This window comes from Rhipicephalus microplus, chromosome 7 (genome assembly GCF_043290135.1).
Source record: "Rhipicephalus microplus isolate Deutch F79 chromosome 7, USDA_Rmic, whole genome shotgun sequence".
NCBI lineage: Eukaryota > Metazoa > Arthropoda > Arachnida > Ixodida > Ixodidae > Rhipicephalus > Rhipicephalus microplus.
Genome location: NC_134706.1, coordinates 50257489 through 50329577, shown reverse-complemented (window position 1 = coordinate 50329577; position 72089 = coordinate 50257489). Strand labels below are relative to the sequence as shown.

At 44.0% G+C, this 72089-nt stretch overlaps 1 protein-coding gene across 4 annotated transcripts; it reads right to left on the bottom strand.

The window, feature by feature from the left end:
* Positions 1–24540: 24540 nt before the first annotated feature.
* Positions 24541–60332, bottom strand: LOC142767450 (uncharacterized). Of its 4 annotated transcripts, XM_075869143.1 has the most exons (11): positions 60181–60326; positions 57630–57656; positions 55525–55551; positions 53109–53147; positions 47885–47911; positions 42217–42249; positions 40951–41055; positions 36599–36628; positions 34804–34862; positions 34652–34723; positions 24541–24716 (listed from the first exon to the last, which is right to left on the bottom strand). In XM_075869143.1, the coding sequence occupies exons 1-11, from the start codon at positions 60218–60220 to the stop codon at positions 24555–24557; spliced, it is 621 nt and encodes a 206-aa protein (XP_075725258.1). In that variant the 5' UTR covers positions 60221–60326; the 3' UTR covers positions 24541–24554. The 4 variants fall into 4 exon arrangements, with proteins under 4 accessions (XP_075725258.1, XP_075725260.1, XP_075725259.1 ...); XM_075869145.1 differs by lacking the exon at positions 47885–47911 and having other exon boundaries at positions 60181–60331; XM_075869144.1 differs by lacking the exon at positions 55525–55551 and having other exon boundaries at positions 60181–60328.
* Positions 60333–72089: the final 11757 nt, after the last annotated feature.

Sequence of the window (72089 nt, the reverse complement as noted above, 5' to 3'; positions counted from 1 at the left end):
TTTCGCGCCTGTTGCTGTCGGGCCGTGACGACTGACGCTGGTCCAACACCACCTAGACTATTGACGAATAGACTAGGTGGTGTTGACCGATCGCGCTTGGCGGCAGACTATAGAGTGCTCGCGTTTCCCTAACATAGCGTCGCTGTGTCCAGCGTTCGCGCGCATCAACGTTACGTTGGAGTATATTGGACCCTTCATAACGCACTCAAGGCCGTTACGCTAGCTCCACATATATCAAATTTGGTAATACGTAACGCCAATGGATGACGAAGGTATAAGACTGATGCAAACATGATAATCATGAAACGCGGGTCACGTAAAAATATGAGAACATACCACGCTCATAGCGTCCTCGCGGCCGTTTTGCTAGCTCAACATATACTAAATTTGGCATCATGTGACGTGAATAGATAACGAAGGTAAATCACAAATATAAACATGATAATCATGACAAGGAAATCATGTATACATAATGTACCTTCACCTCCTAACGTTGTGGAGATTTGAAAGTGGCATATCAAACTTCCTCATTCGTGCTTCGCATATCGTCGATTCCCACTGTACGTGGGATCTGCCCTTTTTTTTTGTTGTAGAATAGTTGGTCTCAGCCTTAGATAGAGACAGGGTAGCATAACTGATAACTTTTTCCAGGCCGTTAGTCCATTGCACAAGCATGGCGCCGAATTCTACGCTGCTTGCGTCTGTGTGTACTTCTGTTTCAGCATATTCATTGCAGTGCGGAAGTATCGGTGTTGTCAGCACGCATCGTTTACGCCCCTGATATGTTTCCTCCTGAGCCGCTTCCTACTTAATTTTGACGTTGGTTTTCGTGAGGTGAGTTAGCAGCTCGGCAATCTGTGGCAATTTTTGACGAAACGCCTGTAGTAGAGTACAATCGGATAAATCAGAGCATGTCTTTTTTGCAGTCAGTGGCTGGAAATGGGCAATGAGGGCTATTTTCTGTGAGTACGGATGGACTCCATACTTGCTAATCACGTGTTCCAGGAATAAGAGCACCTCGTATGCGAAGTGGCACTTTTCTAGTTTCAGGGGAAGTTCAGATGTCCTAATAGCTTGAAGTACTGCTTCAATGTGCTGTAGGGGCTCATTGAAGGTCGAGGAAAACATGGCGACGTCATGCATGTAGGTGAGGCAAGTCGGCCTTCTTCAGTCCAGCCAGCACGGTGTTCATAATAAGCTGGAATGTCGCTGACGCCGAGCAAGGACAAAACGGCAAGGTCTTGAACACGAAGAGGCCGTCTGTCAAGATGAAGGCAGTCTTCCCGGTCTGTCTCGACAACCTCAATTTGAGATTAGCTGGTCCTGAGGTCCATCGATGAAAAGTGCTTCGGGCTGTGCAGTCGTTCCGGGGCATCGTTAATACAAAGGAGAGGGCACACGTCCTTCATGATTTTTGTTAGGTGGCTGTAATCGACGCAAAAGAATTGTGTTCCGTCCTTCCCTTTCACTAATACCACCGGTGATGCCCATGGACTCGTGGACGGCTGAATGATTTCGTCGCGTAGCATATTCCCGACTTCTTTTCACGTCCTCGCGTTCGTGCGTTGAAGCTCCGTACAGGATTTCTCGAACTGGTCGGACAATTTCTTCTGTAATTATGCGATCTTCACGACTAGGGTTTGTCAAATTCTCCATCATGCCGAGAGCTGTCCTTGAATTAGAGGAGCAGCGTTTTGAGGTGGTTCACATTTCGTAAGGCTAGACGTGGAAATATGGTTGGCCACCTTGACTCTTCGAAAGAGCTTCAGTAGCATCAAAGAAGGCGAAAACATTGCTGGCGTCTGTGAATTCGATGATGTGGACGACTGCCACTACAACTTTGAGGAGCCTATATTCGTGGCTGGAATTGTCAGTACCTCATTTGCTTTGCCGTCACGCATCTCGGCTATTCCTCTTGCCATGCCTATCTTATGGTTTAGAAGTAGGTGCTCATAGCCCTCTATGACGCGTTCGAGGTTTTCAGCTTTTCCAGTTCCAACGGAAATGATGACGCTGAAGAAAGGCGGCACGATGACCGGCTCTGCTGTTATATTCAATGCATAATTTTCTGGTGCCGCGTAGGGTGGCAGGGCTTTTTCTGATGTCAGTGGTAATAATACCTCAGATCAATGGTGGCACCATGATGACTTAGCTACCATGTTATCCCTAACTTTTCCCACTCTAGGCCTCTGAAAACTCCCTGTAAGCACGGGCATTAAAGAGATGGTATTTCCTTGTTTTACACCTTTGTCTACTGCTATTCAGTCGCTGTTTCACGAAGCACTGTGGTAGCAGATGATAGGCTAAATATTTCTTGCAGGGGGCTTATATATAACTTCGTCGTTTATGTAGGCTACTAGTGAGGATCAGGTAACATCAGATCAGCTGAAAGAGGAAAGACAGGTAGCATCAGAAAACTGGCCACCCTGTTTTCTAAGGTATTGTGTAAGTCCGCGTTCATTTACAAATGCATGCATAGAGTAGAGCGCGGTTGTGTTAAACTGGTTTGCAGCGTGATATTGTTCCTTTGTTAGGTGGTTGTTGTGAAGGAGAAGTTTTTTCATGCAGTATTGTTACAATTGCTTTTTTCGCTTGCTTTCATATTTTATGCAGTTCCTCGCAAACAGAAATCCAGTCAATGACTCCTTGAGTTATATCGTACAGGTAATAAATGAGGATATTTTTTGTAATGCTAGACGACGTCAAGTGATTGTAACACCATGAGAATGGTCTTTGTAACAGAATGCACAGTGATACGATTATTAACTACACATTGTCACAATGAAGAAACCGCAGCAATTGAATACAGGACAACTCACTTTAATTCTACCTGAACACTGACAAACTGATCGGATGAGAATCTCGTCTTTTCCTCTCGCTGCGCGTGCTCTTCGTTGTTTTCTTGGTGCTGCATATTCAATGCGGAATTCGCCCCCCTCCAGAAAGCTGCGTCCCGATGCTCTTCTACAAAAGCAGTAGATGAGTCGGAACAATAGGGCTATATTCGCACAACGTGCACGATTTCTGGTTTTTGCTGGTGAGTTGTCGAGGGGATTTCATGAACGACCCGTAATGAACGTCACTCGGGCGTTGTAAAACTGTGTAGGGGCCAAAATACCTCTTCAACAATTTTTCAGACAGCCCCCGATGGTGGATAGGACTCCACACCAAGACTTTCTCACTGGTGGAGGCGCTGGATACATGTTCGAGATGCCTGACAACAGCCCCATATCTAGCCCAGAAAGACTTCCGCACATTGACACCCCCGTTCACCACAGGAACTGCCGCCTGCTAGGCCTGAGCTCAAAGTTCAGTCCAATGGCGTAAAGCGTGACCATGCCAGAAAGCATGACGGTTCCTGGAAGCACTGGCGCCAACATGTCCAGCCCAAGCATGACACAGGTGACTGTTTTGAACTCTAGACTTCCGGTTGACTTCCACGGAAACAGATATGAGGACGCACATGACTGGCTCGAGGATTTAGATCATACAGCGAATGAACGGAACACCACACAGAAATTGGGCTACGTGCATTTTCCGCTTCAAGACGGAGCCCGAACATGGTTTACGAATCACGTGCGGTCGCCTTAGGACGAATTCTGGCAGAAGTTTCTCAATACGTACGCGAGCACCGAAAGACGAGAAATCGCACAGCGTCTCCTCGAGTCACGGACTCAGGAACCAAATGAATCCGTTACGATGTTTGTTGAGGAGATGGCGCGGCTGTTTCGTCGAGCAGATCTCAATATGCCGGAAGCCAAAAAGGTTAGCTGCCTTATGCGGGGCGTTATGGAGCAGCCGTTCGCTGGTCTCGTAGGAAATCCGCCTACAAGTGTTGATGAATTCTCCAAGGAGACGACATCCATCGAACGCGCACTGCATATACGCTACCAGCATTAAGACCGCCCAACTCACAGTGCACCAATCAGCGCGGCTGCCACGACCACAGCAACGACACCCGACGAAGGTTCTTTGTGCCAACTGATACGAGAAATTGTACAATGAGAGGTCAAGAAGCTCGTCGCCAAACCAAATCACTGCGAAATTGTCTCAGTAACAGAAGTTGTGTGCCAGGAGATCAGACAAGCGCTCTCGTTTCCTGAGCCCAACACGAGCACCTCCAGGGCAAGCTATGCAGACATAGTCCACCGACAGCCAGCGAACATGCCGACACAGCATCAGTACGACCAGCAACATCCGCCGACAGCGCCTTGGTACTACAGAGGAACTTCGACGCCGAGGCGGCCACCACTTCGCAAAACTGACATCTGGCGTACCCCTGACTATAGGCCCTTGTGCTTTCATTGTGGGGAAGCAGGCGGCATTGTTCGGTACTGCCCGTATCGCGTGGCAGGGTACAAAGGGTTTCCTTCCACTATTCCTCGGCGCCATTTCAACGAAACGACTGACGTCGACACGAGTGTCATGACCCCACGTGATGTTCCTCCTAGGTCTCGGTCGCGCTCACCCTCTCCTGGGCGTTATTCCCCATTCTCTAGACGGAGCACTACTGACATGACAAAAGGGAGATCTCCTAGTCCACGCCGAGGAAACTAAAAACAGCGACATCAGGGGGGAAGGTTGCGAATTGACGAAGTGCTGAAAATCTCCCAATACTGCCGAGCGAAAAGACAAAAATTTTCAATGATTCGACGAAAGATGGGGTAACAACTGCCGAAGTTGCAATTATGACTGAAGAACATGACGTCATGGCATTGGTCGACACTGGCGCGGACTTCGCAATAATGAGTGAGAGTCTGGCAGACAAGCTCAGGTAGGTTAGAATGAAACGGACAGGACCGCAAATTAGAGAAGCTGGAGTGCAGCTACTCGCACCTACCGGAAAGTGCACCACAAGAATGAAGATAGGTGATACATCCTTCTTCGTAACTTTTGTTATTCTTTCCGAGTGTTGCAAACAGGCAATCTCAGGGATGGATTTCTTGCGTGAATATGGTGCCATCATCAATATGCCGGACAGTGTACTGGCCTTTCAGCGCATCAAAGCGCAGCGCTACACCAAAAGTCCCGGTGAGTCACTGATGATGTGACCGTACCTCCGTTATCGTGCCGCCTTGTTTCGGTCACGTGCAGCGCGCAGCATGCTGGAGAAGGAATCGCTGAACAAGTATGGACGCTTCTCCTCTCTCACGGTGTTGCAATTGCCACAAGCATTTTCAATGTAGTGTGCAGTGAAGCGGAGGTTCTGTTGACGAATTTTACCAACGAGCAACGACACATTACACGACACACTACTGTACGAGATCCTACTTGTACGAGATCACCGAAATCCTCGAGTTCTGTGTAGTACATCAGGACAAGCCACAAGCCACATCAGCCCCACCACCTATCGACGTATACGTGGATTTATCACCAGCGCAGAGACAGCGTGTAGTAGATCTTCACCAGTTCAAAGACTGCTTTTCATCGACCTCAAGGGTCACTCAAACGCCACTGACAAAGCCCCGGATAATAATGGTGAAGACGGCAAGGGCAATACGACAGAACCCATACCGGGTAGCACCGAAAGAGCGTGTAGAAATCTAGGAATAAGTAAAGAAAATACACAATGGTGATGACATACAGCCGGCAAGAAGCCCGCGGGCATCACCAGGAGTGCTGGTTAAAAATAAAGACGGAAGCTTGCAATTTTGTGTCGACTACCACAAGCTGAACCATATGACAAAGAAAGACGTATACACATAACCCGCGCATCGATGATTCACTCGACAGGCCGAGGTATACACGCTACTTCTCGTCAATTGACCACGAAAGTGGGTATTGGCCAATTGTGGTCAACGAGGAAGATAGAGAAAAAACGGCTTTTGTAATACCTGACGGGCTTTATGTATTTAAAGTCGTGCCCGTCGGATTGTGCTCAGCCCCCGCGACATTTCAGAGACTAATGAATACCGTTCTGTCCAGCCTTAAGTGGCAGACATGTCTCGTCTATCTGCATGACGTCGTTGTTGTTTTTTTCAAAATTATTTGAGGAATGCCGGAACAGGCTGCTATCGGTATTCAGGGCAATAAGGTCTGCCGGCCTGACACTCAAACCCGAGAAGTGTCATTTTGGTTTCAAGGAGCTCCAATATTTAGGCCATGTGATGAGCCATGAAGGTGTTCGACCTGATCCCGACAAGATTGCGGCCGTCAGAAAATATCCGGTGCCAACAGATAAGAAAGGAGCCAGGCATTTCTTTGGCCTATGCGCATACTGCAGAAGGTTTATTGCCAATTTCTCACACATAGCCTCGCCGTTAACACGACTCACAAGAGAAGACGTTTCGTTCACATGGGGCGACGATCAACAAGCGGTATTTCAAGATCTCCGACAACGCCTGCTGACTCCACCTGTGCTTGATCAATTTGATGAGGATGCTCCCACCACGGTCCACACAGATGCCAGCCACGCGGGTTTAGGCACTGTACTCGTCCAGTGGCAAGACTCAGCCGAGTGTGTGATCGCATATGCTAGTAGGACGCTTTCCCGCGCTGTGTCTAACTACTCCACAACTGAAAAGAGTGTCTTGCTGTCGTATGGGTGGTTATGAAGTTTTGTCCGTACCTCTATGGTCGTTCCTTCCACGTAGTCAGCGACCATCAGTCCCTCTGCTGGCTGACCAACTTGAAAGACCCGTCTGATCGGCTCGCATGGTGGAGCTTACACCTTCGAAAGCTTGATATGACGGACGGTCTTGTATAAGTCCGGACGGCAACACGCCGACTGCGATTGCTCATCAAGGTCACCCGAGCTAACGGGGGAGTTTCTACTCCCTCCCACGCCTAGCCGTGCGTGGCTTTGCCGTGTCCGGGGAAAAGGGGATCCTGGGGGTTGAGCCGACGCTGGGTGATTGGACCTTGAAGGCCCCCCGGCAGAGGCAACACACCCCTTTGGCCCCGGCTTCACGTAGACGGCACCCCTGGGCTGACCCACCCAGGGGAAATCGGCAGTCGCCTTTTCCTATCTCTCTCTTCCTACATCTTAGTCTTTTCTCGTCTTTAAATCTATCCTGTCTTCTTCTCTCTTCCATTTACTTCCGATTTTTCCTGGCGGCAAGGGTTAACCTTGTGTAATTACTCAACCTCGAGTAGTTATATTTGGTTATAGTGGCAATGTACGGCTGGCGTCTGCAGCCTTATGCTATTAAGTGCTTCAGCGTCCCCTGGTTGGACTCCATGGTGGGTGGTCGCCATTGCTGCCGAAAAAAAAGTACACTACTATGGGAACACCTGCATTTCCCCATCTCCTAGATTGTCTTCCGCTTAAGAGGGGACGCACCGATGAAATATTACTTTTCAACCAACCCAGACAATGCTTTCCGAAATTCCATGTAGTGCACAGCGAAAAGCCAACAAAACAAGCCAGAGCCATATCTCCATTTCTTGTTGCTAAATCTCTGACTGAGCTCTTTGGCCAAGAATACAAGGTTACAAAGATGGCTAGCGGAGACCTTCTCCTTGAGCTGCCAGAAAAACACCACTATGAAAAACTTGGCAGTCTCAAAGCATTTGGCAATATCCCAGTATCTGTTTCACCTCATAGATCAATGAACACCTCACGCGGAGTAGTTTCAGAAGCAGACCTTCTTGAAATGTCTGAACAGGAACTGCTTGAAGGGTGGAAAGAGCAAAATGTCACGGATGTGAAACGAATCGTCATCAGACGTGACAACAAAGAAATACCTACCAAACATATAATACTCACTTTTGCATCTAGCACACTGCCTTCATCTATAGACACAGGCTACATCAAACTCTCTGTCCGTCCCTACATTCCCAATCCGAGACGGTGTTATAAATGTCAACGATTTGGTCATGGTTCGCAGAACTGCCGTGGTCAGGAAACTTGTGCAAGATGTGGTGGCCGCGGCCACCCATCTGATAACTGTGTTACCACGCCTCACTGCGTGAATTGTGACGGGGAACACGCCGCGTATTCGCGTTCGTGTCCTAACTGGAAGAAAGAAAAAGAAATCATCACTCTTAAAGTCAGAGAAAACATCACATTCAAAGAAGCAAGACGAAGAGTGTCGCCATTTTACGGCGCAACATATGCTGATGCGGCGCGTCAGGGGGCAACGCCGCACCAGCCCTCGCCACCCCTTCGGCCTGCGCAGAGCGAGCCGTCGGCTGTGGCACCTGCCCCCAAGGCGGCTGTAGCCCAGGCTACACCGCCTACTCCCAAACAGAGACCGGAGACTCCAGAGTCTTCGGGTCTCAAGGCCTCCCCTCACCAGGCGAGGCCCAAAATTCGAACTAACAGCCCGCATGTGCGGGCATCCAGTGCCTCCGAGGAGGCAATGGATACATCGGCACCCTTGGTGCCGAAAGAGCGGCGTGGCTCCTTGGAGCGCGCCAAGAAAACAAAAAAAGCAAATAACAGGGCCTGGTGATGGCCCTGTTAAGTGAACTCAAACTCCCCGTCTAAGCAGCCACTCGCTTTTCGTACACACAGCACTATTTAACATTCACCATGAACACTCAAATTATACATTGGAACGTCAGGGGCCTTCTCAGAAACCTTGACGACATCCAAGAACTCTTACATGAACACTCGCCAAAAGTGCTGTGTGTACAAGAAACACACCTTAATTTAAAGCACACAAATTTTCTTCGTAAATATGTTATTTTCCGAAAAGACCGTGTTGATGCTATGACATCATCCGGAGGTGTTGCCATCATAGTGAATCAAGGAATAGCATGCACACACAACTCCAAACACCCCTTGAGGCAGTGGCTGTTCGAGCGGTTCTTTTTGATAAACTGATCACAATCTGCAGTATTTACATTCCTCCTAGCTATCAGCTCCAAAAACGCGATTTACACTCTCTAATTGATTAACTTCCGGAGCCTTATGTTCTCCTTGGAGACTTTAATGCACATAGCAGGTTATGGGGTGACTCTCGGTATGACGCGCGAGGTCGACTGATCGAACAGTTCCTTATCTCGTCGAGCGCGTGTCTCCTAAATCGAAAAGAACCAACCTATTATAACCTCGCTAATAACACCTACTCCTCCATAGACCTGAGCATAGTATCTCCATCTCTTGTGCCTCTACTCCAGTGGAAAGTCGTCAGTAATCTGTACGGAAGTGACCACTTCCCCGTAGTTTTGAGCACAACGACAGTAACTGAGTGTCCACCACGTGTTCCCAAGCGGCTCATAAACGGAGCCGACTGGGAACAGTTTCATACTATCGCTTGTCTAGGTTGGAATGACATCTGTACTTTGAACATTGATGTTGCTGTGAACTACTTCACAACGTTTTTGATTGATGCTGCAACAAAATGCATCCCACAAACAAATGGACACCTTGGAAAACGATGTGTGCCATGGTGGAATTCTGAATGCCGAAACGCGCGCAAACAGCAAAACAGAGCTTGGAGGCTGCTTCGGCACTCACCGACAGCCGAAAATCTTGAAACCTTCAAGAAAATAAAGTCTCAAGGCAGGAGAACGCGTCGGCAGGCCAGAAGAGAAAGCTGGCAGAAGTTTTTATCAGGGGTTAATTCATACACACAGGAGGCTAAAGTCTGGAACATGGTCGGTAGGATAGCAGGAAAACAAGTATACACACTTCCACTCGTAAACACTCAGGGTGATACCTTGGAAGATCAGGCAAACTTCCTCGGTGCACACTTCGAACAGGTATCCAGCTCGTCCCACTATACTGACACTTTCCAAAAATACAGAACAAGAATAGAAAAGCAGAAACTCGAACACAAATCCACTAGATACGAGGCCTATAACCAAGCTTTCAATCTAGCTGAGCTCCAAACATCTCTAAACTCCTGCAGTACTTCTGCCCCAGGTTCTGACCGTGTGATGTTTGAAATGTTAAAAAACCTACCAAACGAAACCCGAAAAACCTTACTTTGTTTGTACAATGCTATTTGGTCTTCTGGCACTATTCCTACCTCCTGGAAAGAGGCTATTGTTATTCCCATTTTGAAAGAGGGCAAGGACCCTTCTTTACCCTCGAGTGTTAGGCCTATAGCACTTACAAGCTGCTTGTGCAAAGTCTTCGAAAAAATTATAAACTGCCGACTTGTACATTTTCTTGAAACAAATAATTTGCTCGACCCATTTGAGTGCGGGTTTCGAGAAAGTAGATCCACCACAGACCACCTTATTCGTATCGAGGCACAGATCAGAGACGCGTTCGTCCATAAACAATATTTCCTCTCTGTGTTCCTCGATATCGAAAAGGCTTATGATACTACATGGCGTTACGGAATTCTAAGAGACCTGTCCCACCTTGGTGTGCGCGGAAGAATGTTTCATATAATCGAAAGTTACCTGTCAAACCGGACATTCCGTGTACGTCTGGGCAGTGTGCTCTCCCAAACATTTGTCCAGGAAACAGGCGTGCCACAAGGTGGTGTGCTTAGTTGCACACTTTTTATTATTAAAATGAATTCTTTGCACTTGTCCATTCCCCGCAATATGTTCTATTATACATATGTCGACGACGTTCAGCTTGGCTTCAAGTCATGCAACTTGGCCATGTGTGAGCGACAGGTTCAGTTAGGTTTAAACAAGGTCTCCAAATGGGCAGAGGAAAACGGATTCCAACTGAACCCACTAAAGAGCACGTGTGTCTTGTTCTCCCGAAAGAGAGGCATGCACTCAGAACCTGACATTGAACTGAACGGTCAACGTCTGTCTGTCAATGTGGAGCATAAATTCTTAGGATTAATCTTGGACAACAAGTTGACCTTCGTACCGCACATCAAGTATCTAAAAACAAAATGTTTAAAAGCCATGAATGTTTTAAAAGTGTTGTCACGTACTACGTGGGGTAGTGACAGGCAATGTCTCATGAATCTGTATCGAAGCCTCATTCGCACCCGCTTAGATTATGGGGCCATTGTTTATCAGTCTGCAACACAAAGTGCTTTGAAGATGCTGGACCCCGTGCACCATTTGGGCATCCGCCTTTCTACGGGTGCTTTTCGCACCAGCCCCGTAGAAAGCCTTTATGTTGAGTCGAATGAATGGTCGCTTCATCTGCAGAGAACTTACATGTCCTTTGTTTATTTCCTTAAGGTGAAAGCAGATAAGAAGCACCCCTCATACTCCACTATTATTGATTTGTCGAGCTCCATTCTGTTTCAAAACAGGCCTTCGATGAGGCAGCCCTTCTCAGTTCGCCTGAAAAGTCTAGCTGAGGAAACTGGAGTCTCACTTGAACATAGTTTAATGGCTCCTGTAGCATATCTGCCACCGTGGCAGTGGCAGACTATAGACTGTGATGTGTCCTTTCTTGAAGTTACAAAACATGCGCCTATTGCCCATATCCGAACATACTTCCTGGAACTTCAACACAAATACACACGTCCTGAGTTCTTTACAGATGCCTCCAAGTCTAACTCCTCTGTGTCCTACGCTGCTGTCGGCCCATCCTTTTCGGATGCTGGCCCTCTACATCCAGGCACAAGTATCTTCACAGCGGAAGCCTACGCGATACTTGTGGCGGCTAAACACATCAAGCAATTACAAATACAAAAAGCAGTAATTTATACAGACTCCCTCAGTGTAGTAACGGCTCTGCACACTCTTAAAAAACACAAAAACCCAGTCCTTGTCTCACTTTACTCCATTTTATGCACACTATACACACTCAAACAACATGTTGTAGTGTGCTGGGTGCCAGGGCACCGTGAGATTTAAGGCAACGTGAGGGCGGATCAGCTCGCTGCATCCGTCCATAAAAGCACTGCCCCTACACCCATATCAATCCCGGCCGTTGATCTTAAGCCGTCTCTCAAACGAAACCTCAGAGTATACTGGCAGAGCAAGTGGGATACACACACACAAAACAAACTACACGTTATTAAGCCACACCTTGGTCATTGGCTGCCTGTATCGAAATCGCGTCATACACAGGTAATACTAACGAGACTCAGGATAGGACACACATACACGACACACACACACCTTTTGTCCGGTGGCGATCCACCATTGTGTAACAGATGTGGTGAAGTATTGACAGTCCTTCACATTTTAATTGAGTGCAAACAATTGGACACTGTAAGAAAACAACACTTTCCATTACCCTACCGACAACATATACCTTTGCACCCGGCAATGTTCGTCGGTAGGGAACCGCTTTTTAGTCACAAATCATTGTTAGCGTTTTTTAAAGAAATTCATAGTTTTCACATCATATACCCGGGCATCCCGTAGCATGACCTCTCCAGAGAGGTTTTTGCTGCGGTGGTTACACAAGAAAGCACTTGCCTCACGGCCCTTGGACGCAAGGGTATGAACGTGTGAGGCACTTGTGCTAATGCCATACAAATCCACCATCGTCTTTTATTATCACCAACTTTTGTCATCTATTCACACCGCACACACCTTTCACGACATGGTCATGATTTTATTACTTGTATGTTTTTACCCGCCTTACCGCGAGGAATTTTATGGCCCTTATACAGCCGCTTATCACAATCATTGTCCATGTTTTTAGTAAGATGAACTGGCGCTCTTTGGCCGTGAAATGGCCCTTGCGCCATAAAACATCAAACATCATCATCATGCTCATCAAGGTCACCGATAAAGTGTGACGATGACACAGAAGATGACAACATGGAGTTTGTAGGAGTCGTCAACAAGGAAGACAGCGAATTACTTCCCCTTATTGAATTTTTGAGTGGCCAGACAACAACCATCCCTAGAAGATTTGCAAGCAGCCTGCCATCATTCTGCCTACGTAGTGGTATTCTCTGTAAAAATAACTTTTCTTCCATAGGAAGCACCCACCTACTTGTCATTCCGACGTCAATCCGTGAGGAGATACGTAGTGCTTGCCACAATGAGCCAACGTCCGGTCATCTCGGATACACACGCACATTGGCCAGAATTCAACAAAAATACTACTGGCCAAGACTTCCTGCTATTGTGAAACATTACGTGCGCACGTGCCTCAATTGCCAACAACGGAAATCGCCACCGTTAAAACTAGCTGGACTATTACAACCGGTTCAAGTGCTTATGGTACCTTTTGCCCAAATTGGAATGAATCTCCTCGGATCATATCCGACTTCCCATGCTGGCAACAAGTGGGTATTAGTCACCATGGATGATCTTACGCGCTACGCGGAAACAAAGGCTTTGAGAAGTGGTGCTGCCATTGAAACCGCACGATTCTTCATAGAAAATATCGTTCTGAAGCACGGTGCTCCGGCAATTATAATAGATCCAGGTACCACTTTCACGGCCGTGCTCCGGAAGACAGTGCTTGAGCTCAGTGGAACAGCCCATCGGAAAGCCACTTCCTATCATCCACAAAAGAAAGGCTTAACAGAACACCTCAACAAGACTATTGCCGACATGTTAGTATGTACATTGACGTGGATCACAAGAACTGGGACGACATTCCACCGTACATCACGTTTGCCTATAATAAAGCGAAGCAAGAAACTACACGAAGGACGCCGTTCAGTCTCCTTCATGGCCGCGAAGTGACGACCATGCTTGACGCCTTGTTACTGCATGACTGCAATGCCATCAATTTGGACGCTGCATCTTTTACCCAACGAGCAGAAGAAGTGAGGCAGCTTGCATGCGTCCGAATTATCCAGCCCCTCCACCAGTGTCACAATGCAGAAACAGCAGCAGTTGAATGCAGGACATTTCACTTTAATTCTACCAGAACACTGCGAGATCACTAGCCACTACCAGCAGAGCCACAGGGCTTTCCTTTTGCCACATAACCTCACGAGGCCCCAGGCCGTGACTCTCAGTCTTCTGCAGACAAAGTCGTATCCCACACTCTCCGTCTTCAATAGGTACTGTTGCGACGCGCACCTCCGACGACGTTACGAAGGGCGCCTAGAAATCTCACCGCTGCAACAACTGTTTCGAAAGACGGCGACGCCAACACGGTCCCGAAGGCGCCACTGCTTCGAACTCCGCCGGGAAGGTCACCAGCCGTTTGGTAGCGTAGGTTTCTCAGCTCGCGACTGCTTCTGCGCAGAGCTGATAGCGAGCGGACGAGACCACGGTGAGTTAAACAAGGTTTATGTACAGCATATATACAGAGGCGATACAAATTCGGCACTGGGGCCGACAGAGACTCGAAGAGCCGAGCTCTCCTCTCCAACACATAGGTCTGCTCTCAAACGGGTCCCCTCTGACACACATGTCAGCTTTCACATAGGACCGCCGATCGCGACGCGCCGCAGGGCTTCTTTTATTTGCACCGGGTCCAACCAAAATGTCCAATCAGAAGCGCCACTGGTCGTCAGGGCAGACTCCTCCAATGGGATCGCCGCGCAATGCGTCAGACCCCCAGACATGAAGACGCCAGTTGTTTACTCGACGGGTCGCTTGCCGAGGCTGACTCACTGCACGTGCACGCCAGAGAGGCGCCGTTGAGTTGTTGATCGCGTCAGGCGGACTGGCCTTGACACAGATTGCCTTTTTCAGAGGCACGGCCGTTCGCTGTGGACTCGCAGGCATAACAGCACCCCCGCCGCCAGACAATGCGCCGAAAAGACGAGCTGCTTCCACGGGGCTCGGATGACAGGCGCGCTCGTTCGCCAGGTCCCTCCAGGTTCGCCTCCAGGGCCATGGGGAGAATGCAGCTCCAGACTCTGTTCCGGGAACACATCCCATTCTTGACGACAGATCCCAGTTCCACTGGCTCGTCGCCACAACTTGCTGGCCAACTTCGCTCGTCTCTTCTGACCATCTTCGGTTTCAGCACTTGTAGATGGTTCTGCAACTTGCTAAGAACGGTTCGACAACAGACAACACACGACACAAGCAAGTGCCCTCGGTCACCCAACAGAACACCAGACAAAGTATAGTACAACATATACCTATCTACGTGTCTATCGGAATTTGGTTCCCTCTACATCAAGAGGCACATGTGGGACACAAGACTCTTAAAGTAAGAACTTGAATTTTTCACACTTACAACAACGCAACGAATTAGAATACTACATAAAGTTGGCCCCTTGAGATCACTATGAACGAGAGCGCTCAGCCCAGGTCGTGATGAGGTCAAAATTTTGCCCCGAATCGCCAGCGAGAAACCCAAAGGTTGAGAAGGTACTAACTAAACGCACGGCTCAATGCACCTGCATTAGCGTTTAGCTTTCCTTTTTTTTGATAGGGAACGTCAAAGTTGCGCTGTGGAGCAACATGCTCCATCTCAGTAACCGGCCACTTTTAGGCGACGATACCTATGCGGCACCAAGAGCGGCTCACACTTGCGACGTTGCACAGGGGAACAACGATACGGCTTGCTACGGATTGACTCCTCACCACTTAGCTCGATATCGTGTTCGATCACCCTCGTGTTTCCGGGGCGGTCCGAAAACACGTCTCCAAACTCGGAAACAATCCTTCTCGGGTCCTCCTTCCGGGCTTCACTTAACTTAGGCTCTAGGTTTATCTTCTCCCAGATTACTTTCGATCCCCCTTCGATTACCTCACTAGTACTCAAAACTTCCGCTCCCTCTTCCTCTGAAGCACTTAAAAGTAAATTTACGACTGCTTTCAAGTTACTGTGATAAATTTTGTTCCGCCGCCTTCCTAATTTCACTTCATAATTCGTATCGGGAAGCTTCGATATCATTTTGGCGGGCCCTTCCCAATAAATCTCAAGCTTGTTCCTTTTGGACGGCTGCAGCAGCATTACCTAATTATCAACTTCAAAAGCGCGCTTCTTCACCGATTTCTCGTAGTGCTCCTTCGACAGCACTTGTGCTGCGTTTTTGTGGCTTTCCACTAGCGCTTCAATCGAGAGATCCTCACGCTGCTCTCGAATGAGCGTCTCTCGATCAACTCTCGGCAGCTCGCTTTTCCGCTACAGGCGAGAGCGTTGCAACCCTCTCGCTCTGACTCAATGGCGCCATGTCGTCTCCCCCTACGCATACCTCGCCGGCCGCTTCCGCGACGGGCCGCTCGCGTGACCGCTCACATGACTCATGCGAAAAATTTCCTTTCTGGGGTTCCGTCGACCCGCCGACAAGGTCACTTGAGAGTTCACTGCATTGAACCAGATCAAGCTGCCGCGATAGCTTCCGCGCTTGCGATCGCGTGAGGGCCATGCACGCTAAGTTGCGGAAGAACGATTTGCCCTGCTCTTTGAGAAGCTGCTCTGAGTTGTTGGAGAAAAGATAAGGAAAACGATCATTTAGCGCGGCAGACACAGCCGCTTCGGTGCGAAGCTTACCGAACGGGCCTTCAATGACAACCGTGGCGATTGATAAGCGAACACTCTGCTCCTCGGCGACTTGCCTGATCCACGCGCATTCTCCTGTAAAGTCATCCGGAGACACCAATGAAGGATAGACAACGTCTATGGTTGCCGCTTAGTCTCTAAGTGCTCGGCACGTTTTCTCATTCACCCTAATTTCTTGGAGATACGGCTCCAACAACCGCTGTGTTTTTTTCTGACTCTCGGATTGTTGCGAAGGCAAACTTTTCCTGACAGTTTCTCGCGATGTGTCCTTCCTTTTTTCAGTTGTAGCAGATTAGCGGCTCCAGTTTGTTTTCCGATTCAAATGCCTGTGTGGTAGAAACCTCACTCGATTTCTCCGCTTCTGTTTGCCCTTCCCCTACACTGTCCTTCGTAAGAGACGGGTCCTTCTTGAAATTACGGTGCGGAGCGGGTCTCCATTGATCAGGATTCTTTGAAAAGCCCTCTTTTCTCTCATCCTTTTCAACGCGCACTGCCCTGCTGTGCAACGTTCGGCGAGTATAATACTCCTCAGCTAACTCTGCTGCCTTGTTTAGCTGTACTTCACCAAGTCTGTCCTGCAGCCAAAGCCTGACATTATCCTCGATGCAGCGGTAGAATTGCTCCAATGCAACGCATTCCACCACTCTATCGCGGTCGTCATAAACACCTTCGCCCTTGAGCCATTCAATTGAATCGGCTTTAAGACGAAACGCGAAGTCAACATGTGACTCATTCCTCTTTTTAGCATACCGGAACCTTTGCCTGAAAGCCTCGGGTGACAACTTATAACGTCTCAAGAGCACTTCCTTAACCTCGTCATAGCTCTCAAACGCTTCCCTCGACAAGCAAGTTATCGCGTCGGACACTTCGCCGGGAAGAAGAGCTAACAGGTTCCGCGCCCAAAGAGACCGCTCCAAAGCGTTTCGCTCACAGACGTGTTCAAACTTGACGAGATACTTCGCCATGTCCTCGCCTACTACGAACGGTGGCAGTTGGTCCCGCATTCTAAAACCGCTGACCTGAATCGTCGGAGAAGCTACGCTAGGCGCCTGCGAACACTGTAGGATTGCCAATTCTATTCGTTTCAACTCAAGGCGCTCCTGTCTCTCGGCCTCCACGCGACGTTCGCGCCTTTCAGCTTCTTCACGTTCGCGAGCTTCTCGCCTTTCAGCCTCCTCGCGGCGTGCTTTGATATCCACCCAGGCCTCATCGACTTCCTCAGCCGACACTTCCTCATGCTTCATGATCTCAAGGATCGCTTGCTTTTGTTTCGCGCGGCCCAAAGTAATGCCGAGTTCCTCACAAATTTCGATGAGTTCCTTCACTTTAAGGTTCTCCATCGTTCACACTAGCCTCTTGCTGTTTGCCCCTGTTAAGAATCTACTTGCCGTACCCACTATAAGTCAACTAGCAAGAAGCGCAAGCAATTTTTCACACTCACGTGTTTACCCCCTCTGCATTAACTTTCGTTTCAAAGCGCTTCGACTTGGCTTGAAACGATCAAAGCTCACTTCAATGCTTCACACAGCCCTTCTCTAAACTACTACAACCTGAGCTAGAGTAGTCTGGTGAACTGAGGGGAAAACATCAGGCACTCACCGCATCGATGTCGCTGACGCCGGCCGATCCCGCAGCTGCCAACCACTGTTGCGACGCGCACCTCCGACGACGTTACGAAGGGCGCCTAGAAATCTCACCGCTGCAACAACTGTTTCGAAAGACGGCGACGCCAACATGGTCCCGAAGGCGCCACTGCTTCGAACTCCGCCGGGAAGGTCACCAGCCGTTTGGTAGCGTAGGTTTCTCAGCTCGCGACTGCTTCTGCGCAGAGCTGATAGCGAGCGGACGAGACCACGGTGAGTTAAACAAGGTTTATGTACAGCATATATACAGAGGCGTTACAAATTCGGCACTGGGGCCGACAGAGACTCGAAGAGCCGAGCTCTCCTCTCCAACACATATGTCTGCTCTCAAACGGGTCCCCTCTGACACACATGTCAGCTTTCACATAGGACCGCCGATCGCGACGCGCCGCAGGGCTTCTTTTATTTGCACCGGGTCCAACCAAAATGTCCAATCAGAAGCGCCGCTGGTCGTCAGGGCAGACTCCTCCAATGGGGTCGCCGCGCAATGCGTCAGACCCCCAGACATGAAGACGCCAGTTGTTTACTCGTCGGGTCGCTGCCGAGGCTGACTCACTGCACGTGCACGCCAGAGAGGCGCCGTTGAGTTGTTGATCGCGTCAGGTGGACTGGCCTTGACACAGATTGCCTTTTTCAGAGGCACGGCCGTTCGCTGTGGACTCGCAGGCATAACATTACCCAGAGGTCTCCTCTCTGTGTCACGACTGTGGGGCGGTTAGCGACTTTAAGCACATGCTCTGGGCCTGCCCGCCTTTCCAGCACCACACAATTCACGGCTTGACAGAGGAAGCCTTCTCTGCTTTTCTCACGAGCCACGACTGGTTTGACCAACTCCGGGCTGTCCAGAAGGCCCCCGATGCGGCGGTGAAGCTTGGCCTGCCTGTCCCAACGTGGGAGGGGCCTGCAGTCTTGCCCCTATAAAACGGGGTGAAGATTCTTCCGGACCCGAATAAAGTTATCCATCTATCTATCTATCTATCTATATCTATCTATCTATCTATCTATCTATCTATCTATCTATCTATCTATCTATCTATCTATCTATCTATCTATCTATCTATCTATCTACTGGCAAACCGGATTGGATAAGAAGCTCGTCTTTCTCTCTCGTTGCGCGTGCTTTTTGTTGTTTTCTTGGTGCTGCATATTCAATGCGGCAATATTATAAAGAAAGCCAAATTAAAACAATTACTTTGTAACATGATGCAGTCTGCTTATTTACCCAACACTTTAACATAACAGTTTCACTGCTAATCTGCGCTTCTGAAATAAGTAGTATAATTGAAGGAACGCTCTAAAACAATCCCTAATAGGTGTCTTGAAATTCAGGCACTTAAATTTTGCTTATCTATTTACATTTGGAAGCTCTGGAAATCCCTTTTTTTAGAACACTAATACTGGGCAGCATTGGCAGACACAATAGGAACATTAACATGCGCACAAGGGCTTAATGCGGTGACACCTATGACAGCTACATATGCAATCAAAATCAGCACGTCCTACTGTGAGCATAAATTGTTTTGATGAAACCGGTGGCTGTGCTGAAACGTCAGTGTCGACATTACATCCTACCATTAGTAACCCGCTATACGTCAGTAATTGGGCGTGCTAGGTCAAGATTACTCAATGTGCGATAAACTTATATCTGTCTTGTAATGCTTGACAAAAAGCAACAAAAGTGCGGCATAGGCAGCTGCTTGCTGAATGCTTCGAATAACATCCACTCTCACAATTCGTGGGGCAACTGCGAGTTTTGTAGCGTGACTTTTCTAATCATCGCAATGTTGCATTTGAGCCATAAGTAAAGTCTATGCAATGAAAATTTCGATTCACTTTTATGAGAAATATCGGAACAACCCTTGGAAGATAATGTTACGAAATCAATCAGTGTTCGCTTTCGGTAGATACCGATATATAGAAAGATCGATTATTTTTGCTCATGTTCACCTACGTGCTTTTGATGGTGTGTTTGGACAACCACTACTATTCTATCGTTCTGGACCAGAATGAAGTTATCTCCACAACTACAACAACCGCTGAGTACAATCCCAGTTCTTGTATAGAAGAACAAGTTTGGGGTGTGTTCGTGTTCATGTATTTTAAAGATACACTTGCTGCCCTCCTTCTGACATCATTTTTGCAAAAATAAAATGTGGGTAAGCGCGTATTGCCGGATTTTATATCTTGCCGGGGGCGTTGAGCATCCTCTCAATTCTTAAAGTGAAAGCATAAGATAAATAACGACGTTGTCTGCCGCCAACGTCGTTACCCACCGTTGGTGGCGGACAACGACGTGACAAGAGATATAAAAAAATATCACGTGATTGTATCATCTTGGCATCATAGAATGCCAAAGTTTTCGTCGTCCTAACGAGTTCACCAAGGTCAATCTAATTATGTCGCTAAAGTCGGTACTATAAGTGATCTAAGACCTAGTGCGGCAGACATCAACCGCGTGACCATTGAAGCGCAACTAGGTGAGGAGGGGAGAGATAATGAAATAAAAATTAAACTTTTATATTGAACAGCTTTAAAATTCTTTATTTGAAAAATAGCAGTTTTTAAAGAAATATTTAGTCTTTGTATGTGGTTGAGCACCCGAATTTTTCGTTTAGTTTCAGAAACAGCGGGCACATGCGGGCAGTCTGGTAACATGGGCCTACGGTTTAGGGGGCGTATATCAGAGCTTGTGTTTTGTTCGGCATGCTCTTTGCATCAGTGCAATACCAGGTGAACGAGGCATCGCTCACTTTTTCGTGGCGACCAGAAGCGATAAACTTATTTGAAGCGCTGGTGCTCACGAGGATGGTGGTCCTGGACACTGCTACCTATATCAACTTCAGCGGATGACACCTAACTAAAAGTGACGTTAACTCGACGTGACGACTGTATCACAGAAGCACATATGCAGTGCCTATAAAATTCGATAGCCAGTGCTGCAGCTAAGATTGATATTTCACTTATTCACATTAGGTTCTCTTTAAAAAGTAGTTCTGAGACCCGGCGTGGCTCTGTGGTAAAATTGCTTTGTAGAATGCTGGGGTTCGATTCTGGTGTGTACCCTGACATTTTTTCTTTGCGTTCGTCGGGTGAAGGCTGCCGATATCAGGTTTCATTGATGATTGCAGTGTTCTCTAACCAAGATATTACCCACTACTTCTGTGTTTCTGTAATACCGCCCTCGCGTCCTGTTAACGAGAATTGTAGTTAGGTGCCATGTGCTGCAATTGATAATTGTAGCAGTGTCCAGGGCTACCATCCTCGTGAGCAGCAGCGCTTGATATTAGCTTGTAGTTTCTGATGTTGCTAATTGTCATGTTCCTGATATCACTGTTGCGCAAGCGTAAACTGGTTATAATAAAATATTTAACTCTTCATTTTATGTGTTGTGTGCAACATTTACAGACATACTTATCGTCATTTTATAAGGTTTCGCTGAATAAAATAAATTAAAACTTGGCCACCTTCCCTCCACATCCTACAAATAAAGCCGTTTCCCAAGGTACATGGTATCTGTCAAATTTTCCATATCCTTACCAGCTTCTCATATTCGGCACGCCAGCTTACCTTCCCATAATAATTTTGGTTCCCACCAAGTTAAATGGGCACCTACAGGAGCACCGAGAGTTAAGTGCATAGATAGATAGATAGATAGATAGATAGATAGATAGATAGATAGATAGATAGATAGATAGATAGATAGATAGATAGATAGATAGATAGATAGATAGATAGATAGATAGATAGATAGATAGATAGATAGATAGATAGACAAAAGTGTTTACCGTTTGCAAAGAAATTATTCGCGTTTAAAACCATAAAAAAGATACGAGAGAAGGACGAGGGGACGAGCTTTATCGTTTCACTGGACATTATTGGGCAACAAAAAAAATGTATAGAAAAGCATTTGCATAGAAATTGGTGACAGTAAGAGAAGAAAAAGGAGAAGTGCTGTCCTTTCACTCCACAAACCAAGATAGTCGCTAACAAAAAACGTCGGGGGAGTCACCGTGTACGCATAATCGCTCTGTTCAAGAACGCAAGCTCCTTATCCCAAAAAGAAACTGAAGGCTCACTAATGCACGTGCAACCTGCGCCTTTCATGTGAGCAGCTTCTACAATGTATCGAGCTTTTTTTGTCTCTGTGCGGGTACAGAACTGTGGTGCTGTCGAACACAGGGTGGCAACCACACCAATCACAATGATTGTCCAGAAAACGGCCGGCATTTTTCCAAACATTAGTGAAGGGATTAGAAAAATGACACTGGTGCGGAACATAAATAGTAGACATGCTCAAATCCTGAATTGTGGTCAATATAGATAAGTTTATTTGCTAAATTTGTCATGGTCACCTCAATATGCCACCCAATAATTGCATAATGAACTCGACTGTGTGTTTTTATTGCTCTCATCATAATATGACAGTAAGGCAACAAATCAGACACTGCAACGTACATAAATTCATTATTTCCTGGTGAAGTTTCATAGTGGTGCAAGCTACAAAAAGAAGTGGTTAATGCTGGCATGACACAATCGTTCGGCCATCTCGCTAATGAAATTTTCTTTATTATTAAATACTTCGGTAAATAAGTACGTGTCTTACTGATACAGATTAGCTCTAGTTTGTGCCTTTCCTTGTAGTATTGTTACGGATTTACGTTTTTTACTGATGTTAAAAAATCTTTTTTGTACCATATATATATATATATATATATATTTATATTTATATATATATATATGTCCATGGCAACACCAAAACACATTGCAATAAATATATATATATATATATATATATATATATATATATATATATATATATATATATATTTATTGCAATGTGTTTTGGTGTTGCCATGGACATTTTCTAATATAGGAAAAGTGTGTAACACCTGCACCTTACTCCTGGGGTAGAAGATGCAAAGCTTGCAAAAAAGGGTTCAATTTGGATGAACTCAAGAGCATTGATACGTGGAAAAAGGCAGGTTTAACGTTTAGAGATATGAAGCTGAGTGTGTCATAGAACACACGTGTGTCAGGAACACCTCAGTTGAAGTAAAAAAAAAAGGAAATACCAATTGGCTGGTATGGTAGTGACAACGTATAATAACCGCAGCAGATTTGTGTAATGAACTGACTTCTAAGAAAAGGCAAATAACCCAGACAGAGGCAAAAGTCACGTGTGAATCGCAAATAAAGATTGCAGGAGTACTGCGGCCGCAGCCAGCGCAGACCAGGTTAACTGTAGAAACAAGAAAAAGGCACAAGCCCTGCAATGAACGCAATTTTGTGATTATAAATGTTCTTGACATGTATCTTAATAATGACAGAAGACTTTTTTGATAACATCTGCGGACTTTATTCGCATTCGTATGCCAAAGGCACAGCTTTGGCGTCACCACAAGCGTATATTCCAGAATGGTGGAATGAGAAGTAGGGTCCGTATATTTAAATATTTAATACATGTTGTTCGCTCTCCTTACGTAGTTCTGACTAAGCACAACTCCCTCTGGCTGATACCTGCTGCGTGGAACCTATATTTCGCAGCATACGTTCGTGGCGATAGGCCATACACTTTCACATGAGCCATTTCACGAATAAATTGTTTATTGTTCTTTGAGGCCTCTGCCTGCCTTGCATCGACTTGGCACTCGACTCGGTGAGTTCAATGCCTACAGAGTGTAGCTTTGAAAAACGGAGAAAGATAGCGATGAAGAGATTAGTTGTCGAAGTGCAGGTGCGAGGCGGAACTATGGCTCTGCCAGCTGGTCCCAGTTGGTGTAATAGAGAAGATAAGTGAAATCCTCCATGAAAGATGTATCTTATGCTAATATACATATACTGGTTTACTCATGCTGCCATTTTTTTTTATTTGTCGAGTCAAACGACTGTGCTCGTCAAGTTGACTAAGTAATAGTAAGCGTGAGAGTTGAGTCAGCATTAAAACACAAAGCTAGAGATGAGAAATTCGAAAATTTTCATTTTAAACGCATGTACCGATGCATGTGGTTTCTGCATAGATTCATGTGCAATACGGACACGTTTTTTTTAATTTGTTGCCCTTTAAGAGGGAAATGTGTGTTGAAATATGTTGAAGTACTAGCATGCCCCTGTATGTATATATGCGTGTTTGTGGGGCTTTCTGTTTGTATAATTATGTAAAAGTGCAGGAGTACATACGTATTTATATTATTATGTAGTATGTTTGTATGTGATATTGCTGCACTGCCAAATACATAGGGTTGTAGGCTAGTCAAGCTGTCCGGAGACGACTTTTTTTTCTACAATCCCCATCTGTACCTCGCATAGATGGGAAATGAAGTGATAATTAATATTGTTATTATTATTATTATTATTATTATTATTATTATTATTATTATTATTATTATTATTATTATTATTATTATTATTATTATTATTATTATTATTATTATTATTATTATTATTATTATTATTATTATTATTATTATTTGCACTTCACTTAACGCCAATTTGTATATTTTTAGGAGCTTTTAACGGAAACGAAAGTGCATAGAAATGTAGTTGCGGGAAAATATTTAATGTTGATGTTTGCAGTAAAAAAAGCTTTTGAAGTTTACTAGTGGTTTACTCTCTGTGGACGTACATACAATCATTTAACAGAAGTGCTCTCTGGCACCAACCAGTTGCCACTTCGTGGTTTATATTTGACCCAGCATCTTCAGGCGAAACATTTATTCGGCAAGGGGATTGGGACGTCGAGTATAGGTTCTGTTTTCCGGTACTTCACACTGCTGAGAGCGATGCGTAGTAACGCACACGCCGTCGATGCAGTATCCTTTCCAACACATCAATTTCGCAACGCTTCGGCGCTCCTGAAGTTGATTCCTAATTACCTAGAATAAATATATGCGATTATTAGCGTGAATTGAACACAATGTACCACCAAATTGCCAAAACAATATACTTCATATTTTTTTTCCTTTTCCGCAATGATTTTGTGTAGTTTGTTTGTTTCACTGTTTTGCTGTGTCTGTTTTGCTGTTGAGTGGTTGAGGTCCATATTACCTCGACTATTTCATATCGATAAACTCTCCAGTGGAAAAAACTAATCATAAATGGTACCCAAAATGGGCAATCATCAAAAAAAAAATATAATAGCACACTAAATTCAGTTTAAGTAACATGTCAATGTACAGTACTCTGGCAGCAGTTCATATTGTGATAAAACATTCGCACGCGCATCTTTCTATTTCTACACTCAGTATAGGCACTAATACACCTCCTCATATATCTCAGCCCCTAGCTGTATATCACAAGCGCTTATCTTGTCTGGTCTCCACTAAGAAGTCTGTCAGGGCGATGTTTAGCTTTTTCAGAAGATGCATCTCAGGCCATGGGCTGAGTGATTTCTTTCATGTGAAGGGCCGCCTGTTCAAACTTGTGAATTGTTCCTTGATTTTTTTCTTTCATTTGCGTATGCGACGCACAAGAATAAGGCGTCCATTTTCTTCTGCATGACCACAATGGCATTCCGGTGAGTTGAATCGTTGTACTTTTTGCAAGAATCTGTTTGTGTATGCTAAGTTCTGTCGACTTCAGTATATTAGCGACTGTAAGTGTCGTCGAATATTTTTGGCTTTTGAAAGTTTTCTGCGCAGATAAACTTCATAATGTAATGATTCCTTCGACTTTAGTCTATCAAACCCCTTCTCCACAGAACAGTGGTTAGCTCTTTTCATTATAAAGTTTTGAATATCCACCGCACGCATACGGATTGCGCACTACCATCTTTCTTCGAATGCCTTCGTGGCCAGGCTGTCTACCTCTTCATTACTCTTTATTCCAATGTGGTTGAATATCCTTTCCAATACGATGTTTTGGCCGTGAACTGGGGCATATTGAACAGTTTCTGCAATACATTGTGCTATTTCACCATTTTTGAGAGGTGACTTCACATGTTTGATTTATCTGAAGGGTAGGTTTACCAACCGTGTATACCGTCCACTGTGGTGTACCAGAATTTTCGCAGATAAACTTAACTGCTTGAATAATAGCCATGAATTCTGCTGTCGTTGATGAAGATTTGTGAGATAATTTATACAATCTCTTCTTGATTTTCGGGCACAAAGACTGCACAGGCTGACACTTCGTCAGTGCCGGACCCATCTGTATATATCTTCGTCATTTCAATACAGCTAATATCGAAATGATGAAGTACCCTCAGTGCTCCCATTAGAGGCATCATGTCTGCTTTATTTTCTTGGGTATGCTATCTGTTTTACAGGCAACTTCCAAGGTGGTTTTGATGGTTTATATCATTTATGTTCTTGTACTACTGCTTGAAAAAAGACACGATATCCTGTAGTCTTCTTGTCGTGCTTTGTGTTAGTTCACCAAATAAAATATGATTGTGGTGTTGCGTTAAAATTTTAAATAAATTTCTAGGTGTTTTTCTTGCTCGGAGTTCTGCGAAAAGTGGTTGTCGAGCTTCTGCATACAGCAAATCACTGGAAGTCTAACTTGGCAAACCCACACATACCATCAATCTCATTCCTAATAACAAGTGAAGCCTCCTTTCAGTGTTGGCTGGAAGTCTCTACAGCAGAGGCAGGTAGTAACTCACGATAGGGCGAATCCACGCAACATGTAGGGCCAACTGCGTCTCTGTAGTACCATTCCATTAAGCCCCGCTGAAGGGACGGAGCATTCGAGTGGCTTGATTCACTTTTTAAGGACGATAGTCTTTCTTGGGGACCTTGGACGAAAAATTTTGGTCTGTCTGTCTATTTGTGTGTCTGTCTGTACATTTGTCTGTTTGTCCGCTCTTATTGATACCCCAAACGGCACAAAACGGCCAACCCCATCGGCAGCGCCCACCAATACTGCTCAAGGTTTAGCATTGATAGTTCTGCGATTGTCATTTGAAAAGCAATTAATGCGCATATCCCAGGCGCCATAACAACACGTCGATGTTTTGTTTGTCTGCCTTTATACTTGAAGAGGCACACACAAGTCACACTAAGGACTGTAGCGTTTATCGCGATGTGCTGATAGTGCAACACGATGCTCAAAAGGGTGTTTCCAACACTTTGCTACGACGCCACGGTGGTGACACCTGCCCATCGCTTTGTGTTCTACACCTTATCACCACCGAGACTGGCGCGCATCTTTCTCCGTGAGCTCGCACGCCTACGTTTTCGAAAATAACTGCCAGATGGCGCTCGTGTCTAACGTGCCTCGATGCGCTCGTTCACTCCGCTACACGCTCGAGGCGCTCTAACGCAGCGCCTCCAGAATACCATTCACCAAGTTTCTGGCGCAGAACATCAAGTAAACGTTTTGTTCACTCTCTCCAGACGCAAGACTATCGTCTTTCGACGACATTTCCAGTGTAACATGCAGATTCGGGGCAATTTTTTTGAAAGGAATTGAGCATGAGGCGACTATGTTAGTCTCTAGTCTAAAAGAACACCTCAAATTTATGAGTATTTACCATTTAAATAGGCTGAGTTTGCAGCATAATTCCACAATATCCAGGTATTTCAAATGTGAGCGTTAGCTTGGCTGTTTTTGCTATACTTAGTGCCGTACCATTTCGTGTAAGAAAACTGTCTACGTGATCTAATTCTTCTTTCTTAGTTTGTTGAATTTTAAAGGAACATCAAACCACACGTCCGTATCTTATATCATCAGTATATACCGAACATGTGATGTTAGGTGGAAGATTATACGGGAGCTGAGCTATGATTGCACTAAAGAGCAATTGGCTTCGCACGCTGCCCTGTGGCACTCCTTGGTTGACGACATGTTTTGAAGCTAACCCCTCTTGCGTAACCACAAGAGTTTACCGGCGATTCAAATTAAGCGATCCGGCGCAGAATATTGCCCTTATATTTCTGCAACGCTAGGCTTTCCAGAACATGAACACGGCTCACTCTGTCGTATGCTCCTTGTACATCAAGAAATAAATGCCACAGTGATGTTTTCACGTGTACGTTTGTTTTCCACAACTTTGACTTTATACGATATGCAGTTCATTGTGCATCTACCCCTTCTGAAGCCAGCTATGCTTTCTCATAGTAGCTTTTTCTTGTCTTTCCATCATAAAATTTGTTCATTGAACATTTTTGTATTTACTTTCGAAATAAAACTCGTCAAACTCACCGGCCTACATAAATTCAACTGCACAGTGCTCTTTCGTGACATTACTAACGGTACTAATGGACCTCAAATTTTCTACTAAGAGAGCTTTGTTTGGTTTATGTATAAAGATGACTCTGGCAACTTTTCACAAAAGTGGAAGGGTGCCCATGTCAAAAGAGTTGTTAAAGTACTCAGTCAAAGCTTTATAGAATCGAGATTTCTAAGTAATATGTTGTCAACGCAGTCGGGGTCTGAAGCCGATGTGGTACGGAATGTTGCGAGGGCGTGCCTAACTTCCGCCAGCGTTATCGGTGAATCTAATGACTCATTAGGTTTCCCTGTGTAAGATGGTATAGAATCCTTACGTAATTGGGGTAAATGTAACGAGCGGAGGTTATCGAAGAGTTGTCCTAAATGGTCACTGTGCTCGTGTAACAGTTTGGTGATAGCGTGGCAGTGTAGTGTGCGAGAAGTTCTGGGCTTTAGCAGATGTCTAAGAAGTTGCCAAGTTCGTTTAATATTGAGGTGGTTATGCATTCCTTCACAAAGCTTACCCCTTTGTTGCGCCGCCAAAGAGTCACATATCACTCGATTTGTTGGTCTAGCTTTGCTATTTTAATGCGGAGTTTCCTGCTGTGGCGCAGGTGTTTCCACTGTCACAGAAGTGAGTGTTTTGCTTCCCACATATGGAGAAGCTTGAAGTGAAGATTAGTTATCGGGTTGTCGGGGGGTAGAGTTTATGTGTGGATTTCAACTTCTTTTTGAAGCTGTTGAGTACACTCAATAAGGTCAGCAATGCGTGAGGGGATGGTGCTGTTACGGGTCACTCTAAACTTAACCCATTCTGTGAGCATCAGTGGTTTAGGTGCAAGGGGTCTGTGTTTTAGTTGTAAAGTAATGCTAATAATGCCATGATCACTGCCAAGTTTAGGTTGGGTGTTAGTCGAAACCATTGTGGGAGCATTTTGAGTGAGGGAAAGACCTGGGAACGTATCTTCGCTCACACTATTCTCGAAACAAGTTGGCTCCTTCGGGTCGTGGCGCATTGTAAAACGATGTGCCTGAATATGGGAACCAGAGGGCTCTCTCTTTCGGTGTAGATGCGATGTAACCCCACGCTGGGTGGGAGGCGTTAAAATCCCCCACTCTGAGCAGGGGGTGTCTGGCTGCCGAGAATGTAGCTCGGGCGAATAGAAAATCGAAGCGGTGGCTTTTCTCTTGTGGTCTACAATATACGTTGAGAATGTATAAGAATGGCGAGTTAAGTTTATTAGGTAGTACTTGGAGAAAGTCATGCTCAATGTTGATGTCAGCAAATTTTGAATAGGTAACTCTAAGGTGCTTCTGAGTTATGACAGGAATGTTTGATTTGGTATCAGCCGGGTTTTGATGCGTTCTATAACCTGGCAGCTGCACTACACCATTTTTTTCTTGCAACGCAATCATGGTTGGAGGGGTAGCTTATGACTTGATGAACTGCAGGATGCTTGCCTTTTTGGTGAAACCACCTGCAGTTCCATTGTCATGCGCTAAGTTCAGTGTGGTTACGAGGATCCATTTTGCCTAAGTAGATTTGGCTTAGGTTGTGCAAGCTCTGGATGGTTAGCGTGGACCGTGTCGATCCACTGTGGGACTCTACCCAGGGTTCGTTGCATCGGTAACATGGCATGTTGTATTGAGACCACGAATTCGTGTAACTTCTGCAAGGAAGCTGTGAAGAAAGTTATAAAATGTTCTAGTTTTTCCTAAAGTGTGGTTACCTTTTTATATTCGTCAACCTTCTCTAGTTTTGCTTCCACTCGGTCTCCTCGCTCTCCGAATGACAATGTGGGAGTCGACACTTTTTGTTTTTGCGCAGGTAGTTGATAGGGGTCCCTAGCTATAGGGGTGTTGAGGAAGGAGCTGGTGGTGGCGAAATAGGTGTAGGGGTGAGAGATAAGGCGGGGAGGTGTGGGGAGGTAGATGGTTGTTTGTAGGACTGAAGCTCGAGACGTAGTTTTGAATTTTCTGCAGCCATCTCATCCTGCTATATTTTGAGCTGCTTTTGAATGGAGCTTTCAGGGTAGGCTACATTAACCCACCTCTCCTCGTCCAGAGGCTGGGGTCTTGATGAATGCTTTTGTTGCTGCTTCGGCTGCGGTTTTTTAACTCCGTTGTCTTGCGATACTGGGTGAGCATCTTCTAGGGGCGTTCTTGAAATATGTGCTTAGGTCGAGGAATCGAGCTGCATCTTGCTCGAAAGTTGAGGGTGCGTGCTTTGGTGTGAGCTTGTAGCACAGTGGGCACTGGGGCGAGCCGGTGGGGTGGTCACTGTTGCACACCACACACTTAGGTTCACATTCGTGATCAAGGATTGGGTTCGGAATGCCACACATTGGATATAAAGACTGAGGGGCGCCTGGGCATATGTCTGGTCTGTGGCCAAGTTTGCGGCAGAAATTACAGGCTTCCGTCTTATGATGATAGGGTACGCATCTGGTGATGCCACCCTGATATCATATGTAGAAAGACACGTGCGTACCCCTGAAGGGGACCAAGATGAACGTTGTGGAACCCATGCGACGTCCGGTCAGCATGAGGCCTAACCTGTCATATTGCTATAAACTTGACAAGATGGTTCAGGTGTGTGTTCCATAGGAATATTACGGATGACCCCTCGGCAGCTGTTCGATGGATCGGTAATGGGGGACAACTTCAAAGCTGCGCTCGTCCATCTTGATGGATTTCTTACGGTGCTATGCTTTGGTGTGCTCTGAGTCCAGTGTGCTTATGAGCAGAATGTTGCTTACAGAGTTGATGCGGCATTGGTCATGTAGAGAGCTTGTGAGCGCTGCCGCTTTTAGGACGTCATGTATGAGCTTCGGAAGTGGAGTGTTAGCAAAGCTGAGTCCTTCAGGTATTCGCAGGACTATTTTGTAGTCGTCCGCTGGAAGTGGAGTGGCTCTAGGGGCACTGCGACGAGTCCATGGGAGGGCTTTCTGTTAACGTTCTTGCGAAGTGTTGATGGCAGCCGTCGATTTCTTCGGGGAGGAAGCGGGATTTCTGGCCCTGGCATACAATTGACGCCAGCTGCCTTCATCATCATCGAGAGCTTCGGCGGAGGGAAGCCGCTCTCTCTCTACTTCATGGATGACCATGTTTGTAGGCCTAGCCAGTAGGCTCCCCAAGCTAGTCAAACGCTGCCAAAAAGCCGATCTTCGTGGACGCGAGATGTAAAGCACTCACTTGAAATCACTTCAGATGATGTGGGCGATTCCGTAGAAAACTTTGCATTCGTTCAAGTGGTTATTGAATGACTTAAGCAGTCCAAAACAGGAGTTTTGCTGGAGCACTTGCGAAATGCGGCTGCTCCCGGTGGCGTCTATGACGCGTCCTCGGCAATGGAAGACCAACGGCGACGAAGTGGTGCGAGTCAAGTACGCCGATCGAGTTCGAAAGTGGAAACGGCGCGCAGGTAAAACCGACGAGACGATAGCTGAGGAAGCTAAGCGGAAGCGCCGACAGTGGAAGGCCAACGCCAACAAATCCTGCCGTCATTCGCAACGTCTCGAAAGCAGCAAGCGCCCTCTCCCGAAGCGCCCGCCCGCGAGTGCCAGGCGCTGCCGGCCGACCCGGTGGCATCTCGCCGCCGCAACGTCGAAAGCGTCTTCAAGTGGCGCGTGGCGAAAGCCGTCCGCGACGGCGCCAGCGGCGCCATGGCTGACGCCCACTTCCAACGAGAGTTCCTCCAACGTAAATTCGGTCACAGTTGCCACGCGTGCGACAATCTGTGGTTCGAGAACCACCTGCCCAACATCGGTTCCGTCCGCAGCCGCAAGCAGCTGGAGGTGGCGATCACCGAAGTGCTCTGTGCGATTATGGCGCGGACCCATCCGACTTCGCGGTGTGCACCACCGGCAAGGAGTCGCTGACGTTCGGCAAGGTTCCGACGGTGAGCGTCACGCACGGTTACAGTTACCCGCCTTGCCTTCCGGAACTTTCCGAGCTCAACCGTTCTTCTAGCACCCGCATCTATGCCCGTTTCAACCAGGTCAACGCCATCCGCAGCGCAGCTGCTTCGCATCCTATTAGAGTTTCCTTCGGAGAGGTGGTCTAAAGTTCCTTTGGAGTAGGCACCTGTGTAGAAGTTGAAGTTGAAGTTGAAATTTATTTCACCACAACGATACACCGTGATTTACACAAACAAGAAACAATTGTGGCATGGAAAGTAGGAAAAAAGCTGCGCTATAGCAGCTTGACTAGCCCTACCTCCCATAGATAGAATATCGCGTCTCGCACACATCACTCTGCATTCAGCAACTGGGCGTTCTGCTTCTTGCACCCCGTACTTGGAGAGGTGAAAGTTAGGGGATACTCTTAGTTTGGAAATACACAAAATCGGAAACCTGTGTTGAGCGAAGAATTTCCCTAAATTTTCATTCTTATACCGCAAACCGTTGCAGTTCTGCTTAATATTGCTCTTTTTTGTACCAGTTTGATAATCCGGTAACCATGATCGCTTTCAGTAGGAATCGTACAATCGCTTTAAGAGCCAGAAAAATTATTGGCGAAATGACTTGCTTGTTTCTGGCTGTCTTCGCCAAGGCCAGATTTCTTGAAGAATTGTTCCTCAAGAGGTTACTGTCACCCGTCACTTTGAGAGTAGATGATTTGGACTAGGATGTTGTAGGTAGCCAGCGGATCTTGGTAGTGGATGACTCCTTGGCTGTCTCTGCCCTGGCTGGAGGTGCAACGTCAGTATGTTCTTGGCTCCGGACGTCTTCGCCGAGGTGTTGTTTTGGCGCCAAGCGCTGCGAAGCTGCCGAGTGAGTGTCCTGGCGCATCTGTTTCACGTCTTGTTGAGGCGCAGGAAACTATTCTAGTGTATGTGCATTGGGTGCTAGACGTTATGTATCTTTTGATACCCTTTTACGATTCTCTCTCTTTGCACCACCGATGCTGAAAGGTTTTGAGAGCAACCTGAAAATGACGCCGGATATAGTCCAGCACAGTATGCACACCAAGGTTGACTCTTCAACGTGCATTCTTTGCAATATTGTGCACTTGCGCACACTTAGAACCTCTTAATTCCCCAGCATGCCTAAGTCATGTGCCCATATCTCTAGAAGTTGTAGCACCTTACAGCTCGATCAACGTATTCCTCGACAGTGTAGACCATGAAGCCTAGAGCAACTCTTTTTAGAAATGGCTCGTCATGCCTATATTGGAGTGTCATCGCCTCGTCTTGTAAATTGTTAACAAACGCAAATGCAAGTTTGACATTCGTTTAAACAGCCGAAATCATAATATTGTTATCGCTAACTACAGCCCGTCATTGCCACAATTATTTCGCTAGTAAAAATATCAAGAGTACGTATCTATTATTACGTGTACACTTTCCCATGCACACTCTCGTCTAGTATGAACTCTCCTTCTCTTCCTAATTAAGCTAACGATGATGTCATCTGAGCAAAAACGCATAACGGCTGAAGAATACATCGAACCACACAGCGTTTGTGTTTGATAGCATGCAGGAAAACAAGTATTTGTACTCTTTCGCGCACTTGCCATGTCAGAAATTATTGAATGTTGTGTATTCGGTGCTAACGCCTGCCAAAAGCTGTCGGTACAGTTCTTTTTATTAAATATTGCATAAACTTTCAAGCACTTAAGAAACCAGCTTGTCGCCTATGTACAAATCTCACGTGACGTGATTATACTTGAAATAAAGAGGTGGAAACAATCTTAAAAGAAGGCTAGAAACTCCAAAAAACTTTAAAACAAATGATGGAAGTTCGAAATATCAAAATATTATGAAGAGAAGTAAGCTAGATTATAATAAATATTTAACACAAAATCTATTCAAATTCTTGGTCTTCCCTAGTGGCCAGTTCTCCCGTTTCTGTGTTCGCTGCAGATCCACTCGCTTTGCTCAAACTTTGCAGCTAGAGCTGAATACTTACAATTAAGCTACATTATCGCCATGCACAGGTACACCTATTTTTACATACTAATATACGGCATATACTCTCTGCTAAGATGCCGAAGCAAGCATTTAATACGTCAGCTATAGTCGGTACTAAAAAGATGTTTGTCGCATGATTTACGTATGTAAACAGTCTCACCGCACTCTCATAGTACCATACCATGACACGCTTTCCATTTTTTTACGGCACCCGGTAATTTGAGAGTAAAATGCGCATACTCTAGACCAGCCTTTCGTACTTTGCTCGGAATACTAATATCACAATGTTCTCAAGATATACTATAATGGTGACACATGGCATCGTCTACTCTGGAATCATAAATTACTAAGTGAGTCGTGTTACGGGTTTCTATTAAATAATTTCTGAGCCTGCCTACTATCAGGGCATGAACGATCGTGCTCATAAAGAAAGACGCAAGAACAGCGGAGTTATGTCTGTGCCAGTATTTAGTGATAATTTACCCATCAGCTCTAAAAGCAGTGGCGAGAACTGAAAAAAATGAGTCATAAAATAAACTCGCTTTGAAGTATCGGCTTTGCCACTTTCTACATTCAAGGTAATAGTATTTAGGCCAACAATTGCATTCTACTGTTTTGTCGATATAATTTGCACGTATTCAGCTGTCCTTCGGCACTGTCACTTTCCTTCAACTAGTGCTTATGTGTCAAATATTGTGATAAAGTCCTTATTTTATGAAAATAACTCTCTGTGGAGCATACCTTCAAACAGGTCATCCTGTCAGGCAATATTCTGTCGTACAAGGGACATCGCACTCGACAACTAGCAGGGTACTGGAAAAAATAAATAAATAGATGTTCAGTCATGAGACGTACAAATTTGCAGAGTATTAAATGAGATATATGTTTTTTACCTCACTCCCATGAGACGTGAGGACTTTTCGGACACAGCCACGTTTGTTGACGCGCACGGCTGAAAGGTCACACGAATAAGTGTGTTTAGAGACAGTGGAACAGAACGTTCAAGCATTCTAGTACTTCCTTAATATAAAAAGGTGGACAGGTGCACAACGTCTGAAAAAGGCAATGCTAAATTTCTTCTAGAGTGCAGGTCTTGTTCATTTGGTCATCATAATTTTCATCGAGGCACGCAGCATCCCACAGTCTGATAGGACTCTAAAATATACCATGTGGAAGGACACATGTGAAATATTGAGAGCAAGATGTTGTATCTTTGCATAATTAAATGAAAATGTTTGCGCATCCAGACCAGCGATAATATGAGTAGTATGAAATATTCGTCCCATGGCGTATTTTTATACAGTGGCGGTAAACCAAGCCAATACGTACATTCAACCAAGCAGGAGGGTCATTCTATCAAAAAATTCCAAACAAACGAATACAATGCTGCAGAAAATGAACATCGTGCACACACAAAACGAACAATCACACATAGACTTTGATAAAATGAACAAAATCTGTTTAGCAAAGCAGCCATGACATCATGTTACTTATATACTACTATAACAATAAATAAATTCCACTCACCCACTAATCAAAGGAAAAAAAACGTACTAATAAGGCTTTCAATAAACGAAACTCAGCGCAAGAGGATATTTGGTGCTTTGTCATAATTGCGTAGTTGACCGTCATGCAAAAGAAGGGGACGTCTTATTGTTTACCAGCCAGAGTTCTGTGCAGCAGTACAACATGGTTCTTTTTCTGCCATGTTTCTAATGTCAATTTTGAGCTTTGTGACAATAATGTGGATCTGAAGTTTTAGATGCAAAGCAGCTTATGGTCGTGGCTTCTCTCTTGTCTGTCGTCGTAGCCACGCTAGCACTCTGAGCACCCACTACATGGCTGTGATAGAGGGCTTGCCCCACTTCCGTGTGTGCTGAGGTCGGAGTGGATACCACTGCTATATAATAAATGCGTTTACTCATCTCTCTTTTACACATTGCTAAGTGGTATGAACGAAGACATCAGCGTGAGGGCTCGCAAATCCGCTGCCATTTTTTGGTTTTGTGGGGGCCATTTGCGATAACAGCACGTGGAGCTTACGTACCTTAACAAAAGCAGAACGCATCTGCATTCACCGTGATGAGTAGTATCGTCATTCTGGCTTTCTGCTACTTGCACTTATCGAGGCTTTGGTTTCGCTGAGGAACTTGGTCAAACTTTTTGGCTGTGCAATGTTTACCAGGGGTTCATTTTCTTTTCAGACTACGAAAGCAACATAGACACTTTGCAGGAATGACTGAAATTCAATCATGGAGCGCAACAGCGTGTTTTGGCAAAATAAAATGTTTATTCGTCTATTGTATTTATTCACTACTTACGTCCTTTGTCTAGTCATCCTAAGATGTATGCCACCACATAAAAACAGATTATTCAGGCTGCGCACAAACACTACCACGATGTTATATAAAATATATTTGTCGGACACAATTCTTGAAACATCTTGTATAGATCTTTGATACATTAAGAGATAAATTTTTATAATATTTAGTTTTGATCACAAAACCTATTATGGGTGACAAATATACGATGTGAGCATATTGAGAAGCGAAAAGCAGCAAAAATCAAGGAGGGAACGAAAAAGGTGAAAACTGAAATGCAGGCATGCAACGTGAAAGGGTTAGTTCAACAAGAACTTCATGCATTTCACTTAATACACCGCCATTTCAAGCATTAAGATACACTTACCATATCTTCCATTGCCACCTTGACGAGCATCTTTGAAAACAAACAAAAGTTATGTTTGCAGGTCAATAGTGACTGGAATAATACGAAAAATATAAAACACTCGCATTTCTTAACATCGTGTTTTCGTTCGCTGAAGCTACATATGTAAAACAAGGCTTGTCATCGCAAGGTCAGTTAAATGGACCACGTAATGGAGAATCACATGGCGTATTGGTTGTTTACGTGCTTCAGTTAAGTCTCTATGTCTCTCTAACGAGTTTCTCTGAACGAGCTACCTGCATGCTAAAGTAAGGATGACCCTCTTGTACGCGTGAGACGTTCAGCTGAACAAAACTGGCTGTTTTTCCGTGCGATGTGATTTACGATCTAAGAGTGAATATTAGGACAAACTAACGGTTATGATGTTCTGTGGATAAGATGTTTTTTTATTTTTTACAAAAACTGGCCCTTGAGGCATATAGTTTTTTGTGCGTATGTGTAAAAAATCTGTGCACTTTCGGAGTGGTTTCTAAGACTGAATGTATCTGTAGACCACAATTTTTGTGTCGGCGTCAACATTGTGATATGTCTGAATTACATAAGACCTTGCTAAATTTCATGGTGTTGTTTAGTTCAGAGTTTATATCTCTCGTACACTCTGCTAACATTGAACGAAACATACATCTTTAAAAGTATTGGCTATTTAAATGTCAGTGCCCAACAAAAAAATTACGTTTTATATATCCAAGTATGCAGTGTTGCATTATATTTTTTTTACTAAGCACTATTTAGGTACGCATTTCAAAATGCGCATTGCGGCTGTAAAGCATGACCTCTGGACAGAATTTCTGTTGTAGTTTCACGGCGAAAATCCAGCAAGTGAGACGTAAGAACACTGCTCATAGAGTGATATGAGACAACACTACTATAGGGATGTAATGAGGTCTCCCGCGACTTCACAGCGCATAGAACGCTTGTTCTAATGCCACTCACGTAATTTAATAACCTAATTCAATTATTTGTACTTTCTTTGGGTTACCAACTTACACCAGACTTGTCTCAGTCAGTCAGTCAAGAACTCTATAAAGCGTTCCTGAGGAGTTTAAACCACAGGAGTGTCCCCGAGGGGCATTCCAGTAGCCGCTACTGTAGGCGACGCCCGAGTAGGGGCGAGATCGTGGTGGTGTCTCAAGCCTCCTTTTGTTTTTGTGGGGCACCCTAATAGACCAGTATGTCTCGTAACATAACCATAGCCCAAAATATTTATTCCAGATTCAGCGTCCAGATTTGTGTAATTGTGAAGATAAGTTTTTATATGTTTCCGGTGTCCTGACGTCATACATTCCTTACAATATTCTCCTATATAAGAACTCATACATCAAACGGAAATTCAATCTTTCAAATTTCAGTTGTTAGGTGACGTCTTGTTCATCCCCCCCTCCCTCGGCTGCATTAAACTTCTTCAGTGACCAAGCCCATGCAAGAGTAATGTCCTTACTGCGGTCCGCTAACTAAGGTGTCTTTGAGACCCCTGAAATACATGGAGGATGAGCGTCGTAATATGTTGTGAATAGTGAACTGCTCTATCAATTCTATACCCACGTTCATACGGAGAAGTACAATACAAACAACATACTGGTCAGCACCATTTACAACCGCACTTTTAAAAATCAAGCCAGTTTGCATCAAACCATGGTGACGCATGGCGGCAAACATACGCTCCCAACTACGGCTATTGAAAATACGTTGGGATTTAAATTTTTTTCCATTCCCTAGATGGAGCAACGCTGGCTTGCAAACTAACACTAGCCGCGGTAGCTGACGATCCTAATACAAACGCATGTTCAATTGTATTTCATGTAAAAAAATCACATGACTTGCTTCATTTCATGAACATGATTTCAGCTCTTGCAGTGATTGTGTACTGGCCGACACGCGCACTATAAATCCAAATTTCCAAATAACACCTGTTGACAATTTACATCTAAAGCAGTGCTTTTTTGCTGCACTGTGTAATAAGTTTCGAGGTGCTGCCATTATTTGACTTTTGCGGTAAAAATAGTGCTGGCTGAGTATATCTTACAGTAGAAGCGATGCGTGCTTTGAGCCTCTCGATAATAAAACCATAAGACTATTTTATTCAGCATTCAGTCTAATACTATAGAAACGTCGCCAGAGGTAGTTCGTTTGCCTGCCACATTGCCCTGATGAATTAGGAATTAACCAAGGACATATAGGAAAAATGTGGCAGATGTTTTTTTTAGGAATCTATAAAAACCACAAGCGAAACACGTCTTCCCAGGGATTTGTGAGTGTTTTTTAGGCATTCATTCACCTCAAGGCGGAACGAATGGATGCTACAGCAACAAACTGCAACATAACGCGAAGAACGACAAATGGCAGTAGCTTCAAGCTTCCAGCGTGCACCTCACGCAGAAAGCACCCACGAAATGAGCATACACAGGACAAGCGCAGGCTAACAAATTGGCACAGGCACAGCTTGGCACTTAAAGTACCCTGTAGAAACACAAAGAAAAGCGCACGAAACGAACACACACGTACACACAATATGAGGGCGAACAACTGTTACAATTTTCACGTCTATGTGTGTGATCAGCGTGTTTCTTTCGTAAATGCGGCCATGGCAGCGAGCGAAGTGACCTTCGTGCAACACGCAACATGAGTCTGATAAGTGCGCATGCAGGAGAGATCACGCTCCGCGTGGTAGTGGCGATGCCTAGAACGCGAGGGGTGACTGCCTTGAGAGCGGGCTCAAAGCACGCTTGTCGTGCCTTATCACTACTGATAACGAAAACTCACCGAATCCGCTAAGCTCTAAATCGTATCTGGTGTACAGGGTGGCCCACTTAACTTGAGCCAAGAACTTGAAAGTGAAAGGCACTTAGGAGGCTAATTGAACCAAACGCGTACTACTCGCACTAGCCTGTAGATACTCAGGCTATTTTTTTACTTCTCCCCATACAAATGGAATATTGATTCTTAATTACCTAATTTTTTATTTATGGGTTGGAAACCCCAAATATTAACACTGAGAGGTAGGGCGCTTTCAGACATCACCGACTAAATTGTTTTCTGTACGATACGCCACGCGCTGTTATTTTTTCCACGTTTTACAGAAATCAAGCGAAACGTGAAAAGAAGCCATGTGATGGACCGCGAGCGCACTGCTATATCGTGCTGCTATAGGCTTACTTTACAACGCGGAAAAATAAACAGAGCTGAACATATCGTGCAGGAAACATTTTTGTCGGTGGTTTCAAAAAGTTCTCTACATCTCAGTGTTCAAATTATGGGTTTCCAGTTCATAAATAAAAAATTGGTAATTAAAATTATGATTTAATTAGTATTGGGAGAAACGAAAAATAGTCTGATTACCTTCAGGCTAGTGAAGCAGTACGCCATTGGTTCGATTCGCCAGTGAAGTGTCTTTTGATTTCAAATTCTTGGCTCAAGCAATGTGGAACACCTGTATATAAAAGGCTTCCTGTTAGTTCTCCTGACTATATGTGCATAGGGGCGTACTGGTTAGTGCAGCGCGCTGCTGTTCGAGAGGTAACTGGTTCGACACCCCAACGCAAAGCATTCACATATCGTTTTTATTTTTCTTTACAGGCTGTTGTAAATAGTTTACAACGTCATATCTGTAATGAAAAATACGCTGGACGCCCCATAAAACACTCTCGTGCTAAAAACAAACGCCATGAATAAAGTGCTGTGTGCAGTGTGTTTTAGCAAAGGCTTGTCCGTCACTCTGGATCAGTGATTAGCGCGCTCAACTGTTGTCCCAAAGGTCGCTGGTCGGATCCCAGCTGCAGTGGTCTCCATTCGGTATAGCCGTAGTGCTGGAGGTCCATTTACTGGGTTATGTCAGTGCACGTTGAAGAACACTACATGGGCATCTCTCATAATGGTATCTTATTTTGGAGACGTGAAACCCCGGAGATCAATACAGCATTGCTTTACCCCAGTATGGTGTCGGTGGCATTACAAATGTGACTGCTTTCTCCCATCTCCACCCCTAAAAACAGTGCGTGAGGGCCTGCGTAATGCTGTTTCAAAAGTGGGATGACATGAGACTTGCGCAATTATATGTCCTGTCTTAATTTGACTTGCTTATATAAGTATGTATTAGTCTAACACGGAAATGTAAACAATGCGCAAGTACTATATGACTCATTCTGCAAATTCGCAAAGACTCGCTAGACTTTGTGTTGTTGCTTAGTGGAAACGACATCAAAAATTCGTTTCACGCAATTTTGTGTGGTATATTTTTTACATTGTCTGTGACTGTAAAAGCCATGCACAAATGATCAAAAGTCGATTGTAGTAGTCAAGTTCCGTTCTGTGCTTACCTCGCGTAGTGGTCGTTGACGATGTGGTCGTGGTTGATGGTGTAGTTGTGGTTGCCTGTGTGGTCGTGGTTGACGGTGTGGTCGACGTTGACGGTGGGGCCGTAGCTGGCAGGGAGCCAAGCAAAAAGATAGCTTCATTTAAGGGCGAAGCAATAGTAAGAGTAGCATTTGTTTTTATCTGCTGCTACTCAGCTCTAGAAAACGCCGGTTCACAGAATTCTAATCATTTCGCAGACAAAGGTGGTTTTCGAGCTGGCGAATCTCTAATCGTGAAATTTCTCTTTAATGCGCAATGCATAGGTTGTAGAAATATAAAGAACAGAAGTGCGAAAAAAAAAGCCTGCAATTAGGAAGTGCTCCAAACTCAGCAGCAAATGTATAACACTGAGTACGCATGCCCCCTTCCAAATATAAATTTAATTCTAAAGGCGACGTGGTCGGTGAGAGCATGTTCACTTTTTTTGCATTACTCTATTACAGCCCTTGGCGTCATTCAGAGTGTCAATAGAAAGTGCCCCAGCTGCATCCGCGCCTTTGGAAATAGGGAAGACTGGATACCCCTTGAAAAAGTTGAAAAATGGTTGTGTTCAAATGTACGGACAGATTGTTGTTGATCTACCTGATGGTTTTAAACTTGTATAACCCTTTGGTTGTTCACTAGAATGAGTAGTATACTATTTTAGTCAGTGTAAAAATTTTGTACCTGCCACCTGAAATAATCCTCTTCCTGCATAATTAATGGCGTTTTGACGAGGTACATATCTGCATGTCACGCGAAATTTTGATCACTTCGTTGAGAAATGGTTGTGTTCAAATGTACGGACAGATTCTTGTTGATCTACCTGATGGTTTTAAACTTGTATAACCCTTTGGTTGTTCACTAGAATGAGTAGTATACTATTTTAGTCAGTGTAAAAATTTTGTACCTGCCACCTGAAATAATCCTCTTCCTGCATAATTAATGGCGTTTTGACGAGGTACATATCTGCATGTCACGCGAAATTTTGATCACTTCGTTTTTGGGGTTCACAGAGCACGCACCAGTTGATTTTAAGAAAATGTATATTGTTTTTTAAGCTAATGCGCCAATTAAAAGGAAAATGCAGCAGTAGTTTCTCTAAAGTACTATTGTCTTCATAGAAGTAATTTATTATTTTGACCAAATTAATTAAATCCTTCAGAACAATATGCAACATCACGAAATGGCTTTGCTTTCAGGTCTGTCAAAATGAACAATACAGCAAACTACAAGAAACATGCACTTACGTTTAGTTGTGCTCGTTGATGGTGGTGTCTTCTCTGGCATGCAAGATCAATGAAAGCAAAGTGTATTTGGCAATTACATAATCGAATATAAAATAATAAATACGTGATTCCAAACAGATCAAGTGAGTTTAACGAAGGAAGGGCAAGTGCAGATGTCTGCACTAGTAGCTCGCCTGATCTTCCAAAATGTAGTGGAAACACTTCCTTATCAATATTTCAATTGAACAATACTGCAACTGTGCCACTAGAATACTAGCTTCTAGTGCGAAGATTCAAAACAAGCTCACATCACCAAAAATATCATGCGAGCTCCTAAAAACTTGTCTACGAATTTTATTTTCAGTTTTCTTTCTTGAGCCAAACGTGAATACGTGTTCCAGGCAAGAGCGCCGAGTGGCATTCCTGCTGTTTTTTTTTCAATCATTATTGGGTAAGAAAAGACTGCTTAGTTAAATATTCGTTACAATATTTTAAAAAAATTGAATATGAGGATATTCGCAAGCTATTGCGAAGACTCGTACTTCTTCTCTCCTATGTCAATAATAGGATGTACTGAATAAGAATTCCCCCAAATATTTCACACGGAAGCAAATTGTAGAGTATTTCAAGCCAGATCCCGGTGATTTGAAATTATGCTTCTAGAAAAGCCTGTAAACCACCCCATGGCAAGAAATTTTATTGTTTGAATAAATGCACACTTTTGCATTGAGACATGCTGCAGCGTGAACCTTGCAAAACACTGTAAGAAGGAAGTTACAGGCTACCAGACGACTGACTTTGGTTGGTTTCGGTTTCCAGCTCGTTCTTTTTAGCCACCTCTCACAGAGGAGAGGGCGAGTCGTTGGCGTTTTTCAAGGCTATGCCCACCTGATTATCGTAGTATAACGTCAATGATTACGTCATTAGCACGCAGCCAAAGACTAAGAAAGTCTTCTTCCACGTGCAAGCGTACTTCACTGAACCTCCTTTCACCACTCCACAATGAGAATGCGCGCTAGAGAGAGTTGTGGTGATGTAAGTGAAGTGAAATCGCCATTTTAACCAATAAAAAAAACTGACACGGGTGACACGAAAAAGGCGAGCAGGGTAAACAAAAAGTACGCCATTTTCAGAAAACGACTGCGATCATTCAAAAGCAGGAGAATATGGAGAAGCGGAATAGATGGAGCGAGTAATGTAGTCGCACGAAGTCAGCTAAAAATACGAGCCGCGCGTCTCGGCCGTCGGGTTTGGGACCCGACACAAGGCGTCTACCTCAATCGGGGCTAAGCACACATTCGCAGAAAAGTAATCCTAAATAGAGATATCAAAATACATAAGCAGGAAGCCTAAAATAGAGCCACTGGGAGGCATTAGCCTTTAACTGAACAGCATATTTTAAAGCTACTTTTGCAACAAAAAAAAACAACCAGAATACAGACTAAGGGATGCAGATATTGTAATATATTTTTTATTCGCATATACTCACACTCCGCAAAGACTTCTGTTAAGTGCAGCGTCTTGTTTAAATAATGTCGCAAAGGGTCATATTCCCAGTTCATTCATTCATCTATTTATTTCAATAATTATTAATTTCTCACAGTACCCTCAGTGCTAATAGTGCATTACAAAAATGGGGAAGTAAGGTAACTAGTCATCTGGGCTTAAATGGTTTTTCTTGAGCAATACTTTCCTCATCACCGATGCTACCAGACCCCATTTCAGCCAGCAGTCACCGGCGAAATCAGCTCCGGTGTAGGGGGGGTCTGGTATACATAACAGCAACACATTTGTAAATTAATTAGCGACGTACGCTTACAGGCTAGAGGAGTGGCTGAAAACGTGACAAACATATCTATTTGCTAGCCACCTCTACTACGGGAACTGCTTTGTTGTAAGTGCCACCTGTGAGAACTTAACGCGCGCTAAGCGTTGCAAGGCGTCTGCTTCAAGGTGGTATCCGGGCAGGGGGCAAAGAAGGGAACGAATTTCCACCCGAAAACATTACACGTGCAGCCCTGACTTGGAGATGCAGCGACTTTCACTGGCTATGGGTGAAGACATAATAAAAATACTGATTGTTGGGGTATACCATCTCAAAACAAACATATTAATATGATACACGCCATAGTGGAGGACTCCGAAATTATGTTCAACCGCGACTTCATTATTGTGCACGTTATACTAAACACATGGAGCTTAAGCATTTTTGCCTCCATCAAAAGTGCGGCTACCACTGCCGGTATGACCGACAACATTGCCACCACAATTGCGCCATCAGCGACGTGCCGCGCTTGACAACATGCACCATTCTCTGCTTGAGGGACAACCGACACCGCATTTTTTATGCGACCGTACATCACCATCGTTCGTTTTCTCGGCATACAGATAAAAAGAAAAAGAAAACTTCATTTCTTTCATGGAAACGCGCCTCAGCTCCTGCGTGGTCGCAGGCCACACAGTACTTGATCAGGCCTACCTTTTTGCCTTCGTCTGGTAAAACGAAGATAATAGTTTTTTCGTTTCTTTGCTCTTTTTTTTTGCTGATTGAATGCATCACTCAAATGCCTGGCATGGTAAGCGCAAATTAGCGATTTTCTGAGTTTGCTGTTAGAAAACTGCGGATAATAATATTTCTGTTACTGTCATTTGTCCTGCTCTTATTATATCGTGCAAACAGAAAATTTGGTGCCTTAGAAATTGATGCCCCTCGTTTAAATAATTCTGTGTTTTTTTTTCCTAGAGCAAATAAAATGCGGAATAGTTTGTTTGACGTAATCGTAGGCAATGATGGTTTGCCGATATGGCAAATGCGCTCCATATATATTTTTAAACAGTGTATAACAAATTTTGGTGCGAATATTTTCTTGTTTTTCACTGAATGAAGTATTAATTGTTCCTTGTACTTCGTTGTAGTTTACCAATGATGTAATCTTATCCGTATGTTACTTAGAATGTTACTGTATGCTCTGTATGAATGAATACCATCTGAAATATGCCGTCTGTAATGACTCCAGAGCTTGGGTCGACAGTAATAAAAATAAATAAATTAATATATTTTCAACAAAACAAAAATAGAGAGATACTCTCATCTGTATACTACTGCAATACAATCGGTACGTCGTGAAAGGATTTCACTATTGCGGTACAAATTGATGTTTCAGCGTGCATCGATACAGAAATATAGGTACTCAAAAGTATCTCTGAAATACTATCGCAATACTTCGATGCCTCTACTCCACCCATCCTTCACCTGGGTCTACCCGAGACCTGAGCGAACTAGTGGGTACCTGTTGTTCCTGGCGGTGAGTGGCCAGTGTGCTGCTGCTGAGAAAAAAAAAAAACTTCCTGTATCAATGAACACCGGGTTTCGAGCCGAGCTCTGGCGCAGCTGTCCGGTTGGAACCAAATCTTGGATTCAGCACTTAGACACCACCGTCAACATGTTGCCTAGAAAGCTGCCAGCTATTTCATATTCTTAAGCCGCTAGACGCCGATGGCATCCTTTATCGGTCGCCATGATTCATTCTAGGGCATTTTCCTTATGACTGACCTTGGGGAGATCAGCATCGTGGTTACCTTTCTCTCCACGACCAACAGTGCACTTGCAACTGAGTACTCCAGAACTGCGTAGGAACTAAGCATGTAGCTTATGCATTTGCTTGTCAATCTTCCTCCGGCGTAGGGTGTGTTATTTCAGTAGTGTAGCGTTCCGCCTTTGTTCGTGTTTTGTGTTCTAGCATAGGTCTGGTTATGCATGTAGTTTTCAAGTGGTCTCATCCTTTAGAGTGTGTCTTAAAGCCGCGCCTATGACATTCCAAAAATGAGAGAACCTGCACGTTGTGTAAAACAAAACGACAGCGTGACAGGCGTGCGAGGCACTGGTGAGCCATGTACCTTTTAACAAGCGTTAAAGCTTAGGGGCGCACCTTCATCATTGAGGCTTTCGTTTGATCACTACAGGTTCTGCTGGTAATCTCAGAGCACAGGAAATAAAAATGCGCACTGCGTGGCATAAAGTCCCGTCACCATTATCAATGCAATGTTTCTTACTGGAACTTTGGCAGGTGCATTTCCGATGGAGGCGGAAATGTTTTAGGCCCGTGTGCTCAGATTTGGGTGCACTTTAAAGAACCCCAGGTGGTCGAACTTTCCGGAGCCCTCAACTACGGCGTCTCTCATAATCATATGGTGGTTTTGTATCGTTAAATCCCACATATCATCTTTCTTACTGGAAAGGAACAATCAACAAGTTCGGTGGTACGCAATGTTGCCCATGTTCAAGATTTTATCACTGTTCATGTGACAAAAATTACACATGTGTATCAAAAGTGTCGTGGGAAACGTTTCCCGAAATAGAAATTCTGCGCGGCATGTAATGTGGAAAAAGAGAGACAAGGTGGAAGACTACGAACTGTTCTGCCTTCGATTAACGCGCTGTAGTAGCAACCCAAAGAGCCAGGCGTCGGTTTATTGTTTTGATTGATTGATTTGTGGGGTTACCGTCCCAAAACCTTCATATGATTATGAGAGACGCCGTAGTGTAGGGCTCCGGAAGTTTCGACCACCTGGAGTTCTTTAACGTGCACCTAAATCTGAGCACACGGGCCTAAAACATTTCCGCCTCCATCGGAAATGCAGCCGCCGCCGCCGGGTTTCGATCCCGCGACCTGCGGGTCAGCAGCCGAGTACCTTAGCCACTAGACCACCGCGGCGGGGCCCGGTTTATTGAAAGTAAGCCTGTTTTTTTACAGAACGACAGGCTCAATTTTTTTCAAGTGGTGCGATTTTATTCAAACGGAATCGCCGTGGTCTGCTGCACGAATCAACGAGGTTGTTGCGGGGTGTATATAATATCAGAAACTTACTAGCCCCTTCGTTTTCCAAAATATTCGAGGCGCATTTTAATTGCAAAACATGACGGGGTGATTCTAACGATTTGCAATGAAATTATTTTCAAGAGTCGAGCGCTTTTTCAGCACGCTAATAGTGACACTTTACTCAACATTTAGGCGAGCAACCTAATGGCCCCAGTTGTTTCCTACCGAAACCAGTAACAAGAAAGGCATGCAATGAGTCTTGTTTTATATACTGCTGCCTGTCACAGCAGATGGGGAGCTGAGTTGTGGCAACGGCGTAGAGCCAACTGGTAACGTAGTCACGCTGGCCATTCTCATTTCAACCCGGACAGAAGGTGAAAAGACATCAGAACACTAGACTATTGATATTAACAATGTTTGAAGCAGAACCAGGATCACCAACTGAACAGTTTATGAAGAAAACTTATTTTTCCATGGCTGGCGTAAATTATTTGCAACGGCATCCTTTGGCTACAATATAAAGGAACTTGCAAAAAAGAATTACTGCTATAGCTGCAGAAATATTACTTTAAGTCTCCTTATAGTATGCAAGATTGCTTGAACGCTAGATCAGATTGTCCACCAATGACAGCGTACCCACTCCAACAGCACCAAAGATTAGGTGAGACAATTATGTTGGTTGTATGTGACCCGTAACATAAATGCGAAATAGGGTGCTTCTAAAGTTACACCAGTTTAGAGCAACAAGTGACAATCTATAGTTTTGTTTTTCGCCTACACTCTTCCCTATGCCCCTTCGCAATCAAGTGACCATGCTCTTGGGGTGTCTGCTATGTCAAGATCTCAAACAATGAAACTTTCTTACATACCTGTGCTTGACGTCGAAGAGTTCGTGGCTGCAAAAGTTCAAATTAAAAAAGAAATACATTTGAGTCTTTTTTTTGGCACCTTGGCATGTACGTGAGCCGCCACAGATATGCTAGTTGTCAAAGGAACACTTTTGTCCCTGACTTTCACACAGAACACTATGTAGTGTTTAACTGGAGTGTATGTTTATCATAAAAAAAAATGGCAGATCGATGATATGCGAAGCACGAATGAGAAATGTTTATATGTCACTTAAAGTCAGCAGAGCGTTACGGTGTGCAGGTAAATAATGCCCTCTATGACTTTCCTGTCAAGATTATCATGTTTGGATGTGTCGTTTACCTTCGCTATCTATTCACGTCACGTGATACCAAATTTAGTATATGTAGAGCTAGCGAAACGGCCGTGACCACATTATGAGCATGGTATGTTGTCATGTTCTTACATGAAACACGTGTCAGGATTATCATGTTTGCACCAGTCATATACTTTCGACATCCATTGAGGTCACGTAACACCTAAGTTGGTTCATGTGGAGCTATCAAAACGGCTGCGAGCACAACATAAAGGACCCAATATACCGCAATATAGCGTTGACGCTCGCGCACGCTGGGAACAGCGACGCTACATTAGCAAAGCGCGAGCACTCTATATTCTGACGCCAGGTGTGGCTGGCACGACCAGCGTCCGTTGGTGTGGCTCTACGACAACCGGCTAGAAATGCGACATGCTGCATTTCGCACCGATGCATAACCCAGACAGCACTGCGTCTCCCTCTTTTTGTGACAGAGGGACGCCGGACGCGCTGAAACGCGCATACGTCAAAGCAACGCAGCGCAGCACGCACTTGCGAGTATATGGCAGGTCCAGTGCCTTGCGTATCAACGATTCCCCTCCCAATCTCAATGAAGCGGAACACGAGGCGGCGCGAGAACTATCCAACCGCGCCTCCCCGGGGATGCGTTCAACCGGTGAAGGGGATAACCGGGAAATTCTTGCAACCTATAACGAGCTCACTAAACATTTCTACCTGTCTAGAAGGATTTTCCCTCCACCTCACAAAAATCTAACCCGGCCACAAGCACTTACATTAAGGCTTTTGCAAACGCGGATGTAACCTACTTTGAAAATGTTACACATCATGTACCCTGACCTATACCCAAGTAATCTTTGTCCAAATTGTGGGGAAATAGCTTCATTAGAACACATGCTCTGGCAGTGCACCAAATTCGCTCATTTATCGAACATCACCTCTGCCAGATGGGAGGCGGCAATCCGCAGCTCGTCCTTGGCAGATCAGCTCTGGGCTGTCCACCAAGCCCGCGAGGCGGCTTAGGAACTTGGCATCTCAGTCCCCACGTGGGAGCTGCCCGCAACACAGTGATCTGTGTTTTGGAGGACCAAATAAAAGTTTATCCAATCCAATCCAGTGCCTTGCGTAACAACGGCGGCGTGACGCGACAAAATGAACGCCAAAGAGCACGCACACCGCGTCAAGTCTAAATGTATTGGCGCCTTGACTGTGGCATGTAGTCATGGTGTCACATCACATGCATCACATGATTATCATGTTTGCACCAGTCACATGACTTCGTCATCAATTGACGTCACGTAATACCAAAATTTGGCCTATGTGAAGCTAGCAAAACGGCCGTGAGTGCATCATAAATGTGGCATGTAGTCATGTTGTCACATGACAAGCAGGTCGTCAATATCATGTTTTGATGTGCCATTTACCTATTACGTCCGTTCGCGTCACCTAATACCGAGGTCGGTACATTTGAAGCCAGCGAAATGGCCGCCAGTGCATCATGAGCGTGGCGTGTAGTCATGTTGGTACATGACACACATCTCATGATTAGCATGTTTGCACCAGTCACATACCTTCGTCATCCATTCACGTACCGTAATGCCAAATTTGGTATATATCACGCTAGCGCAACGGCAGTGAGCGCATAAAGTCGTAGGCGGATAGATAGATAGATAGATAGATAGATAGATAGATAGATAGATAGATAGATAGATAGATAGATAGATAGATAGATAGATAGATAGATAGATAGATAGATAGATAGATAGACAGACAGACAGACAGACAGACAGACAGACAGACAGACAGACAGACAGATAGATAGATAGATAGATAGATAGATAGATAGATAGATAGATAGATAGATAGATAGATAGATAGATAGATAGATAGATAGATAGATAGATAGATAGATAGATAGATAGATAGATAGATAGATAGATAGATAGATAGATAGATAGATAGATAGATAGATAGATAGATACGCTCAAAGTCGCCGAAGTTCGCTAAGAACTGCTTCGCATTTAATATGGTTCATAATAATACTCGGCTCTGAAGCCGATCAGTTAAGCAAATGTGAAAGGTGGCACTTGAAGATAAGTTATATTACAAGTCAATGTAACCAAATAATTACCAACTTATGAACCGCTGGTGGCTTTTAGCATGGTTTATCTCGGAATGCGTGTGCAAATACTTGTACATATGCATAGTCATTTCACATTTTCCAATTGTGGGAAGCTGTGTACTAACACGATGAAAATAAACCAGAACCCCATTGTTGCCCCGCCGCGGTGGTCTAGTGGCTAAGGTACTCGGCTGCTGACCCGCAGGTCGCGGGATCGAATCCCGGCTGCGGCGGCTGCATTTCCGATGGAAGCGGAAATGTTGTAGGCCCGTGTACTCAGATTTGGGTGCACGTTAAAGAACCCCAGGTGGTCGAAATTTCTGGAGCCCTCCACTACGGCGTCTCTCATAATCATATAGTGGTTTTGAGACGTTAAACCCCACATATCAATCAATCAATCAGAACCCCATTGTGCGTTACTTCTCGGCTCCTCAGATTTGCATTCATTGGGGTCTTGCCTGCACGACTACAGTAAATCTATAACCCACTTATGAATGCATCCTGAATAAGTGATATTTTTTAACGGCCATTCATAAAAGTCACACATTTCTCCCATCACAGCTATATACATAATATATAAGAGTGTTTGTTACCAGCTCTTGGGATGACAGTCGATGACAATACTTACTAGCCTATACAGCGCATCAGCGCATTGCTAATCGTCGTGTTCAAACCAGCGTTTTGTTTGTCGATCCATTTAAGCCTGTAGATGACTTCGAAACACGGCTTTTTTCCCATATTTAATACTTACGTGGAGATGAATATAAAAACTCCAAACGGGATGCTCTTTGCTGGTGCTGTCATGGCGTGAGTGCGATGATGCCTCTACAGATACGTACCGTAAGCGCAGGCAGACGTGTTTGTAGCAGGTGGCAGAAAAACAAGTCAGTACGACCTAATGCGTGACAACCCTATTACGATAATGTGTGAATTTCTAAGTAGTGTGTGTCGCGCAGTGCCTGTTTAAGGGCATCGAGCCCTTTTAATAGGTGACAGCTCATGCTGCGCACAACCGTCCACTGCTGCCTCTTTCTGTGTGATCGTTAGGCGTGCCATAAATACGCGTTGCTCGTGCCCAGCACGCGCGTCTTAATCCGTAACTTTTAGCGGGCCATCACTTTGGTGTTTTGCGCTTCATGTGGACTAACATAATAATTTTTTTCTATTGGCTGTGTTCAAATACTCACCGTTGACGGCTAAATGGACAGCTAAATGGACGGCGGCCATCTTAAGTTCAATTCCAATTCTCACGTAGCCGGCAAAGTAGACAGCTCCGAGAAGACCGAATTGTAGGCAAATACGATGCAGGCTCCATTGCTGTCTAAACAAGATGGCGGCTCATCGAATCACTCAGATAGATCAAATCTCGCCAGAATGGCTGTCTGCACACAAGCAGACGCTTTTTCAGAAGCTTAATGTAAGTAAAGTTTATTAGGAGCCAAGCTCCTTAAGGCGTGGGTTGTGCGTCCCCTGTATGTAGCCACCTCTCGTTCATTTCTAAGTATTACGCTAGCCACCGCCCGATCTAAAGGGTACAGCCATATCCATCCATCCATCCGTCCATCCGTCCGTCCGTCCGTCCATCCATCCATCCATCCATCCATCCATCCATCCATCCATCCGTCCGTCCGTCCGTCCGTCCGTCCATCCGTCCGTCCGTCCATCCATCCATCCGTCCGTCCGTCCATCCGTCCGTCCGTCCGTCCTTCCGTCCGTCCGTCCATCCGTCCATCCGTCCATCCATCCGTCCGTCCGTCCGTCCGTCCATCCATACATCCATCCATCCTTCCGTCCGTCCGTCCATCCGTCCGTCCGTCCGTTCGTCCGTCCGTCCATCCAAAAGATGCAAGATGTTATAAACTAGACGGCGGTACGTGTAGTTGATTATGAAAGATGCGAGGTGTTATAAAATAGGAATGATGCCACATATGGCGCGTGTCATCGTTCGATATAGTGCGGCGACGTACGCTAGGGGGAGCGTTGCAATAAAATCGAGTGGGCAAAATGTACGGAGGATTCATGGTTTACCAGGTTTACCTCCGGAGCTTCGCCCACTCATCATCATTCACTTCGTGGATATGGCGGCATTTTTTGTTTTTTATTTCAACACGAAACTAGCCAGAAATTACAACTGTTACGTTTGTTTCTTTTAGGTTTTTCTTTTTTTGCACGCGAGACGACGCATCGTCGCGTAAAAGCTGTCAAAACGCGTTCCAATTCTCGGACGAGCTTGGTGCGGTCTTCTAAGCAGTCTGCGTAGACTGTCTACGTGCTGTCTAAGAATTGGAACACAGCCATTGTAAGAGCGTCGAGAGAGGCATGCAAGACTTCTAATACAAATAACATTATATACAGGCCCTATGAGCACGCAGTGGCTGCTAGCGTAGGGGGGGGGGGCACGGCGTCTTGAATTTCTATTAATTTACTTTTTTATTTTCAAGCACTTTTAATTGTGTTGCTATTAGACACAGAATATTTTTATAAGAATATTTTTATAAGTGTGGTCGACTGCACTTGTGTTGAGTGTGCACACAGCCATTGTAAGAGCGTCGAGAGAGGCATGCAAGACTTCTAATACAAATAACATTATATACAGGCCCTATGAGCACGCAGTGGCTGCTAGCGTAGGGGGGGGGGGGGCACGGCGTCTTGAATTTCTAATAATTTACTTTTTTATTTTCAAGCACTTTTAAGTGTGTTGCTATTAGACACAGAATATTTTTATAAAAATATTTTTATAAGTGTGGTCGACTGCACTTGTGTTGAGTGTGCAGCACACTGAAAAACTCACCACCGCTTTGTCCATTCATATCACCGCATCCAGGTGCATCTTTAACGCAGAGAAAGACAACACAATATATAGTGACTTTAGAGATATAAAATGTCACGATTGACAAATAAATGTAACACCACTTTGCAACAAGTAATAACTGAATTTTACAAAACCCTTAGTCATTAGCAATATTACAAAACCAAATACAGTGAGTGGTTGTTATGGAAAAAAACAATAAAACAGGAAGACTCATGAAGCAGTAAGTAAGTATATGCCCATATCGCATGGTTTAGCCTAAAGACAAGTACAGGCATACAGCTCATAACATGCTAAAGCCTTCGTACACATGTCGACTATGCATGTATATTATTGCATATAATATGCTAATGAAGCAACCCAGATGGCTTCACGAGGTTTGTATCATGTCATTTGAGCTCTTGTTTTTATTAGACAGATGAAATGCGCGCTACGAACGTTCATGGCATCCAATGCCTTTCTTATTCATCATGCGTTTGCATTGTTTCCGCTACACTGATCTTCTAGCAAGAAAATAAAACGAACACCATGACATCATGATGACACCTTGTCATGTGCGTTATGAGGAACTAGGTGTGTATTTCGTGATAGGCTAGTCTTAACTCACTAACGATGTCGCTCATTCACTAGCGCCACGTGATGAAAATTTAGGTATCTGCCTATTTTATGAAACGAACACGGGAGCTGCAAGGCACCTTTCTTGCATTTCGCTACGTATGTGACATTCTCAACACAATATTCATGTGATGATTTGTCAATAGTGTGATTAAAAAAAACTGCGCTGCAGTTAGTGTGAAATACAAGGTTACAGAGACGACACGAAAAGAAGCTGATGATAAAAGTGCTAACTATCAACTGAATTTACTGAAAAAAACTTTCTGGTCAGACTTCCAGTAGAGGAAAAAATCAGTTTACGACAAACGGGGGACGTGGGAGCGGAAATCTTGCTGAAATGTCTTCAAGTGCTACTCGTGGGCTGATAGCGTAATCTTTTTTTCAATAAATTCCGTCGGTAGTCGGTATTGTCCCCTTTGTTTTATGTCTTCTCTCTAACTCTGTATTTCGCAATAACTGTAACGCAGTTTCTTAATCATGAAGAACCAATTAGCGAAATACCCCACTTTGCTCATGTTGTCAATGGTACCAATTCTTCGCTGATTTGATGCGAATGTCAAGTTGACGGAACGGCCGCGTGAGCAAAAAGACTATGTTAGAAAAGTCCAGGCTTGCATGGCGTGATGTTCATGTGATATTATCTCAGTCATCTTGCTCGTCTGGTTATGTCCTTCCATGCCTAATTAAAGCTTATGAAGATATTAAAGCGGCTGTGAAAACCCGTCTAAGATGTGATTATTTCCTCTCGTTCCTCTCGTTCGACACAAGAGGAAATGGTAAGATGACAACGTCTAACGTACACTATTGTCACATTGTCAAGAAATTAAATGATAATGACATAACAGTGAAAATGTCGCCAATACCTTAAACACTTTAGGCAAGCTTTAGCACGTGAAAACATATAGCACTAAAAGCACATTGATATTGGCTAGCGAAAAGACGGAAGCGCGAAAGCTCAAACTTTTTCGTTACTTATGCATGCTTCACAAAGCATCGTAGTTTAATTTTTGGAGCTCCCTGCGGAGAGTACCACAATCTATGTTATGAAATCACTATGGCTATAGAAAATGAATTTGTGCTGTAACCTTTGTGATAGCCCTCAAGTGCGCTGTGAAACATCAAAGTTTATTGTGTGTTGAACGACTCTACAGTAATATTCTTTATCGTGTGAGAAATTCGCCTTGTAGAAAAGTAAAAAATTGCAGTCCTTGTCAACGCACTTGAAATTGTGGTGTTTGAGCGGAAAATGAAGTTTTCTATGATTTATCTTTGTATGTCTCCATAAACAATGACAGTTAGGCCGATCTGCTCTGCCAAGGCCAAAGTGACGCCATGAATACTTTGCCCTAGTTCGCAGAATGTGAGTGCATCACTAGAATACCAGAATTTCGGTCCTCATATTTATTCATAGTGTCATCTTCTAAGGATTATCTTCTTCTTTGCTGCACATTACTTGCATCTTATATACAGCAGGTAACACACTGAAACACCACAAGAAAGGTTATGAACTGATTCATTCACTGTGACTACACAAAAATCATTTCTGCTTTTTGTTTCTTGTCTCTCTGATTTAAATACATACACATGCTTTTCTAGTTGTAACAATTAATTTAGCCGGAACATTCTAGTTTGTAAATACAGTGTGTTATAGTGCAGTATATCTGTTTTTCAAAGGCACACGTATTGCGTTCATTTTTTTATTCGTATTTATAAAACAAAACCTCAACCAGATCTTGGTTGTTCCACCATAAGAACCTGTAGTGAATGTAGAAAGGAAACTCACGAGGTGGATTAGCATCCATCGAGACACCTGCGAAACACACGCACGAAAATCTGCTTCAACAAATGACTGCACCATGTTCAGCGACCATCTTAGTTCAAAGCTACAAAATAACGTGTACTACTCATTAACCACAAAGCTTGTTCAACACATCGTCATTGCTATAAATAAACAGGTGGTTCGGTACTAACTTCGCTCCCTAATAGTGACAACTATTAAGCCTAAGGTTGCGTACTTTAATTAAACAACTATAGGCCAACTTTTAAATGACTCATTTGAAATTTTGTAGAGGATATCATTAAAAACGTCACAGCTCTGGCGCAAAGGCAAAGCAATGAACGTGATAGCAACAAATTGGAAGGTCATGCGCAGAATGGAAAGCAGATCGAAACGTGCCCCGCGTTTCTCACGCACAAAAGACGACCGAAACGTACACACAGGTACAAATGCACGCGAATAAGCGTCTCAGTTGTTACTTCACTGTATCGGAAAACCGCGCCCTTTTCGCAAACAGAGACTGCAATGATTGCAGGGATCTTTGTGAGCCTGGTAACTACAACAGAATCGTTCCAGGTAAAGCCCGAGGTCGGTCAAGACGTACGATACTCCCCACCGCGGGATAAGGGCACGCGATAGAGCCCCCCCCCTCCTGCTCTAAGCAGAACAAAGTACGCCTGAGAGATAAGAGCGCGTGGCGCCGCGCGATGTGGCAACACGCGCTCATTGCGCCATGTTTTTGGTAAGGCTGAAAACACGATAATTTCCCCCTTCAGAGACGCCCATCAGCTGCGGTAAGTAGTAGATACAAATAGCTTGCTATTTGACCGTTGAACGACGTGCTCCTCTGTGGCTCAGTGGTTAACGCTTCGTACTCACGAGTCGGAAGACCCATGTTCGATTCCACGCGCTGGAGTCTTTTTTCAGGATTTTTTTCTTTCTTGCATCTTCATCTGTATAGATACGTGCACGTATACGTTGAGTGAAGGCAACGCTGACGCCGGTGGCAAAATCCAGCCGGGAGTGTCCATATAACTGCTACCGCAATAAAATCACGTTCTGGGGATCTGCCCGAGTGACTGTCTGGCCATATTCTGAGAACAGTGCATGTAGTCAAGCTTCATAATGAAGGAGTGAGAAACGCTTCGCCTCCCCATTCCCACGATCAGACTACGGCTGTTGAGCTAGCATGCAAAGAGGGCACCAGGCTCGGCTAGGAAGCCCCTAGGTTGTACAACGTAGCGGAAAGTTCCTCACAAAGAATAAAGTTGTGTGTACTTTGACCTATGAATCAAGCTTATTGGTCGACACGAGCTAGGCTGTTCTGGGTGTAAAAGCATTTATTTATATCCTGAAAGTCTCATTGGTACATTAATATTCAAAATCAAAAATGAAAACCAGCATGATAGAAAACTGAAGTGCCGAAAAATGGAGGCAAAGATTATACTTCTGATATTAAATACTATGAGGACTGAACGCTGAGAGAAGCTTGGTATTCTATAACAACAAAAACTGTGCGAAAAAGAGACAGGCACACCCAATGCACATGCACAAGTGCATTGCATGTGTCTTCTGAGTTCTTGTCTATTTTTTGCGCAGTTTTCCTAGTTCTTATAATAATAATTCAGTATTCTGGATCTACTCCATTGATGCAGATTTAAGACTGACAAACTGATAAAAGAATAATTTAGCACAAACCTACTGAATACTTTCCGTGATTGTAATGTCAGTAAAAAAGCTAAGCGTTCTAGACGTGAGTTTCCTCCAGTATCAATTTATTATCGCGTCGCCTGCACCAATAGGAGCTAATAATGGATTCACTGAGGGCCAACACATACCTTCAGCGTGCGCACTGTATTTGGTACACATGTTTTGAGATGTCCGTTGTGCGTATGAAATATAGTAATAAACTCTAAACTGCAGTGATTTTTAACAAATCTAACATGAATTGTCTGAAAACACATTGACGTGATTATCTCGGTTTGAACAGAAAAGAAGAATTGGGTATCCATATAGGACCACTTTTTTCTCATTTTTTGTTCCACGAGAACACCAAATCATTAGTAACCGTAAATCTCCTTTGAAATAATGCTGAATAAATAAGGACTAACCATTTGAAGCATTTTCCTGCGAGGATGCTGTAATGGATGATAAGACATGTTTTAAAATGCGAATCAATATTTCTTCTACATATAAAAGCATAAGTCACAAAACACTGCAGATGCGGTGTACCGTGTAACTGATATTTTCAATCAAATCCTAAAGAAAAAGAGACTCATCTCGCGAGTGAAGATTTGGATATAAATATACAAAGAACAAACAAACGTTTTTCATCAAGCCTAGCATGAATATGCTACACAAGATACTATACTATTTCATATCACTTCTTTTACGCACACATAATCACGCTAGGCTTTGCGAAGAACACTCAGTGTCATTCCAGTGTAAACATATTCCTGTGGGCCTATCTAGTTGGTTACTTTTGAAAAAAAATAACATCTTAAGCAAACTGACATGTTGTCATCATTTGTTCTGAAGGGAAATATATAGAGCATTCGAAAGCAATATTTTCGCAATATCGGAGCTTTTTTTAATGGTTCACAAGTTTCAAAGGTTTCCACAAGAAACATTACAGCTTGAGTCATATCTCAAAGAGATGGCGGAGCTGATGGGGTGGTTTTGCACGAGTGATGCCGAGCTTGCAAGAAGTGGGAAACTGAGCAGCCTTCTTTTACCGTTTTGTCAGTTTTTTTTCTCATTCGCCATTTCTTCCTTTTTCCCTCTCTCTCCGTTTTTGTGTCCTTTTTACTTATCTTACTTTGTGCTCATCCTTCATTTTTGCACCATTTTTTTTCTGTTTCTGCCCTTTTCTCTGTTTCCATTTTTTGTGTCACTTTCTGTTTATTGCTCGTTTCCTCTTTGATGTTTCTACATACTTTTTTCTCTGTGCATTTATTTTGATGTCTCTCTCTTAATCTTTATCCTTAATTCTTTCTTCCCTCTTTTTCTGCCCCCTCCCACTCATGTCTTTCCTTCCACCCTGACTTCCCTTTCCTGCTCCCTTCCTATACGACACTGAAGAAGGTTATGTTCTGCGGGAAGAGGGAGAGAGAGCTCTTCATTGAAAAGCAGAGAATTTAGCCGGCGTGTGTATATTGCTGACTTGCTACTCTGCGTGGGGAAGGGGTTGGGAACCTAAAGACAAGAAGAGTAAACGTTTGGCGCACTACAATAAAACAAAATCGACGAATGAAGAATGACACGGGAAAACGCAAACGCTTGTTCTGTCGCATATCGTTTTTTCTCCGTGTGATATTTGTTTCATTTTAACGCGCAAAGACTTTACTTTGTTCTGTGAGGTGCCTAGATAGCATAGTGCTTAGGACGCTGGCTTTCAAACCATGGATACGCGGGTTCAAATCCTACCGGAGGATTGGTTTTTCACGTCTCTTTCTCTTTCACTTTCCTCTGATCTCTTTCTCTGTTCTCCTGACCTACTTGCCTTACGCTACCAATTCGGCGCACGTGTTATAAAAGTGAAGCAAAAAACGTCAGAAGCGGACAGAAAGAGCACGTGGTGTTTGGTCATGATTGTAGTTTTGGGTGACTATAGCAATTTTTTCTGAGCTGGAACTGCTTCGCTACATAAATAGAATACTCACTGGTCCAAAACAGTGACTAAATAATTAATTAGAAGGAATTTGCTCTATTACGCAAAAGACATGAACTTGCACAACGCAACTGTACCTAAGATATTATTCTGTTACTAGGGATAGAAAGACACCTCATCTCAAACCAAATAAAACATTTTACTAATATTGCACGCAATTATTTCGTGCAAGAAGAGGTATTGTGCCAGCCGTATTATTCAGTGCTCTATTTCTAGAGCCTAAAAAATATACTGCTTGTTTCAGGCCTACATTCACACTTTGTATACAAGTGAATAGCATCAGAAAAATAAGAAAAACTGCCAGTGTTAAGGTGTCGCAAAAATATTTCCTTCCAGACTGAACTTAAGTTTATTACGTTTTTGAGAAACAGAACTTAAGTTTATTAGGTTTTCGAGAAACATAGGCGGAATAAATGTTCAAATCAGTCTTTAGAGCTTAAGCTTGCAAACATAAGTACCATGACTCAAGGAAAGGTCATTTTACTTCCTTTTTTTAATTTCGAGCTATACTGGTCATGGACACTGGCAGTGGTAGTTGTTAACTACGGCACCTTTGTTGTGATATCGCAACAGCCTTCGCTGTAGGAGATGCTGCATGCGCAGTATCAGAGGCGGCAGGGCAAGCAAAAGCTATATAGACAAAAGGAGGGGTAGGCATGAAATCTCTTGATACACCATGGAGGAGAAACCATCTCGCACAAAAGAAAGATCAGCGAATACAGTAATTTTTTCTACGTTCAATCGCAGTTTTACTGACAGAGTATACCCGTCAATTGTCAATTTGTTTGAAAATCTCATAACTACAAACGTCAATGGTCGCGAAAAGTTTAAAAATTCTGTTTCGAAATGTAACTGTATATGTATTACAGCGCTGTCCTAAGAAAGTTTTGATATAACATGTTCACAAAGGCACAATTGCCATTCTTTTAAACAACGCACGCACAGGGCATGCATGGAAACAAAACCAAGTTATATCGACGTTACAAACTTACCTACTGCAATCAGAAGAAACAAACACCACCACACATTCATTGCCCCCTTTCGTACGTAACTATTGGGAAAAGAACGTACAAAACTGCTAAAGGCCGTGGCTATATATTCTACAGACGCACTTGCGCTGTTTTATTCAGAACTCAGGTTGATACTGCCTGTTCTGTATAAAGTTTGAGCTTCGTCATAGTTCAAATCAAAAGTACTTCTTAAACAATTCATTTCAGATTTCTGACAAATGCGTGTTATTTCTTTTAGTTTGCTCACTTGTAGTAAGCAGTGTCTTGTCTCTTTGTTGACCTGACTAATCTTCCCGCTGCTGGCAAAGTTCACAATGTCCCTAGAATTGAGATGTATGGACACTCAATTGTTTTTTTCTGTTACTAAAGAATATCCCGAACACCAATTGTTTTTTTCTGTATATGGTTTGGCATGCAACAATCCATCCCACAGTGAAATCAGCAAAAAAAGCAATATTTTTGCGCATTGAACTATAGCGTGTAGCCTATAACTATAGGCTCAAGTGTAATAAAAAGCTGAAGAAAGAGAAAAGTCACACGGACTTTTACGCTTCATCATAACACGACCCGAAGGCTCACGTGATCTTCTTATTGTTTTTCGCAGTAGAATGAACGTGACTGAATTGACCCTCTTTCTCCGGTAAGCCTTCTTCCACCAACATGGTTTTGCAAATCCTTCAGGATCAGAGACATCGGAAGCTTAACGAGTTCTTAGAGAGCCTCCAGGATGGGCCCACCATCGATCAAGCGAACATGTCAAAAAATAGCGTCATTATGGGCCGTTGAGTTAGCTCCCGATTGGGCCTTCATGCCAAATTATGATGACGTCAAAAACTTTCACGGTTTATGGTGCCTTGGGTATGCCGTAGAGCGAAGTCATCAGGTCATCCTAATGTTTTTAACGCCACAAATGGTCATTTTTCGCCCTTGCCTCCAAATGTTGCTCGATTTTCACCCTGCTCTAGTTAACTGGTGAAAGAAGGCCTCTCCCATTAAGTACCAGTTACCTTATCATGTGTGAACGGATTACATTCTTTAGCTGCACATTTACTATTTCTTCACTTCATCAAACTGTCTGGCAATTTTGACTGTGTTTTACAACATTTCGTGTGTTTTAGTGGCTCTTGCTGTCCACTGGTTAGGTGTTTTACGCGTTACGCGGCCCACCTAGGTTCATTTATTTTACGTTAATCTAAGTTGATTATATGAAATGTCTGTTTGCTCCACGACCCTATCGGCCATCATCCGAATTCCTAATAGTATTTGTGCTCTATTGAACGTTTAACTACGCCAATCCTTTCATAAACGATGTTGCGTTGTGTTTCTCTATGTTTCTGCTGGATATGTACAAACTGGCGAGATGCAGTGATTGCACAGTTTGTACTTTATTGACAATAGCATATTTCCTGACATTATAGTAGAGTCGTTGCCATATGCGCTCCAACCCATTCTTCTTCTTCTATATGCGTATTTCTTCAAACTCACTTTCATGACAAAAATACGGCATTGAAGCCTTGGTAGGACCCAGCATAAAAGAAGCTTTCGTAGTAAAAATCGTTGAGAAACAATAGATAAAACTGATAGTCCTGAATAAGAACAGCCCGTAACATTAAGCTCATTTTGTGCTTTTTATTTTGAGATGAATAAAAGTTCTGAGAAACAGAGCATTGTCTTCGCGTAAGCTAATCACACGTCAAGTGTCAAGAAGTGCTTCTTCTGCTCCATTATCTTTTCGCCGTCAATGTTGTTAAGGTGTGTGTTAAGTCCCAGGTCGCGTGATGTCGAAATAGACTTGGATGAGTGGTCAAAAGATTTTTAATGTCTTGCGTGACGCTAGAATATAAATAACAGAGTGCCGAAACGCACGTCACAAGAGAAGTTTAGGCAGAAAAGCACTTCTTCTTTGACTTTACTTGGTGCCATGTATTCTAGCACTTTATTATGTTTCCCTAATGCATAATCTAGGTGCTAGATAATTATGCTTATATGCCATAATTATGCCAGATGCTAGATAATTATGCTTATAGTCTTAATATTTATGCTGAAATGTGTAGTCTTTACAGATCATAGGCACTAAAGAAAGAAGGTTAACGAATGCCACTGTACACGTCACATGGCAAATTTTACCACAAACACCCAGCAAATCGCCAAACCGTCAGTTTTACTGCAGTTTTAAACTGTGAGATGGAGTTGCTAAAGAGTACAAATTGCTCGGAAGGGGCAAGGAGAGTGTCAGCGGTTAATGGTGGGCTGGTAACTTCAAAAACGCTGGCATGTGGTAAATCTTAGCGTTGTGACTCTTTCTGTTCAGAGTATCTATTGACAATTGCGTTTGTGTAACGCGTCATTTCCTATATTACACAGAACTACTGGACTAGCCGGCGAACAACTTCTGTAATCTATTAAACATAAAAGTGTGTGGTACTGGATTCACACACATCTTTTGTTTTTTTATTATTTAGGTTTTTCATGTCTCACCAAGCATGAAAACGGGCCATCAGCGTCAAGACGACTTTGGCAAAAATGATGTTCATGTGAAGTCGTGTTGACGTAATTATGACCTCTGTAGTTATATGCTGGTTCGTTTTAATTTGAAAGTTCAATATAATCCGTTTACGTCAAACGTCAGCACCTCTAATTCGAAGCTCTGTATATACTGTGCTTACATCTTACGCTACGATTCAGCTTTTCTCGCATGGGCTTCTCTATCAGAAAAAGCGTTGTAGATATCATTCACTCGACTATTTTTGTTGACGCTACCCACAGGCGCATTTTTGCGCACTGCAAACGCTTTTCCCGTCAACCAACATCATCAAAACACCACCAGGCTGATGAAATAGATACATTGCTTCCTTCTGGCCAACCTATGCCAGCTTCACTTTTCATTCATAGCACGTGCTCCACATGATGTTGAGAGAGCTGACTTATATTTAGTGGTTTCGTGGTGAATAGCAGGAATGACGTAATCTTGGTGGTTGACATTCAGAAGGAGCAGCAAGCTGCGTGGTTTATGCAATCAAGAAAAAATAAAAATCCTTGCATGTCAAAGAAGTGAGTGCCAATGCTGGTGCGAAGTAGTGTGCATAGAATCTTGACTCGTGGCCCTCTGTTTTGTTCTAACTATTATTCTTTTATTTATTTTTTGTTAACTTTTTTGTGCTTTCATAAGATTTGAATAGCTGGCAGTGAAAGTTTGGTATTGTTGTCTTTTATTTTGTCTGTTCAAGTTAACCACGCTTTGGAAACCTTTTCGTTGTTCGCAAAGGTTTTAGTTGGTTTGAAAGCACTTGCACTACTTCTGATGTAGACGCGGAATGGCGATTTACGGATAGCATGCAACCTGAAGGGGCTGCTGCTGAAAAAACTTGACTACGGTACTGTTCCATAGAAACTTCATTTGGCGAAGACTGCTGTTGATGATGAACTTACTGGAACTACCGCAATCAAGCAGCCTAAATAATATTCAAGCATGTGAAATGCCTAAATGTTTGCATTGATCTACGTATGCAGACAATCAAACCCGTATATCAAATTCAAAAAGTCATACTTTGGTCACTAGCGTTATCTCAGTACTTTAAAAAGTACGGCACCCTCATTACTTTGCAACCTGAAGAAGCGCGTTGCATCGACAGTTCGTAGAGTTCCCACGGCTCCACTGGCAAAAGCGACAACGCCGGCAATGTCTGAGTTAAAGGGACACTAAAGTCAACTATTAAGTCGACGTTCATTGTTTCAATAGTGGTTCCGAAACTTTGTAGTCATAATTTTGTGCCAAAAAAAAAGCTTATTTTGCAATTAAATCACGTTTTAGTTGCCCGAATCGGGTTAGTGCTTTTAAATTTACCCGCGTCTTAAAGCGAATCGACTTGCATCACTGTAGCCGTGCACAATGTTGCGCGGGTCTACTCTGCGGCCACCGACACTAGTAGCAGCGAAACGAAAGTAGCGGGAGCCACAGCAGCAACTACGGTCATTGAACCATTTTCAGCGATGGCCTCCGAGATCGCAGACGTGTTTTAGTCAAGGAGGATTAAAAAAAATTGCTGAAGTGGAGATGACTGCCCAGGAGTGAAGCCGTTCCACTGGCAAGATGGCGGCTGTGGTGGCCATCTTACTAGGGGCATGACAAATTATCACCGTTCAGCGAATAAAAACGAAGCGTTGCCCTCGCACACCCAACAATTTTAATGTGGGAACTTTTTCTGGTCACAGGGGGCTCCCAGTGCGTCTTACATTTACTAGTTTTCCTTAGTGAGCCTCTAATTAGAGGCAAAGTTCTTTGAAGATTCAGTCATATATACTCGTTTCTGTGTGTTATTTCGTCGGGAACAACTATCTTTTAACATAGAACTAACGTTGCGTTTACATAACATATCAAAGCCACTTGATCTTTAAGTGGGCACTATCAGAAAAGAGAATGTTTCCGCCATCTTGGCAGTGGCAAAAGATGGCTTCACTTCTGCTTGCAAGGCATTGCTGGAGCTTCCACTCCCGCAATTTTTCTTTAATCCTCCTTGGTTTTAGCTTAACTGTGCCCCGCTAGTAGACAGGGCCTGTTCAATGTAACCACACGTAAATTGAATTTTTGAACTACTTGCGCCATTCCCTCTAGTACCGTCCCATTTTTATTCTTTCATGAATAAAAAAAAACTAACAAGCAGCAATTTATTGTGTCCCTTGGTGCACGGAAGGTTCTTTAAAAAGAGCAGCTAGATCGATTACTATTGAATAATTGTGGGCGGTACGTCTCATATCATTGGTATCCTTTTGGAGATGTCCTGTTGCGGCGCACGCATTTTTGTGCGTTTACTTCAATTTGTTGGTAAGTAGGGCACTACTGTGGATAATATTGTCGTTTTAGATGTTGTCACTCAATAAACTTCCACTTTACATAAATTATTACTTGACTTTAGTGCCCTTTAAGCACGCTCGGTTCCTTTTGCACGAGAAAAATCTGGCTTCGTAGATTCGCATACTGCGTGTGCGATATGTACACTACTTTTGGTTTCGTTTTATTTACTTCGATCAAGTTACTTATAGACCACCAAACGTAGCAATGGGGCGGCGAACTAGCGCGGCAGCACAGTGTCGGTGCAGAAGGGGCGTAAGAAGAGGGGTGTTAGCGTTCGGTGAGGTGGTGGTGTCCTCTTGCGCCCTCCCTCGAGTGACCTCAACGTTTGCGAAACAGTTTAGTGATTTTAGTTATTGAATGTAAGTTACTTTAAACAATTTCTGGTTAATCTATTTTATGCTTGCTCGTTCATTTTCGTTCAGGATTGAACTCTACTAGCCTTGTTATAATGCGTAGTGAGGGCTTTATTGTGAGCTTGATCTTACCACGTGAGATGCATAGACTGACTAGCTGGGCCCCTATAACGGTGAAAAAAAAATCGCTTACGCGGTCACTTCCACCAACAACGGTAGTCCAGCGCTTATGATACTCGACCTCTAATGCGATGGTTTGCTGGTACAATCTCGGGAGTGGCCAGTGCGTTTTCGGTGAAGTGGAAAATGCTTCACGCATGTGTTCTTACATTCAGGGGCACGTTAAAATTTAGAGGCACGTAAATATTACCGGTTGGTCGTGAATTCCGGACCCCTCCACCAAGTCATTTCTCATAATAATACAAAAGCTGCGAGACATGAAACCATAATAAATAATATTGTGGGCCACATACTTTGGTCTCTTTTACGTGTGCTAGTTTTTGCGTGTTACAGACAATGGCGACAAAATGCAACGCCTCTAATTAGGTGCCTTTCTGTGGAAGGTGCTATATTTTCTTGTGTTCGACAACAAAAAAAAGTTTCTGATTTGCTTGCACTGGGTAAAACACAGTAACCATTTTTAAGTTGACAAATGCTGGCTTATTTTGGCTGTTTATACAGCGAAACAATGCTTTGCCAAATAATTGCAAGGCGGTTGTGTTTTTTTCCTCGTTTTTGGATTGCCACATTCCCTACTCGAGTTTTGTTATCGCCCTTTTCACTGTCAGTAATTTTCAGCGCAAACCGCGCGTACGGTGTTCGGAAATATTTAAGTCTGAAGATCAATTTGTTATTATTACACCCACTTCGTGAACATAACACAGCCTTCTGGAACCTATGTCGCCGCCAGCGATAACACTAGAATATTCGATGGCAAGTGTATAAATGCCGACACGCTTCAGCGCTTGTCAGTTGACCGGCGGCCGACGCTCTGCTCGCCGCTGTACGTACCAGTGTCTTGCAGTAACTAACTTTCTCAGTGTCTTGCAGTAACTAAGTTTGTTTTACGTGGCCACAAGTTCGGCCCAGATGAGCAGCTTATTATTCGACTTGCAGCCTGCTCCCTTCGCCTACGTCACGACTCCTCGACAATATTGTTCTTCCCACTCTCGCTGTCAAGATATCCTGCTTTATGTTTATTGTTAATGTCAAAGTACTGGGTCACTCTAAAAAAAGAGCTCATAGATCTACTTTCATGCCACCTAAACACGTGTACTACAACTGTTTACATCGTTTTGTGGAGGTGGTCATCAAAGAAAGCTGCCGCAATATTACCTAATTTCTTTATGCTAGCAGTCTTCATTGGCAATGATGATGCTGGTACTATTAAATATTTATGAAATCAAATAGAGTAAGTGAAAGTCTTTTGAGGAGTCCGTAGGCACTCCGCTCTTGACAGGTTGTAGTACTTTGACGTTCTTCACATTGAAGAAGGGGTGTTATGATGTTTTTTTTTGTTCTGTGCAGTCCCTAAGTCATCGGTACTAAGCAAAACATAGTCATGCTATTTTTGTACATGGTGCAGCACACCAGGATGCTATCAATGCTGTCAATCACTGTGTCGCAGCAATCACTGTCTCAAACCTTGTTGGACGCGTACTGGTTGCAAGAGTAACAACTGTACGCATTTATATTATCCATGCATCCCATAATCGGTTTTGTGATTCCTCTCGCAGATTGTAATTGTTATAGCAAACAAAAACAAAAAATAACCCCAGGACTACGGGCAACGCACAGCAAAGAAAACGCGGAAGCTAGAACAGCGGCCTTTCAGAGTCTGTTTTAACACTCTTGGGGTCTTTGCTACCAACACACTTGCCGGTTACCCACTACGCCATAAATAATAATTTTTATGTAGTGGGGAGGCATTCACTATTCCATCTATTGTCATTCTTCGAAGAAGCTTGGTACCAGGTACAAACTTGCAGAAAATTATGTGTTACTGTCTACTGTTGCTGAACACGAAGAATTATGACTGAAACTTTAGAACTGTTTTAGACCATTCAATGACCCTCTCATTACACAAACGACATTGTGTTACGCCTGGTGGTTAATGGGCTGTTCTAAAACGCTTTATTATACTCATATTACTGCGTTTGCTTTCCAGACATCAAACCTGCCTAAGGCCACTTTTCCACGGCCTTCCAAGCACAGGCGTGGCTTTGCGGTAGAGGAGGGCTGGCGCGCATTGGGCCCAGAGTCGAATCTTATCGTGTCCTGATTGCTTTTTGTATACTAGTTTTGTAATTATTTTTGGTGATACATATTGGTTACGGAACCAGCGGCGACTACGGACAACTATTGCACGTGCGACCCTTGTTGTGATCTCATAACAGCTTTTGTAGCAAAACACACTGCTAAGAAGTGATCAAGCACGGGGCTAAATATGTACCCAGCTTATCGCAATATATGGATTTTGGCGGATTTTATTTCACAGCGCAAGCTCTTGTCAGACCTTAAAGAAGTGAGAGAGATCCGTCAGGCACTCACCTCTCGCCGACCAGCAATAGGCCGTAGAGCAGGCCCACGAAGCAGCCTCCAGATACTACCTGTCGGTCCCCTTCGTGGGAAACGTCCGATACGCACTAAGCGTGTCCTGCAGGACTTGGTTCGGTTTAGAAAAACTTTATTGTGAAAGTCCGAAGGCATGCATTGTAGCACACGGCGGGCCGCTCCCACGATGGGACAGTAAGGCCGAGACCTAGGGCCACAACGTTGGCCCTCTATACAGCCCAAAGTTGCGATGTTATGTCCGGACTCCGGAGAGTCGAGTTCCACTTTCTGGGCGGTGCTGTATCGGTGCCGAGTACCGAAGGGCACTCCCAGAGCATGTGATGTAAGATGGCCGAATGGCCAAATTTTCTACACGAGTTGGTTAAATTAACCTCAGGGTAAAGTTTGTGGAACAGGCAGGGTTAGGATACGTTTCTGTTTGAAGTAATCGCAATGTAAGTGTCTGCGCTCTGTGTAGCCTTCTTTGTGGAGGTGGAAAGATTCTCCTATCCTTCGCCTTCCGTGCAGGCCTGACATTTTTTTAATTTTTCAATTTTTGCGTATATAAATATGTAAAAAATACTATATGTTCGTTTCATTTCTAATTTTGTTGTTTACCTAACAAGTAGCGGAAAGATGTTGAAACACAAAATCTTTCATTTATTTTTATTCAAATAAAAATCTAGATACCTCGTAGTGTACACGTATATTAGGAATGTATATGTTTTTTTCTTATTAGGGCGAGATTATAAGGGGAGTTTTTGAATTGCCATCCAGGTGTACGGCCTCGGAGATTGTAGTTTCCAGTTTCCAGAGTGAATGCAGAATGGAGGAACTGCTGGACATCATGCCTGAGTGGTTATTGAAGGTGGTACCCCCGGCAGCATTCAAACGAATTTCATGATTTTTTATGTCAGCTAAGGTAACACTACCTTTTGTCGGTCGTTGATGTGCTATACCTTGAAACAAGTGAAAAATAATGAAAACAATTGGCCCCGTATCTGCATTGTAATCTGCAAATGTCGTCGAAAGACGATAGTCTTTTGTGCGAAGAGGGTGAACAAAACATTTATTTGATGTTTTGCGTAAGAAAATTGGTGATTGGTATTCTGGAGGCGCTGCGTTAGAGTGCCTCGAGCACGCAGCGGAGGCGAACGAGTGCATTAGGTCACGTCACATGTCAGGCATAAGCGCCACCGGGCAGTTTTCTTCGAAAACAAAGCGCGTGGCTTGGAGACAGGTGTGCGTGCCCGTCTCAGAGGTGATAAGAGGTAGAACGCAAGGCAACGGGTAGGTACCGCCACCTTATCGTTTTAGCAAAGCTATCATAGCAAAGCGTTGAAAATACTCTCCTGTTCGTGCAAGAGTTGCATGGTCAGAGCAGCGTGATAAGCGCTACGCTCTTTAAGATTTCTTGTGTATGCATGTTTTAGTAAAAGACGCACTTGCAGAACACATACGTGTTGTTATGGTGCCCCAGACGTGCGCAATAATTGCTTTTTAATCGACAATTGCACTAGTATGAACGCTGAACCTTGAGCAACATTGGTGGGCGCTGCATGTAGGGTCGGCTGTCTCAAGAATTCGATGCTGTTAAGAGTGGACAAAGAGACAAATGTATAGACAGACAGACAGACCACAATTTTTGCGCCGAAGGTCCCCAAGAAAGACTATCGTCCTTAAATGTTTGTACTGTAGTGGCTAAGGGTATTTTCTATGAAGTAAAAAGGCCGGGGGCGGTTGAATCCACAGCACCAGTAATATCAAGAGCACATGTAAATAAAATTGCTTTTTTCACGGCTCTTCAGGGTGCCGGTGACTCCAATTTATTTCACACCTCACAAAATTGGCCCTTGTCGGTAGGTGGCCGTCTCTTCCAAGGCTCAGTGACTTTGACCTTAGGTTCTTTTAGGGGGGGGGGGAGGCTTAGGCTCCAAGACTCGTGGGCTGCAAGCCTAACATTCCTTGTAGATATAGAGCTCCCAGCAGATGTCCAACTACCGTTCCGAAAAAAAATTGCCAGATCCCACGTACAGTGGAAAAACGATGACACGCGAAGCACAGATGAGGAAGACTGATATGTCGATTTAAAATCAGCACAACATTACGAGACGGACGGACGTAGTAAACAGTGAACGCGATTAAAAAAAATATAATGCGCAATAGCGTATCTCGGTAAGGTGCAAGTATGTTGCTTATAGTCACGTAACTACAACACCACTATCATTTGTAATACCCTAATTTTATGACTCTCATGTATGGACATGTCATTTACGTTCGTCGTCTACTCACGTCACGTAATACCAAGTTTGGTATATGTGAAGCTAGCAAAACGGCCGTGAGCACGCTATGAACGTAGCATGTACTCACGTTTTACATGGCTCGAATATGATGATTATCTTGTGCGGACGTGTAATTTAATTTAGTCATTAATTCACGTCACGTTATGCCAAATTTGGTATATGTGAAGGTAGCGAAATGGCCACGAGCGCATCATGAGCGTAGTATGTAGTCATATTCTTACATGACACATACTTCATGATTACCATGTTTGCACCAAACATATACCTTCTTAGTTCATTTACTTACCTTCATACCAAATTCGGTACATGCCAAGCAAAGGGAAACAGCCGCAAGCGCAACATGAGCGTTGTATGCAGTCATGTTCTCACATGACACGCATGTCATGATTATGATGTTTGCTCCAGTCATATACCTTCGTCATCTATTCTTGTCTCCTAATACTAAATTGAGTATATGTGAAGCTAGCGAAACGACCGTGAGCACATCATGAGTGTTGGATATATTTATGACTTACATGATAAGTATGTCATGATTTGCGCATTAGGGCCTGTCACTTATATTCACCGTGCAGTATTGTCATGCCATACCAGTTTTGCAACAAGTCAAGTGGACAATAATTCACAAGGTCAACAAGACCTTGACATGTATATCTTGACATTCATGACATAGAACTCATGATTTTCATGTTATGACTAGTCATTTATGCTCGCAATAGAGTCATGTTATGTCATACCAATTTTGGTATCGATACCATTATTGAAACGGCCGGGAGATGTAAAAGTTGTAGGTGGCTCGATGGATGGAGGAACAGACAGACAGACAGACAGACAGACAGACAGACAGACAGACAGACAGACAGACAGACAGACAGACAGACAGACAGACAGACAGACAGACAGAAAGAAAGATAGATAGATAGATAGATAGATAGATAGATAGATAGATAGATAGATAGATAGATAGATAGATAGATAGATAGATAGATAGATAGATAGATAGATAGATAGATAGATAGATAGATAGATAGATAGATAGATATGGCCTAAGTGGCCGAAATTCAGTAAGACATGCTTCGCATTTAATACGAATTGCCAGTGAACCGACACAGGCACATGAACGCTTCACCACTCCACGCAGAGCCGTCCGTGGATACCAAAAGACTCTCACTGGCCAGTCGGCGCCACATCTTCAATCTTCACCGCAGTCACTGGCCGAGTGTTAGAGCGTTGCGCTGGCAGAAGCCAGTGCAAATGTAGTCAAAGTCTATGAACGCGGTACCGCTTCTTCAAGATCTGACGCTGATGTGGCAAGGCCTATCAGTGCGCCCTTGAAAAAAGGCGCCGGCATCGGCTATAGCAGCTGCATAGTCTGCGAGCTGTCTGATGACAACGATGGCTTCATTGTGACTCCCGACGTACCAGCTGAACGGCTCGCCGATCACCACTAGGTTGTTGTTCACATAGGCTTCATTCACCATAAATCATTCGGACAGTGATCAGCTTGACCAAAAAAAAAACGATGTTAAATTTAGTGAGGCTAGAAGCAATAATCACTTTTACGCGAACACGCGAGATACGAAACTACCGAAAAGAAAATGGATGGCGCTACTTCTACTATATAACGAATGCATATACGCTGAGAAATGCAAAATCATCCCACACTAGAGGGCGTTTTATGGCCCTCTAGTTGGTTCTGGTAGAAATCGATAGTTTTACTCTTTCGGCCTTTTCCGATTGCTTCACATAAATTGAGACACCACAGGCAGGCCGTTCGGAATCGTCGATGTGCGCGATGGGGGCGTATTCTGTGATGTAGAGTTTCGCGGCTTT

Coding starts and splice junctions, on each gene's coding strand:
- LOC142767450 (XM_075869143.1), bottom strand. CDS start 60,220: ATGAATGTGTGGTGGTGTTTGTTTCTTCTGATTGCAGTAG. Junction 36,629..40,950: donor GTCAACGACCACTACGCGAG/GTAAGCACAGAA, acceptor TTGTTTTCAAAG/ATGCTCGTCAAGGTGGCAAT. Junction 34,863..36,598: donor AGGTGGCAATGGAAGATATG/GTAAGTGTATCT, acceptor GTGACCTTTCAG/CCGTGCGCGTCAACAAACGT.